The sequence below is a fragment of the Leptodactylus fuscus genome, chromosome 7 (assembly GCF_031893055.1).
Source record: "Leptodactylus fuscus isolate aLepFus1 chromosome 7, aLepFus1.hap2, whole genome shotgun sequence".
Lineage (NCBI taxonomy): Eukaryota > Metazoa > Chordata > Amphibia > Anura > Leptodactylidae > Leptodactylus > Leptodactylus fuscus.
In genome coordinates this window covers 139,083,289-139,155,377 of record NC_134271.1, presented here as the reverse complement: position 1 = coordinate 139,155,377, position 72,089 = coordinate 139,083,289, and the positions used below count along the sequence as shown (strand labels likewise).

Below are 72,089 nucleotides of genomic sequence, written 5' to 3'. Positions count from 1 at the left end.
TTACATCGCTGTCAACCCTCACGTCTTTTCATTAAACATAGTCGGCTGCTATCAGGTAAGGTCATGAGAATGAGGGGGATTCGGTGCTGGGGCCCCTGTATTGTATGTCCGTGCACAGGGCCAGATCGCTGCTGTTAACCCTTTAGATGCTGTGGTCAAACAGGACTGCAGCGTCTAAATTGTGTAGGCGGCACGGGGATATCAATAAAAACGTCATCTTGTCCCGCATAAAGACTCCGCACCCAGCTCCATACATGTAAATTTGAAAAAGTTACAGGTGTCACGACATGGCGACACAAAAATTTTTTTTTTTTTTTTTCTATTTTGCAAAGATTTTTCATTTTTAAAAGGTATCAAAACATTACCAATATTATATAAATTTGGTATCACCGTGTTCGTACTGACACACATAACACAGGTAACATGTCATTTGTACCAAACAGTGAACGCTGTAAAAAATCCAACCCATATGAAATTGTCGCAAATGCATTTTTTATATGAGTTTTTTTCCAGCCTCCCAGTACATTGAATGGCGCCATTACAAAATACAATTTGTCCCGCAAACAATAAGCCATCACGTGACTCTGTGAACCGAAAAGTGAAAAAGTTATGGCTCTTGAAATGCGAGGAGGGAAAAAACGAAAATGCGAAACCGAACAATGGCCCGGTCCTTAAGGGGTTAGATCCAAGGGGTTAAAGTTCTTGTCACGGCGCAGTTCACAATGTTGTCACCTGTGCCCATATTCATGTCTCCTGACTGTCACCAAGGCCTATGACTGTCTGAAGACATTTGCTGCACTTTTAGTCTAGTGACTCCATGTTGTCCCATTCCCGGAACGTACACAGATAGGATCCGGCGTCTGCTCCCTTTGTACAATTCACGGAGGTAAATCCGCTTGTCGATTGTAGGGAAGGAATTGGGATCCTGCCCATCTGTCCAGAGCCACACAAGGACTGACCGCTCTGCTCCTCTCCCTGAAGAAATGCCCCATGATCCGATACCAGTTGTCTTCAGAGATGGCCAAGAGGCTGGCAGAGGGCGTCAAGGTGGGTGCCAGGCTCTGCTGCCTGATCTTCTCAGCACTATCTATGTCGCCACTTCAGACTCACCTCTTTCCGTTTCTTTCTTGCTCTCTCTCCAGCAAGTTATTACTAAGGAGTATGAGTTGTTTGACTTCCGCCGCACAGAAGTGCCGCCTCTACTCCTCATCTTAGACCGTTCTGATGACGCCATCACACCTTTACTCAACCAGGTGGGCTTTGTTTGCCTTAAGAATCTCCAAGTGGTCCGTCATTAGACTGATCCATCTTAATGTTTAGTCCGTTCTTCTGTCCCTATGACATAGATGTGAGCCCAGCCTTAGACTGGTAGTCTGCTAATAATATTCATGGACCTGAAATATAAATATCATGCTCTGGCCACATCAGAGGCACACTCTGTCATGTATATGGGGTCTTAAAGGGGTCCTGTAGGTAGGCAGGAGGGAGATTGAATCCTTCTTCATCAGTGTATATGCTTGTTAATATCTGTAGGGGGCAGCAGTGCAACTCCCTGCTGTCTTTGGGTCATCTGACTGACATCAGAGAACACGAGGCGTAACATTGGGTCTCAGCGGGTCATGTGGCATTGCGACTCAGTGATGCAGGCGTCATGGCGGGCGCTCTGTGACCCATGTGGCCGCTGAGGTCCCTGGCGTCAGTCATAAGATTCGAAGAAGAGTCACTCCAGAATCTATGCGGATGTTGCCTTGATCAAACCTCAGCGCTGCTGACCATAGACCTCCCCTGAGCGGCCATAGAGGAGATGTATTTCCTCTTGGCCAGTCCGCTGAGAGTTGGTTTGTATTTCCATTCCCTGCAGCCAGGGGGCAGTAGTGACATTCCATCATGTAGTCATTCATTTCAGTCTGTGTCCCTCATTTTTTCGGTAATGTTTGCTTTGCTGCAGTGGACGTACCAGGCTATGGTCCATGAGTTACTAGGCATCAACAACAACCGTATAGACCTGTCCCGTGTGCCGGGAATCAGCAAGGACCTGAAGGAAGTCGTGCTGTCTGCGGAGAATGACGAGTTCTACGCTAATGTAAGTTGTGTGTGGGCGGAGGAATGAAGTTGTAAATGTATAGAAACCACAGGAAAGGAAACCGTCATAAGGTCGCTCTCTTTGCTTTTGCAGAACATGTACATGAATTTTGGAGAGATCGGGACAAACATTAAGAACCTGATGGAAGATTTCCAGAGGAAGAAGCCCAAGGAACAGCAGAAGCTAGAATCTATCTCAGACATGAAGGTAGGGGGCGGTATAACATTTAGGCGGATTTTTTTTTTTTTTTGTGCTTGACAAAAACACGCAGAATTTGGAGAAGAGCGCCAGTGTATTTTGCTTTTAGGACCAAATTGCAAATTCCGTGGGTGGATTACAACAAAGTCGGCGTCACATTTTGCATTCAATTCCATGTGATGATTTATTTTCCGCCTCCTATTCTGCCTCCTATGAGATGGTTATCTCAAATTTTGAGAACAGGCATTTCTAGTACTTGCATTCTAATGTTCTACCACTAGATGGCAGGCTGCTCCCTAATTCTGCCATCTCAAACATTTAGATGTGCCGTAAGTGTCTGTCAGACATGGAACCCACACCTATATGGAGAATGGGGGTCATTGGATCCCTATCCATAGCATTGACTGGGTGGGCCACTGCTATTTGGTTCCATTGGTAACCATAGTCCCGGACAGAATCCCGCTTGGCACTTTATAACCATGAAGTCTTCATAGGCCGGACGAGGAGGGCAGTAACTTAGTACCCGACATGATATGGCTGTCTACAGATACATTTTTGGTTCTTTTCCAGGCTTTTGTAGAAAACTACCCTCAGTTCAAGAAAATGTCCGGCACGGTGTCCAAACATGTGACTGTGGTAGGGGAGCTGTCACGGCTGGTGAGTGAGCGCCATCTCATGGAGGTTTCTGAAGTGGAACAGGAGTTGGCCTGTCAGAATGACCATTCCAATGCCCTGCAGGTGAGATCACACCCTCCGCACCTCTATCACTACTTCGGGGAAGGGGGGAGGTGACTTTGTGACTAAGTGATAGCGCCACCATGTAGGTATAAAAATAAAAAGGCTATAGCTACTACAGAGGCAAAAAAAAGAAAAAAAATTCCCCTTTCCACAGGTCAGTAGTACAAAGAAACTTAAAGAGGACCTTTCATCAGATCGGGCACATGCAGTGTTATATACTGCTGGAAAGCTGACAGTGCGCTGAATTCAGCTTCTGTTTCAGCCCAAGTGCTTTATTCACATCACTACAGGTCAGAATGTCTCTACGGTCTTCTGTATGATTGAATGGTTAGGTCAACTTTAAAGGTGTTATTTTTTTGTTTGTTTTTGTGTTATTTTTTTTCCAGCCATGCTACTGCACAGGGCTGAGCACGAAGTAACTGCGCTCGTATCCAAATAATAATGCACATTGGCGAGCTATAGTTTAGTCCTATTTTTTATTATTCCAAGAGCTAGGCTTGGTCACAGTCCCCTTGCACATTGCCGTACGCTGACAAGGCCGACTTCTAAGAGTTATTAATTATGGCCATTGTACAAGTCATTCAGTCGTCTCGCTCTCCACACAAAGCCACGATTAAGAGACGGCCGTGGTAAGGTCATGCCAAGACATCGCGCTCTCTCTGGGACCGATAACACAGACTTGTGTGTAGGTCTGGGGTGCTGAATGAGGCACGGTCTTTGTACCCAGGATCCCTTCATCATGTGAATAATGAGCCAGAGACTCCATGGCAGACAATGGCCAGGCTATGCAGCACACGCATAGACGTCACTGGCACACTGTGTCCTCTCCAGCCTGTGTGATGTCTGTCACATCGCCCTCTAAAGGTTACATACCAGCTGGGTGACCGGGATGTGAGGCCAGGCCTAGGGTATGAGCCCAATTCGAATGAAACGCAACCGATGACCTCCTACGTTACATTACATTGTCATTGAGCTTCTCCAGACTCCTGAACGGAAAGTCAATGTATTGATTGCTTTGTCATTAGGAATACTAGTGTCAGTGGAAATGTATTTATTTGGATTGATATTGATTGCACAGTGGCTCCCCCTTCTGGAATTGACAAAGCTTTCGATTCATAGGTAATAAAGAATGGAGGGGAGGCAACACAGACAAAAAGTCATGAGAAAGATGTGTTCTCCCCAAGCTTTAGTGTAAAGAGGCTTCCTAAATGCAATATTAAATAACTTTCTAAATACTTCCATGAAAGATTTCCTACCAGTATTCTACTGTATAACTGCTTCACATAGCTGACTGCCCTGCTGCGGCTGACGTAGAGACTGTTCCTGCTGTTAGTTATCTACTGTTCACCCATCTCTTCTGTTAGTGTTACAGCAGCAAGGAATAGAGGAGGTTATAAAGGGGAGATCAGAATATGGAAGGGGAGTAGCATCCAAGTCACCATGGTAGGCAGATCACAGTTTCATCTTGGACAAACAGACCTTACATACAGGATGTTCTACTGGAAGATGATAGATACAAGCGTCATGACACGTGATTGGTCCTCAGCGGTCCCTGACGTCAATCTGAAGACTCTAGGACAGCAGGGAGTCATGCAGGAGCACAGGAGAGGGGAGTAACACTGTTTATGTTTGATTGTCTCCCCTGGGCCTCCGCTTATTATATTCTATGGCCTGAAGAGACCCCAAAATATAATAATACCGTTTCTTTTCAGCTATGCAAATCTTGCAAGAGAAATCTCACGGACTTCGCTCGACACACACTCATACCGTGAAAGGGGCAGGACCTAATCAATTAATTAATTGTAATCTAGGTAAAATGCCCGAAATCAAAATCACATTTGATCGCCCAGCCCTGCTGTAAACTGTATGCCAAGGGTTCTGAAAGTGAATACAGACAAGAGTAAATGTTGAAGCCTGAAACTTATAACTCAAGATAACCTCCAACATATTCTTGTTAGTATTGTGAAAACTAAGCCTCATGTAGCCGTATACGTATACCTGTACTGTGACAAGGCCTGGAACGTTTGTTGCTGGGCAGGATACTGGGGGCGGAGCTGTGACAACTGTACATTCACATGATTGGCTCAAAAAAATGTGTATTATTTGTTAGAAAAAATAGATATATAATAATTTTTATTTATTTCTTTACATTTAGAACGTGAAGCGCCTTTTGCAGAACCAGCGCTTACCAGAATTGGACGCCACCCGTCTGGTCATGCTCTACGCTCTGCACTACGAGCGGCACAGCAACAACGCCCTGCAGAGTCTCCTCACCGACCTCCGGAATCGAGGAGTCTCTGAGAAGTATCGCAGGGTAAGTGCCTTCCATCGGTCCGCCGTAACTTTGTATAACCGGCGGCTGACAGCGATTCCTTTTGTTTGCCGGGCAGCTCGTGTCTTCTGTGGTTGAGTTTGGTGGCAAGAGAGTCCGAGGAAGCGATCTCTTCAGTCCAAAGGACGCCGTGGCCATCACCAAGCAGTTCTTTAAAGGACTTAAGGTCAGTCGTGGTAGAATTTTTGACAAGCTGTCCACATGATCTTCTTGTTTTCTTGTCTATGGTTGACTCCTTATTCGCTATGCTCGATTGGTTTAGGCGTCTTGGTCAGAGGCCTAAACCAATAGAAACTAATGTGTTGACCTTGTAGGGGGTGGAGAACGTGTACACCCAGCACCAGCCGTTCCTTCTGGATACCCTAGACCAGCTTATAAAGGGGAAACTGAAGGACAACCTGTACCCCTATGTGGGGCCCAGCACACTGCGAGACAGGTAACACCGCTCATCCGCTTACCATAGAAGTATTGTCATCTTCTGTCTGCCTGTAACATACATCTCTCGGTCTGCAGGCCTCAAGACATCATCGTCTTCATGGTTGGAGGAGCCACGTATGAAGAGGCCCTGACCGTGTATAACCTAAACCGGACGACACCAGGGGTCCGCATTGTCCTTGGTGGAACCACCATTCACAACACGAAGAGGTAAGGGGTCAGCAGCCTGCCATGTCCATTGCTCTCGTAGGTCTTGGTTTGTCATTTGGGATTGTCTCTCCATCATGGATATTTGTAGAGACGTAGCATTGGCGCGGTGTGATGTCACAGGTAAGTTGAGGGAACTTTATTGTGTCTTGTATGGTAGGTTTTTAATTTTTTTGATGTATGAGGAGATGTATGCCTACTCGTAAGTGAAGATCCTTAAGGCTGCCCCGCTGCTTTCTGGCACTAAGTTTTGTCTAGGATTTCTTCGATTCTGCTGTAACCTGCATCTGTAATACCAGTGTGCACATCGGTGGGCGCTGTTTCATCCCACTTAGTAATGTCTTTGCCCTCCTCTGTCATCACCGCCCTTACTACAAACCATCTCGGGCATCCCATTACTGATACGTCCCATCAGACACCCGAGCCAGGCTCTCTCCTCTGGTCTAACCGGAGAGCCCCACACATGTAATGAACGCCGCCGCTCCGCTGACACCCGAGACGCTCTTAACCGTGTATTTTCCAGTCCTGTCATCAGGTGCCGGCCGGAATTGGGTTACAAGGTCTGTGTAATGGGGTCAGCCAGCACTGAACGTTTTCTAGTGAATTGATAGAGAAGGTTAAGGCTGGTGGGGATACATGTGGCACGTGTTTCGTCTGTCAGGACGTCATCGTGGAAGAATCACTGCTATCCCTTAAAGGGGAAAGCTGAGTCCTGGCTATATAGTCTACATATAGAAGACTCCTAACATGTACAAAAGCTTCCAGTTGATTATGGGGGTCCCGGGTGTTGATCAATGGGGGTCAGTACGCTTGGCCGGCTGAGACCTACTGATTTCAGTGACTGCAGACCGTGCAGGTGCCACCAGTAAGCCCTTGCTGTTTGGCACCATGGGACTGTTACTGCACGAGACTAGTTGTTTTCTATCCTGCCCTGCCGTGTTCTCAGGAGACAGGATATAGATCTGTGCAGTAGTTTCCACATGGCGGTGTTTTTCAGTAAAGAGCTCAGGTGATGTGTCAGGGGGTCACTATCAGGAATGTCTGTGCTGCCCCTGCCTCCCCATGGCCGCTCCTCTCCCACAGCCTCTCAATTATTTACATGTACGGCCGGATCAGGTGACGGAATTTGCATGGAGAGTAGAAACGCACACCAAGACTCCATTAACCAGTGTGTGGCCCGGCTACCGGATCACACCTCCTCTTTGCCAGATCGCACAGTGGGTTTTGCAGAATATCTTAACCCCCTAAATTGATCGCTGCGTTTTGGACGGCCATCATGTGTTTGTTTTTTCCATCCCTGGAGCTTCCTGAGGACTTATTTTTTGCAGGATGTTTGTATTAGGCCTCTATAAAGCCATGCCCGTGGTGCCACCAATCGTGGGCTGTCTACATGACTATAGAGCAGGTCCTATTCTGTTCTGTGTTATTGGAATGGATCTAGAAGCCTCCATAGACGGGAAAGCACTTGGATGTCTGTGATATAGTCTGCGCCCCCAACCTGGCCATGTGCAATGGACCCTAACATTGCTAGAACTGAACATTGACGATTCATAGACTATTACTGAACCTTGAAACCAATAACCGTCTGTGGTCTCCTTTTTTTTTTTTTTTTTTTTTTTTAATCTCCGCTCATCGGTTTCTCTCTGGGGCTGAAATCTTGTTGTCCTAGCTCAGACTGGGTGGGGGGAGGCTCCTGCTGCAGCTAGTTATAGTCAGCACAGGACAGTGAGGAGGATGAGCATGGATGAGGCATGGATGATCTTCTGGGAGACACAGATAACATCTCTTACCCTCTTACCATATTTTTGGGTTTGAACTGGAATTGGACACAAATAGACGCTAGGAAAGGGAGACAATGCAGGAAAGCAGTGCGGGGGATGGGTTTTCCATTTTATTCCATTCCATATTATTTCCGTTTATTTCAACTCAGCCCCACAGATAGATAGGTTAGGGTCACCTGAATCAGACACTCCCCCAGAGATTGCTGTTTTTATCAATGTGCAATGAGGGTGAGGCCATTGCTCCAAAAATGTAAGCAGCCACTGCCTTCATTGCGCCAAGGTTCTTATTTGCATATTGACAGAATCGGCAGGAGACCAGATAGATTAGGATCCCTTGAATCTGTCCATCCTCGGTTTTGTGACCACTATTTGCAGTCTGTATTTAGAAATGGTGTCCATATATAGTTACTTGGCTAAGCCGCTACGCTGGGTTTCACAAGTTTGCTGACTGTTTCCTGTGGAAACCACCAGCATTGTAACTGCAGCACTGGAGTATAAGCTAAGGAGAGTTTGGTTGTGATATTCGTCGCTTGTCTGAAGATCACAGCTTTGCCCTGCAACATCACAACCTGTGACAACCCAACTTTAGTTGTGATATTGCCGGGGGTCGCAGTGTTCTTTGGAGAAATCGGAATCCGACTTTCATTGTTCTGATCTGTCAGAGGGCCAGAACAACGGAGAGGTGGACCACTGCTAAATTAACCCCTTATACCCAACCGAATCGTCAGCGCAGCGGGTCCCTCTCGCTTTGGGATTATTGACGGGATCCCATGAAAAACAAGGGGATTTCAGCTCTTAATCCCACAAGCCGCCCTCCTAAGAGTCCTCTAATCCGCTGGCCTAATTGTTATTTCCAGACCAGATTACAGCGTCCATCTCTGACGTAGGCCAGACTCCCTGTAACCTACCGGGGAAAGCGCCTGTATGGCATCAGCACACGTGGGATTCCCTGAAAGCCAAAGGATAAGTTCACGAATGTACTGAAATACTCTGTGCTGCTGCAGTGAATGTCCCTCCCAGCCATGGGATTTCATTACACCTTTGCACACAATTTTTTTTATTTTCCCTCCATGATGGTAATATTACCAAATGTCTATGGTGTAATAGTCTGCGGGCCGCTTGTATCACCTATGCCTGTCTTCCTATGTCTCTCATTTCAGTTTCCTGGATGAAGTCCAAGCCGCCGGTTTCCATGGCCGCCCGTCAGAAACATACCAGGGGGCAACACGGTCAGCGGTCAGGCGATGAAGACAAAAACATGGCATTCCTACCCATCCGGTCTGGTCCAGCCCGGTCCTTGCTGGAGGTCCAGTGTGTCACGATGTGTGCTACATTCTTCCTCCCCTCCATTGTACAATGTCTCATCTCCGCATGTTACGTCATGTGACGCTTCAGTTCTCCGCTCCTCATGGACAAACATCAGACTTCGGCCCTTTTTGAGAACCAGTGGACAACCAGATGCCCCTTATCTCATAGGTCTTGGCATATTATGGCCATACGTGGCTTCTGAAGAGTCCGTCCATGTAGACATCAGAGGGTTTCCCGGGAGTGTACGGTCTTATGTTTCCTCAGATGGGGGTAGGTGTTGTTTTTGAAAAAGAGGGTGACTCAATATGGGGATGAAGTGCTGCCCTCTGTGGCTCAAAAATGGCACTGCCCTCATCTGGCATAATTTAATGCAGTGTTTCTGGGGTGTGTGACACGTTTTAACCAAACTTATCCTTAAAGGGTATGTGAACCATTAAATAGGGTTCTTACATAGTCGGAGATATTTTTGAGATTTTTGGGTGGTCAACCAAAAAAGAGTACAGGGCAGCATCAGCCGCAGGAAAGGACTTGGGGAGGTTATTGTGGCTTGAAAACCCCTTTAATATATGTATCCTAAAATACATATAATAAAGTATTTGAGAGCCCAGGACCCTCGAGACCCTGAAAAATACCCTCCGTACATGTGAATATGTTGTTTCTGCTGCCGGTGCAGCCATTTCTGCAAACCTTCCTCTGAACAGTTGTAGAAATGTCTGTAACAAATCTTATGTGGACTGTCACACCTATGTACTATATGCCGTTATCCAGTGCAAATAATGACCTGACCCCTGCAACATATCACGTATCATTATTACTAAGCGCTAATATTGGGGCTCAAACTAAAACCGCTCAAGGGATGTTTAGGCTGCGTGAGAGTCGTAGAGATCAGCAGAGAAAAGTGCGCCCCTATTGCACTAGGGACACATGGATTTCAATGGATAATGGATAACTATTCTACCGGTTATTGGATTTCGGAAAGAGATACTTCAAGACAATAAATATTTCCTAAGATGTTCACCCTTCCACCTCAGTGTGAGTCTCCTGCAGTCACTGTATTGTGTGCCGCACTGTGAACATGCGCCTGAGACAACTTTGGCTGCAAATTCCATTGCGTGACCATTGATCTCCGATTCACTCTGAACTCCTTCACTAAAGTAAGTGAATGGAGTCAGATTGCAACCCTGAGGATTGTGATAGCTTGATTTTTTTGGGGAATAAAGATTACAGGTGCAGCATCCTCAATGTGACTACATACACTTACATTAGTAAAGGAGTCACAAGGCGACCCTGCAATTTTGGTTTGCGCAACGCAAATGGCAACCAAAGTCGCCGTGTAGCCCTAGCCTGCAAACAAACATGGCTTACCAAAATTGGCTGATTAAATTGGAATGTGTACGGTCAGTACCATAGACTTTGGGTCAAATACCCCTTTCCCTGCTACGCTAGGTTCACACCTACTTGTATCTTTCTGTTCTTCAGGTCTGCTGAATGACTAGAAGAATGGAAAGGCAAACCAAAGGATACAATCCTATCCTACTATTGGATGTTTGTTCCTCAATCGCGCAAAAACGTCTGTAAGGATTTGGATGAAATTTGGCACATAGATAGATTGTAACCAGGATTAACACATAGACTGCTTTGTATCCCGGTAAATGACATGGCTTCACGACTGTTATGAATTTATGTTCACATACTATATGACACTGTTCTTGGCAGCAGCTTATCTCAGCTTCTAATAAAGCCAGGTCTGTTATCTCTCTATGTAAATATTCAGCTAACCCTCAGTTCATTGTGTACATGCATTTGCATATTATCCGATCTGCTCCAGGCAGTGCAGACACACTGGATGGGAAAACACCTTTAATCCAAATTGGCAATTTGCCAATTTTAAACATGCCAGGAAAAAGAAAATCAATTTTGTGGCAAATTTCAAAAACAGCGAGAGCTATGAAGATAGCCAGAAGTCATGGAGTTCTCCTCAAGCGGAACTGAAGGGTATCATCGGCGCCAACAACACACTCATTATATGACGTCTCAGCGAGCTGCTGAGATGCCGGAACAATCACGAGCAGCTCGAGGCACAGTGCAAGGAATGAGTTAGCAGCAGGCCAGCTTAACGGCTGCCAAAATGCCAGAGCAGGCAGATTATCAATGCCAACAACACGCTCATTAGATGGCGTCCCAGCAAGCTGCTGAGATGCCGGAACAATCACAGGCACAGTGTTTGCAGTGAATTTTTATTAATATTCATCTTTCAATACAATAACTGGCAGAAAATGTTTTTGCGGAAATCGGTGGGTATATAGTAGATCAAATCTATTTTTGTACCTCTACATCTTACAAAAATTTCCTTGTGTTGGATCATATGATCCAGTTTAGGTCAGCAGATCACAAGAGACTCGGCAGACACTGTCAAGAGGATACGAGATGTTGTAATAAAGAACAGATGTTTGTCACCGTCGGAGGAACCGAGACGTCTTACACAATGACTGGGGCTATTTGTAGGTCCTGTGATGTCTTAGTCAAGTTTTTGTGACATCAGATCTTCTAAAATGAGGTGGAACTCTTCGACATACGAGACTACTCAATATACCTAATATAGTAAATGGATGTGTAAAAATCATGGTGGTTCTCCAACATGTGAACGAGTCGGGTCTAGTTGGCTTGGCTTTGCCATAGATACCTATATTTATGTATCCCCAGTTATAGGTTCACATGGATATGAGTTGGCCCTACTTACCTCACACCATGTGGTTGACTCTTCCATTACTGAGCCTCCATCGTTGTGTCATATGTCAGCATTTCTAAACTAAGATGTTGTTTTTTGGTGAACTTCCCCAATATCTCTACACTTCTCCATTCTTATGAATTGAACTCTTAAAGATCCCAACTTTTTGACAACCACCTGTATCATCGTTGTCGTCAACGTCGAGAGGTTAGAGACTGGGCAAAGCCATTAGATTAGGTGACACGTTTTGCTGCTTTCGGCAAAATCTGGCAAGAGACCGTCCATAGGGGCCACCAAGCATTTACCCAATGTCAGATGTTAAAGGGATCCTATCATTAAAACACAATTTTTTGTGACTACCACGTAGGAATAGCCTTAAGAAAGACTATTCTTCTCCTACCTTTAGATGTCTTCTCCGCGCTGCTGTTCGGTATAAATCCCGGTTTTCGTCAGTGTGCAAATGAGTTATCTTGCAGCACTGGGGGCGGTCCCAATGCTGTGAGAGAAATCTCCAGCGCCGCCTCCATCTTCTTCAGGAACGGCCTCTTCACGTGTCTTCTTCCAGCGCTGGGGTCAAACTTCTAGGTCTCGGGCCGAGCCGACTGCACATGCCCACAAGCCACGAGAAAATGGCCGCTTACACAGTACTCATTCCTTGCACATATTTGAACCCACTTTAACTCTGCTATATCTTACTCGTGGTGCTTAAAATTGTATAAGGACATGGACATCATGAAGAAGGTTCACCCACTTGGAAACCTCTTGAGTTCCCTATGTTGGAGAGCTATTGCAAAGAGTGACTCAAGTTCTGAAGGACCCTGTGCAAACATGAATTTCACTATTATTTACTCGTTACCATGTCATAGCTACACTTTGACACTGCAGAGGAATGTCTGACCCATGCATTTGGTGGACTATCTAACGTAGCCTACGTACAGTATGTAGAGGAGAATCTGCTCTATAACTTTCTCACTCAGAAACAACCCTAGGAACATGCTGGACATAGATAGAGAAGTATTGACCTCCAATGATGTGAATAGAGTACTTTGATTACGAATCAAAGTCTCTATTTAGCTCCAGCTCACTCTTGACTTTCCCTCACTCCATAGGCTTCTAGAGACAAGTGTAATCTGAGTTCTGTGGCCTGCTGCCTCAACATAGATATAGTACAGATTTTCAGAGTGAAAGTCAGTATAGCAAATGGATGGTGGTCAGGTCTAAAAAACTACCATGTTAGAGTGCCTGTACATGTAGCACTTTGTGCTGTGGTTTTGCAATGCAGCTTGTGCATGCATTTCATGCATCAGAAAACTGCAGACACTCACACGCAAACTGCTACATGTGTGGGCACCGTAATACTTGGGCGTTTTCTAGCAGATGCCAGTTTGTCATATCTATCTCTGTGCTGTATGGATCCATAATACAATGTCCATACCCTGTTGTTTATCAACCATATTATACACACAGAGGTTCCCAGGGGTTCATCTGCCTGTTCCTGTGCAGGTTCTTGGTGTCACGGCTGTGGCCACTTTCCAGTTTTCTTCGTGTGACTGAGCAGCTTCTGAAGGACGTGTCAACAGACAGCAAAACAACACAACCCGTTCTAGTCATTGTTCCCTAAGAAAACTTAGCAGTGCATTGACTCCAGATTCCCAGGGTCTATTATCTCGCAAAACAGCAGGGCAGCCATGGGGAGAGGTGAGGACAGGAGTTTCCCCTCCTATTCCCATAATGAGTTAAAGGGCCAGCACATTAATGACATGACTTATTGTTAGTTAGAGTATTCATCTCAGTGATGGCGAACCTTTTAGAGACCGAGTGCCCAAACTGCAACCCCAAACCCATTAATTTATCACAAAGCGCCAACACGGCAATGTAACCTTAATAATGTGCAGATCCACAATTACAGACCTGCAAAATATGGTCATACAATGGGGATTTATAGAGCTTTCTGCTCCACTGTGACCCCCACACAGTACAATCTGCTCCACAGTGGCCCCCACACAGTACAACTAGCTCCACAGTGGCCTCCACACAGTATAATCTGCTGCACAGTGGTCTCCACACAGTATAATCTGCTCCACAGTGGCCCCCACACAGTATAATCTGCTCTACAGTGGCCCCCACACAGTACAATCTGCTCCACAGTGGCCCCCACACAGTATAATCTGCTCCACAGTGGCCCCCACACAGTATAATCTGCTCCACAGTGGCCCCCACACAGTATAATCTGCTCCACAGTGGTCCACACACAGTTCAATCTTCTGCACAGTGGTCCCCGCACAGTACAATCTACTCCACAGTGGTCCCCACACAGTATAATCTGCTCTACAGTGGCCCCCACACAGTACAATCTGCTCCACAGTGGCCCCCACACAGTATAATCTGCTCTACAGTGGTCTCCACATAGTATAATCTGCTCCACAGTGGCCCCCACACAGTATAATCTGCTCTACAGTGGCCCCCACACAGTATAATCTGCTCCACAGTGGTCCCCACACATAATCTGCTCCACAGTGGTCCCACACAGTATAATCTGCTGCACAGTGGTCCCCACACAGTATAATCTGCTGCACAGTGGCCTCCACACAGTATAATCTGCTCCACAGTGGTCCCCACACAGTATAATCTGCTGCACAGTGGCCCCCACACAGTATAATCTGCTGCACAGATGGGTGACGAAGGAGGTGACTCTGAGTGCCACCTCTGGCACCTGTGCCATATGTTTGCCTGATCTGTTACATCTATGACTATAGGTGATATTATTGTTATGATCGTTATTTAATATTATGTGTTAACCCTTTAATGACCAGCCTGTTCGTGCAGTGACCAGCTACATTTTTTTTTCTTCGTTTTTGCCTCTGCATTTCAGCAGCCATAACCTTTTTTTATTTCTTTAATTGACGTGGTTGTAAGTATGTTTTATGTAAGTAAAATAAGATTTCTTCTTCGGTGGTTACATATCACACTACTTGGTAACTTTATTTATATCATTAAATTTATATAAATTTATTTTATTTTTATTTTATTTTTTTGCAGCGTTATTATTAAAGAAAATTTTTTTTAGCCTTTTTTATAATAAATTTTTTGTAATGTTTATACTTCACTGTCTGGATATCTATCGTGTAAGTTTAAAAAAAAAATAATACGGAAGTAAACTATTTAAATTTAAAAAAAATTAAATTAAACTTTAAATTTTATACGTAGTTAAACTTTTAAAGAACATATATTTTATATAAAATAGTTACGTTCACGGGATTAATGATTTAAAAATAAATTACATAACTTTTGGATTTTTAAAATTTTTTTTAGATTCCTATATTTTTTTTAAAATTTATATTCATTTACCGTATATACTCGAGTATAAGCCGACCCGAATATAAGCCGAGGCCCCTAATTTTACCACAAAAAACTGGGAAAACTTATTGACTCGAGTATAAGCCGGGGGGAACAGCAGCTACTGGAAAATTTCGAAAATTAAAATGGTCGGAGTCTTTGGGTGCAGTAGTTGCTGGGAAAGGGGAGGGGGTGTTTTGGTTGTCTGTCTGCCCCTTCCCTGAGCTTGAGGACTGGGTCCCCCCCCCCCCCACTTGGAATTCAGTCTGGCTATAGGGGATCTGCAGTGCTCCTATTAACCCCTTCCCGACGGAAGAGGAGCACTGCAGATCCCCTATATATAAACTTGTCGATCGGTGCTTGTTTGCATTGGCATATTACACTGCCTGATACAAGGTATATTGGGGAAGAATTGTCGCTGCTGCCGAAATCTGTGAAGCCATGATCCTTTAGGGATGTGTCAAACCCTTTTGTGTGTGACGCGGGCTTTCCATTGGGACTGATAGATTGGTCCACTCTTCTGGGATTTATGGAGGTCAGCCCTTTTTCAGGAGGTTGAGTTGGCAAGCATGGCTAAAAGGATAAACAACCAAGATAGAAGATTCCTCCATTTTCAGCTGTTCGATCAGAAGTTGGCTTTCATTAGATACACAACAACAGGCTCGTCCTGGCCTACAAGTGGGTTCCTGAACCAGGCGGGGCCCCAAATTCACCCGGGTATGGCACAGTATGCTCATTGTACACCATCTCAACCAGTATAATGGATATCCTTATATACTAGGACACACTAGGCGGTGGAGATGACCTCTAGATACAGAGTCAGGCTTTCTTTCCTCCTTAGAGCCATTTTATCAATCACATGGCAGGGGCCCCAGTCACCAATAAGAGGACCAAGATCAAGGCAAGAAATGGACAGCAGCTACTTACAGGACCCCAGGACAGAAACAATCCAAGATGTGTTGAAATCCATCATGTCATTTGACAGATATAAGGATACTACCTGCTTATTACCATACAATGAGATGTCTCATCCTGTCCAGGAATAATACGAGGAGAGGGAAATATTCAGCTGACGGTGCAGAATTTACTTGAGCATCCATATAGTGTCTGGTAATACCAGATATAATAATCCACATATCTATATAGTATCACGCCAAGGAAACCAGGAACAGAAGATATGGCAAATATTGGCCATTATGTATTATGGATCAAGATACAAAAGGACGGAAACATTAATATATAGGGAAGACGGCGATGTGTGCTGTCCATATAAACCACATACGTTGCTAGTAAAGACACATATAGTATGGGATCAGTGTGCGGCCTGCGCTCAGTGCAGATGTATAGGGTTTGTTGTGTCCCTACAGACGGCCGTGACGTACAGGGCTGATGCTGATCTCTCAGACAACCCCCCATTATTATTGGCCACACAGACAGGAATCTCTTGTGTTGACGTCTGTAGGACAGACCCTTCCTGTTCTAGCTTTCCCACGATTGTGACACCTATTTTATGGGAAGACCATCATATTCCTGTAAGATATGGGGGGGGGGTATTATTCTATGGGAAATGGAACTGATACAATAGAGATAAAATGGGAAATAGAGAGGTAGATAGAGTATATAGAAACATGTATGATAGATACTGTAGATAAGAGACAGACGAGTCTAAGATAGAAGACAGGGTGTGTATGTAGATAAAAAGATATGTAATGAATAAATAGAAAATATAAGTATATATTGGATGGATGGATGGATGGATATTAGAGATAGATAGATAGATAGATAGATAGATAGATAGATAGATAGATAGATAGGAGATAGATAGATAGATAGATAGGATATAGATAGATAGATAGATAGATAGATAGATAGATATGGGATAGATAGATAGATAGATAGATAGATAGGATATAGATAGATAGATAGATAGATAGATAGATAGATAGGAGATAGATAGATAGATAGATAGATAGATAGATAGATAGGAGATAGATAAGAGATAGATAGATAGATAGATAGATAGATAGATAGATAGATAGATAGATAGATAGGAGATAGATAAGAGATGGATGGATAGATAGATGGATAGGAGATGGATGGATGGATGAATAGATAGATAGATAGATAGATAGATAGATAGATAGATAGATAGGAGATAGATAGATAGATAGATAGATAGATAGGATATAGATAGATAGATAGATAGATAGATAGATAGATAGATAGATATGGGATAGATAGATAGATAGATAGGATATAGATAGATAGATAGATAGATAGATAGATAGATAGATAGGAGATAGATAGATAGATAGATAGATAGATAGATAGATAGTAGATAGATAGATAGATAGATAGGAGATAGATAGCTAGATAGATAGATATATAGATAGATAGGAGATAGATAGATAGATAGATAGATAGGAGATAGATAGATAGATAGATAGATAGATAGATAGATAGATAGTAGATAGATAGATAGATAGATAGATAGGAGATAGATAGATAGATAGATAGATAGATAGATAGATAGATAGGAGATAGATAGATAGATAGATAGATAGATAGGAGATAGATAGATAGATAGATAGATAGATAGATAGATAGATAGGAGATAGATAGATCGATAGATAGATAGATAGATAGGAGATAGATGGATAGATAGATAGATAGATAGATAGATAGGAGATAGATGGATGGATAGATAGATAGATGGATAGGAGATAGATGGATGGATAGATGGATAGGAGATGGATGGATGGATGAATAGATAGATAGATAGTAAAGAGAGAAAGATTTTATTTGGATAGTGTTCCTATAGATTGTTCACACTAGCGTCACCTCTCCATATTTCGAGTCTGTCAGAGGACCCAAACAACAAAGAGCCGGACCACTAATACAGTGGAAACACACAAATTCCAACGGACCTCATAGACTATAATGGAGTCCGTCAGGAGTTGCCGTTTTTAAACTGAAACCAGTGGAGGAAATATTTGGGCCAGAGATGAGGGTGCCGATGTTACCGCAGCCATAGAGAGACATATAGATAGATAAAGTAGATTCTGAGCTTTATTTCCTCTGTGACTCTTCATAGGGTGCCGCACATGAATATTTCCAGGCTTAGAATCTTGTATAACCCGGACTTCCCTAACATCTGCTATCCATTTCCTGCAGGTTATACGTATGTGTATATATATGTGTATTTATGTATATGGCGGGTGTATGTGCTGCAGAAACAGCTGCTCTGAGGCCCGAGGAGAGGTCCACATGATGACAAGGCTGGGGGATTGTGGAGAAGATGTGGGTCAAGCGACCCCCTTGTAGTCAATGGAATTTGATGGGTGTCCGCTGTTTTAGTGGTCTGGTTCTCTGTTGTTTGGGTCCTGATTGACGGAGAGCCTAGCACTAGTGTGAACCTAGCGTCAACCTTACGCCTAATGTCTATAGGTTCTCCAAAGATTAGGGTTGAGCCGATCTTGAGATTTCAGGATCGTTTTTAAAATCCGATTTTCGATCATTTTCCAGCCAATCCCGATCGTGAAATTTGCTCGATCACCGATCGGGATCCAATCTTCCCGATCCCAAGCGCTCAACCCTATTGTATATTATATATAGAGTAGAGTTGAGCCGATCTTGAGATTTCAGGATCGTTTTTAAAATCCGATTTTCGATTATTTTCCAGCCGATCCCGAAACTTGCTTGATTGCCGATCGGGATCTGGTCTTTCCCGATCCCTCAACCCTACTAAAGATATATGGCGGTCGTAACTTCAGACTCTGGTGTTATTTTCTGCAAACGGACAATAACAGAGAGAGAATCTGTGGACATTTTGATCTGCCATGATGAATTTTTCGGGTCACCATCTGAGATTTATTCCGCCCCAGTGGATATAATAACACGGGTCCCGGCCGCTCTTTGTCTGGGTACGGCTGTAAATCGGTCAAGGGTCGGTTTTCATTTGAAGTCAATGCTCAGTCCCCTGTCTGCAGGCTAGCGAGGAATTGTCCATCATTTGTTCTGTCGCCACCACTGTGCCCTGATGATCAATGGCATTTGTGGAGGCTGAAGGGTTACATGGAGCTGGATGGGGAGGAGGGGGCTTCTAGTGATGGGGATGACTGAGAGTCTGAAGGCATGAGGGGGCCTCAGGATTACACAATCCCCCCCCCCCTCCTCCAGTTTATAGGGGAGGAGGGGGGTGGTGGTAAAATGAGAAACAAAGGAGGAAGCCTCCTCACTCTCTCACGTGTTGTCATGTAATGTGATGTGACATCAGAGCTGCTCTCCATAGATGGAGCTACTGCACAGTGGAGCAGAGAGGGGGCTGTGTGCTGCTGGGCTGGGGACAGCTCTGGATGCTGGAGAGGCTTGGCTGCACTCACTGAAACCAGATCCTCTGTCTGATCTGCACAATACCAGGAGCCAGGCTGCATTACACCCACTCTCTGCAGGAGCTCCTCACACCCTGCCTGCAGCCTGGCACTGAGAGCAGCAGCAGCATGAAGAAGAACATCTCTGCAAAGAGGGTATGAGGGGCACAGGGAAGGGAGGTGCTGCTGCATATATATAGTATACAGATGTATTATACATAATGCCTGTATGTGGGGATATGTAGCAGCAGATGGATACTATGTATATGTGTCTGTGCTACACATCTCTGCACTGCAAACAGCTGCACTGGGGAACTCTGCAAAGCGCTGGGTGTAGTGAGGGAGCGGGCCCTGTATAATGGGGGGCCTGGGGCTGCCATCACCTACATGTCTGGGAATCATCTATGTATAGATTATATGTATAGATGACTAGATTATAGTGGATGTAGTCCATGTATTGGGGTATGGGGCTCTGTGTGTCCCTGGCCTTACAGCTTGTATTGTGTGAAAATGTGAGTGTAAGTGGGGGGGCCGTGTATTACTGGGGAACAATATCATGTATATAGGATGTACTGGGCCTAGCCTCATATAGCATTGTATATAGCTGTACTGGTAACTCTAGGACTGTGCCTATCTCTAAATGGAGCAGCAATGTCTATCTATCTATCTATCTATCTATCTATCTCCTATCTATCTATCTATCTATCTATCTATCTATCTATCTCCTATCCTATCTATCTCCTATCTATCTATCTATCTATCTATCTATCTCCTATCTATCTATCTATCTATCTATCTATCTATCTATCTATCTCCTATCTATCTATCTATCTATCTATCTATCTATCTATCTATCTGTCTGTCTGTCTGTCTGTCTGTCTGTCTGTCTATCTATCTCCTATCTATCTATCTATCTATCTATCTATCTATCTATCTCCTATCTATCTATCTATCTATCTATCTATCTATCTATCTCCTATCTATCTATCTATCTATCTATCTCCTATCTATCTATCTATCTATCTATCTATCTCCTATCTATCTATCTATCTATCTCCTATTTATCTATCTATCTATCTCCTATCTATCTATCTATCTATCTATCTATCTATCTATCTATCTATCCGTCCATCTATCTATCTATCTATCTATCTATCTATCTCCTATTTATCTATCTATCTCCTATCTATCTATCTATCTATCTATCTATCTATCTATCTATCTATCTATCCGTCCATCTATCTATCTATCTATCTATCTATCTATCTATCTATCTATCTCCTATCTATCTATCTATCTATCCATCCCATATCTATCTATCTTCTATCTATCTATCTATCTATCTATCTATCTTCTATCTATCTATCTATCCATCCAGGTTCTAGTAGTATTGTATTTTCTTCCTGCCATCTATAGACTCTGCTCCTATATACATATGGCATGGTGTGATGTCAACTGATATAAATAATCTGCTATTCCTTGTAGAGACCTGATGTATATAATGTTGTGTTATAAGTCATCTATTTTCTGTACTCCTTTCTGTATTAGGGCTGACCTATAGGATCCTACATATAGATAGATAGATAGATAGATAGATAGATAGATAGATAGATAGATATAGATATATATATATATATAGTCCTATAGTGTATATAAGTGTATACGGTGATGATGAATAGTACCGGACTAGCCGGGTCCTTCCTCACGGGCCCCCAGATTGTAGAAGCCCTCCTTGTCCTCTCCTGTGTATTCTCACGATGTTACTTATGTCTCCCATCTTTAGGGCCCTCTGGATGGGAATCAGGCCCCCAGCCAGCCGGAAAAAGTGGGCTGGATTCGGAAATACTGCGGGAAGGGCATCTTCAGGGAGATCTGGAAGAACAGATATGTGGTGATCCGGGGAGATCAGCTCTACATGTCGGAGAAGGAGGTACAGACTTTATGTGATGTGTAGCAATGGCTGTATGTCTGTGTGCCATTGTAATAGATGCCAGGGTGTGCCAGACTGTAAGCTCTTCTGGACGGTGCATTCCATACTTGTTATAGGTTGGGTGACAAGCCCTGAAATGGTAGCCATATTGGTAGTCACGTGCCTAGTTGATGGTTGACCTGCCCATGTCATGTTGGTTACGATACATTGCGATGATTTGTATATGGCGACGTGTGTACCGAGGCTGAATGCATTGTGATAAACTACTGGAAATGAAAATGGCGCCATGAGCTTGTCGTCTGTGGCCTGTGTAACATGGATTTGTATCTATGCTCGAAGGGGATCAATACTAATTGTTGTTATGTGGCTTTGTCCGGAAAGTAAAATGAGATTAGACTACCGGGTGTCTGCCTTGCTGACTGCCCAACGCTATAACTGTATTATATGGTGCCCACTTTGGCATGGCTATGTATAGATTGGCATTCGTTGCAATGTATGAACGGTACATTAAAGTGAAGCTCCAACTCTATAGATCATGGCCTTAGTAGCAGTCCCCAAGACATTGAAGTCAGCTAAGTGTCTCATAGGAGAACATGGCTGCATCCGTCCATCTTCAGAACAAATATGGTCACGTCGTCCCTCTAGGTTAGTCATCCAGGAGGGACCTTTTGGTCCCAATAATATATAGCATCTTTGTATACATTTGAAGAGGTCTATCACCATGCAGATTTTCTATAAAGGGTCTCTCTCCTAATTCCTACGCGTTAGAAGACATGACCAATGAGATGATTGGGACTGTAACCTATGGGAAAACCATGCAGTACATTTTCCGTTTCCCTGCAGCACCTCCACAGGGTAAATGAAGCATTACAATGTGTCCATTCCAGATCAATGGGTTGTCTGTGTAATACAGGACAGCACTGGTCCTCCAAAGTGAGAGACACTCTTTATAACGGTCCTTCACTGTCGCAAAGAAGTTCCTGAAGATCTCGATCAAAGAATTACCCACTTAGAAGGACTTAAAGAGGATTTCTGGGACTTATATATATCCTTAGGATAGGTGGGGGTCCGGAGATCAACTGATTGAAGAGGCCATTGTCTTCAGACCTCTTAAATGGTACTGGAATGCCACCATACCTTGTGACCAAGGAACGTGACATCATCGGCACAGGGAATCCAATGCTTGTGGTCTCTTGAAACATCTGATCGAAGGGGGTTCTTGGGTGTCCAACTCCCACATAAGGACAGGTCATCAATAAGCAAGTCCCAGTAACCCATTTAGTAGGTGGTGTGACAATGGAGATCCAGAGGCAACGAGTTGGAAGTTGGACCATGATACGAATCATGGTCCTCAACAATCTCTGTGGTTACTAGTGACAATTGTGTGTAGCGTTATATGTAGGAGACCGCTAGAGTTGCATGGCCTTGGTTGGTAGTTTCTGAGAAAGAATATTTGGGAAACGAATTGGAGAACGTTTTGATGAAGATGAAGGCCCCAAAGACCATGACGGAGAATCGCTGGTTAAGATGGATGCCTAAGAGTTGTGTCAAGGATATTCATTAGCATTGTGATTCCTCTATGAATAATAGTTGAGTAAATGTGGCCACTAGATGATTGTTGGCCGAAGCCACCAATTTCAGGAAAAGCGGCCAACCATGTAATATAAATGAGGTCCTCCTGACTCTCCCTCGATGGCACATTTTGGGGAAAATGAAGGATCGGGTGTGCTGGATTTTACTCCTTATTGAGAACACATGCATGCTTAGCCGAGCCAAGTGTGCGTGTGTGGATAAGTTGGAGGAATAGACATTGTCCGAACCTGGGCTCAGCTGACCGCCATCCGAAGTTTTCTTTTGTGACTCTTTTGTTAGAGATGCTATGAATGGTATTGTATAGACACTTCTATGACATCACTGTGGTTATATATGCAGTATGGAAGTCGACAGATGTTTAATCTTTGTGGAATTTTAGGGTCACGTGCTCGGTGTCCCATCAGCTGATTTGATTTTGCTCTTGCACTCCGATTTTAGCTGTATTTATTTGATTATACGGTATTACATCAATAACTTGATTTACAACTTATTGTAGATATGTTGGGCGACTTTACCTCGTTTTCAGTGGTTCAATTGGACATGTTGGACATGTTGACGTATTTTGGTGTAGCTGCAGTACCGTGTACTGCCACTAGTCAGTAGACAGACTGGTGTAAATAATGAAGACCTGTATCTTAAAGGGATTGTCCAGCTTCCAAAAATGTCTGCAAATACATCCACAGCAGTGCTAAATCCTCACTGTTCCCTTGTGCGACCTTTTCTTGGCTTTCTTTTACTTGTTGCTCCTTGTATCACTGTTATTTACGTCCAGTGAATCTGTGGAGAAGCTACATTTCCCATGATTCATCACTCTCTGTGTACCACTCCCTTCTCCACTTGTAATGAAATCATAGGTAATAAATCCCTCCCACGTCCATGGTCACATCCTGCTGTGATGTTTTGTTTGCTGGATGCACTGCACACAGGGAGGGGTAGTGAGCTTGTAAACAAAACCTCACAACTGAGGTCATTGACCTCAGATAAATGGTTAAGATTTTAAACAGGATATATATTAAAAAGTGTTTTGTATTGATGCATCCTGCACTTGGCCCATATTTTGTAGAAGCTGGATAGCCCCTTTAATGGTCGGCCCTAACAAAAGGCCATTATTTATTTATTTATTTATCATATTCTGCAGCGCTTCACAGACATTGACAGTCACTGTCCCATATAGGGCTCACAATCTACAGTCCCTATCAGAATGTCTTTGGTGTGTGGGAGGAAACCCACACAAACACGGGGACAACATACAAACTCCTTGCAGATGTTGTCCTTGGCAGGATTCGAACCCAGGACTCCAGCGCTGCCAGGCTGCAGTGCTAACCACTGAGCCTCGATATTGTCCCTTACAATTGGGCAACATGAGAACTTGCCCTCGGTACGCAGCCGTCTGTGTTATCATCCTGCCTAGATGTTTGCCCCCGGGGACTTTAGATACCCCTGCTTTACATTTGGACATGGTGGATTGCCCACTTGATGCATTCATATCCCGTATGAATTTCTGGTTTGAAAGGGACGCCCACATTGCTGGCTCCTAAAGTGCTGCCTTTCTCTTAGGCTGAATATGATATTCCCCTTTCTCTCGGTATTGTGCCTGTGAATGGATTAGACCTGGGCACGGTAAGCTGTCTATTATTGTAGGTACTTGGAAAGCATCCAGGGTATGTGCAGGTGTGCGTAGAAATCTGTGCAGAGTATCGGCCATGTACAATGCGGATGTTAGTGACAAACTCTGGACAGCAGGGTACGTTGGGCGGGCACGACCTGGCGGCTCCATCTCTCTTAGTCTTAGGTTTCGTCAAATAGCCGCGGTATTTTCATCCCTTTTCCGACGTATGAACGTGGCCCCTGAGTGCGTTCACACGGTGGAATTTTTCTAGCAGTGGTTCGGAAATTTGAAGCAGAATTTTTCCTCTTGACTAAATACTGCCGGGCGGAACTTTCCACCTCCTTTCATGCGGAGATGGGAACGGAATGGCCCAAATACGGATGGTAACCAGGCCTCAGCTTGATAAAAACAACATCCTAAGATTCCGCCTCCAAATCAGCTTCAAATTCTGACCTAAGTCTGAGTCCCATTGTATTCGATATGAAGCAGCGACTGAAGCAGTACACTGAAATAATAAGTGTTTCTACTCGATCTTGCCTTGGATTCTGAGACATTCTGGTGATTAGCTCCAATTCTAGACTAGCTTAGGCCCTGTTCTGACATCTGAAATGAAGAGGAATTTGAAGCGGCCATGCACCTCGGATTCCTCTTCATTTTCCAGCCGCCAACACTCTACAGTGGGATCCTGATGAAGAGCATTGGCCCAATCTCTGTGGAGCCTTAAGTTGCCGATTCTGCAGTTGGATCAGCTTTGGGATCCTTGGCAATGCTTATCTTTTTAGCAGAATCGAGGTGGAATACGCCATTGATTTTGGGGTGGCATTTGCTGCAAAATCAGTTGCACATTCATCATGTGAATGGGTCCTTTAGGCTTTCCACAGCAGGAAGGTAAGGGATAGAAAGTGGATAGATCACATTAATGTGAGCACCTCTCCAAATCCAGAATAACCCCCTTTGGCAGAGCGGACCGCTGCGAGACGTGCAGGAAGAGAGGGGATGTTGTGATGATGATCACTGGGATGTTGAGCCATGCCGACTCCAGTGCCGTGTTCAGCTGCGCTAGGTTATGTGGTTGAGCATCCATGGCGCGAACAACCCGATCGAGGTGGTCCCACAGATTCTCAATTGGGTTCAAGTCCGGGGAATTTGTTGGCCAAGGGAGTACGGTAAACTCATCCTGGTGCTCCTCGAACCACGCACGTACACTGCGAGCTTTATGACTTGTCACATTGTTCTGCTGGTAGATGCCAACATTTCGCATGTAGGGGTGAACATGGTCTGCAAGGATAGATACAAACATGTGTTGCTCCATCGTGCCTCCCACAATGATGAGTGCACCCAGATGGCTGATGACACGCGCCTTCTGCGATTGGTTATTGAACGTTGATGTCAAAAGTAGGTGGTGCTCACATTAATATGACTGGACTGTGTATTTGAGGAGCAATTCCACCATGTGAATGGGTCCTAAAGATCAGCGTCCTTTCCTCATGTACAAGCTGTGAACCATAACTGATGACATCAGTCAATATAATTTTTTTTAATCCGTAAAAGCTCTTAAGAGACCTAGACCAGGGGACTGATCCGAGTTTTGTAGGCCTCTTTACTATCCTATAATGTCATTTATGTCTTTGATTTCGACGTTCAAAGGCCGTGCTGTTCGGCTCCAGTGTTTCTCGAAATTCCCAAAACACTCTAGGATGCAAATCGGGGGAATATGTGGGTGGGGAATTACTCAAAGTGTAATTCAAAGAGGATTATGGGAAATCTGAAACCTCACTCAAAGCAAGGAGAGTCCCAAGTGTACATGTGCGTTTCCTTTTAATCTTGGGATTTGTGCAAATCAGTTGCTTACAGGATTTCTATTTTCACTCTTTAGGAAATCATAGCGATTGCATGAGTATTGGGACGTCGGTCTGTTATTTGGATATAGCGTACGGCTGTGGTTACCGTATATACTCGAGTATAAGCCGACCCGAATATAAGCCGAGGCCCCTAATTTTACCACAAAAAAATGGGAAAACTTATTGACTCGAGTATAAGCCGAGGGGGGCTTTTTCAGCACAAAAACTGGGCTTATACTCGAGTATATACGGTATTGAAGATGTTAACCAATGTACGTTTCTGTCTTTGAGTCATCGTCGCCTGTCTAGTTTTTTAAAGAGAGTCTGTCATCACATGCATTTCTGTGGTCTGGCACTTGTCCCCAGCCGTGATGTCTTTACTATGGACAGGTAGGGACACTACATGTATGAAAAAATAACCCGGTCACATTAAGGAAATCATGGCGATGCCCCCCAACTTTCAAAGGACTGAAAGAGGGGAAGAATGTGCGGTAGGCTATGTGAACCCTGGCAAATTTTCATTTTGACTCATCCATTTGTTTTTGTGCTCCCACATAATATAACCGCTCTCACCTTGACGTGATATACCCCCACATTATAATGTCCCCTGCAGTTGCCAATGTTCCCTTTCCAGCTGCCCCAACACTATAAAGTCTTCTTCCAGTTGCCCCCACAGTATAAATTCCACCTGCAGTTGCCACCACGGTATTATGTGGCTCTCCTGGTACACCCACAGTTTAATATCCCCCTCCAGTTGCTCCCACAGTATAATGTCCCCTTTCAGTTTCTGTCATGGCTGACGCTAAGTTCACACTAGTGTATGGGTTTCCATCCTTGGGTGCCCAAAATACAGAAACCCCGTCTACTTAAAAAGCAGTTACATGCGGAAACCCATGGAACACATAGATCCATAATGGTGAACCTATTGCATGGGTGCCAGAGGTGGCACTCAGAGCCCTCTCTGTGGGTACCCATCTGTAGAACAGATTATACTGTGTGGGGGGGCCACTGTGGAGAATATTGTACAGTGTAGGGGCCACTGTGGAGCATATTGTACAGTGTGGGGGCCACTGTGGAGCAGATTGCACTGTGTGGGGGCCACTGTGGAGCAGATTGTACTGTATGGCGGCCACTGTGGAGCAGATTGTACTGTGTGTGGGCCACTGTGGAGCATATTATACTGTGTGGGGGCCACTGTGGAGCAGATTGTACTGTGTGGGGGCCACTGTAGAGCAGATTGTACTGTGTGGGGGCCACTGTAGAGCAGATTTTACTGTGTGGGGACCACTGTGGAGCATATTGTACTGTGTGGGGGCCACTGTGGAGAAAAATCTACTGGTAGGGTTAAATCGTCATGTTGGCATGTTCTGATAAATTAGTGGGTTTTGGGTTGTAGTTTGGGCACTCAGTCTCTAAAAATTTCACCATCACTGCCATAGAATATAATAGGGTCTGCTGGTTTTCCACCGATTTTCTATTGAAATCGGCAGAGAGAAAAGTCTTTTCTCTCCACCGATGTTAGGCAGATTCAGCGGTGGAGACTCCAACACTAGTATGAATCCGGAATGAATGTCCCCCTCCAGCTGCCCCTCTGTATAAATTCCCCTTCCAGCTGCCCCCACAGTATAAAGTTCCCTTCCAGCTGCCCCCACAGTATAAATTCTCTCCGCAGTTGCCCGCACAGTATTATGTCCCTTTCCTGGTGACCTCACAGTATCAAACAAGATAAAACCACTTATACTCACCTTTCCCCGTTTTTCTGCTGTTCTTCTTTTCCGTCTCTGGTCCGGGAGCCTTCAGAGAGTTGCAGGCCTTATGTAAGTGACATTGCCATATCACATCTACTGCCCCCGGAGCAAAGACAGGGACTGAATGGTGAAGCAGGGAGAGGACGTCTCCTATATCTCCATTGTGTTTAACTCATCTGCATCATCTGGACACAGATGAGTTGAACCTGGAACATACCGCCCGCTGATCGGGACAGCATCTGGAATTCAGGGCTGAATCTGCAACGGTTATGCATGGTGGGTGCCAGACCATAGAAAGTTCCTGAATTCATGGTGGTATCCATTGTCAACCTATCAAGAAAATAGACTGTCAATGCTAAGATGGTTGGAGACCTTCTTTAAGACGCTGCAAAATTTTTAATGATTTATATTTGCGAAAATATTTCACTTTTAATTGAATACAGAACAGACACCGAACTCTCAAAGCTGTATCCATATAATCCTTTACATTTTGGATACGCCCCTTATTTCCGGCCATGTCAGGGCCAGGCCGGTGATAGCCTGCTTTGTGGAGGAGACTTCCTGCACGTTTACAAATCCAGCGGCCGCCGCTGATCTCTGAGTACAAGGCTTCAGGCTTGGATGTTCCCACGTGTAGCTCAGTTAATCCATATGTGAAAGCTTCTTTGCACCGCGATGACATCACCTGTCACTCAGCTATATATAGTCCCCACACGCCGTGACTTTTTCATTTGACCTAGTTACTATTGGATGTCTGGCGTTTGTCTTCATGCCACAGCAATAGCAAACAGTAGGTGCAAGGGTTGTGGCTAGGTAGGTACCATATAGAAGATAAGAGAAGCAAAAATAAAAATAAAAAAAAAATAGCTGCTTGCCGAAAATGAAATCTTTCATTCTATTTGATGATCTAGTCATTTTTTTGTAATATATTAATATTTTAGTAATTATTAAATAGGAATAGATTATGTGATATTTTTGTTGCATATTGTTTGTTTTACTGGATTCTCATAAAAAATTTTTATAAAAATAAATTAGTAAAAACTGAAATGTATATATATATATAATATAATTTATTTTTTTTCTGTCGCCCCCATAATGATGCTTTCTGGGTGTTGTGGGTCTCTACTTTCAATACAGACGAAATGTCCCTTCCGCCAATCACAGGCCGCAGAAGTTACAAGTTCACACTAGCGTTGGGGTTTCCATCCTTAGGGATCCGAAAAACAGAATTTCTTTCCGCTTAAAAGGAAACCCATGGACCCGATAAACTATAATGGGGTCTGCTGGATTTCCACCCGGTTTCCCTCGAAAACGGCGGAGAGAAAAGACCTCCTTGCAGGACTTCTCTTGCCACCTATTTTAATCTGAATGGGGGACGTAGTCTCATACTGGTGGGGTTTCCAGGGCATCTCTATTGAGGACATATCCTTAAAATAGGGTTCTCACATCCAGGACCCCCACAGATCATCTGGTTGAAGGGGTTGCAGCACTGGCATACCAAACACAGGACTGTACTTAATTATCTTAGGGCCGTGATGGTGAACCAATGACACTCAGAGCCCTCTCTTCGGGCACTCATCTGTGGAGCAGATTATACTGTGTGGGGTCCACTGTGGAGCTGATTGTACTGTGTGGGGGCCACTGGGACTGTGGAGCTGATTGTACTGTGTGGGGGTCACTGTGGAGCTGATTGTACTGTGTGGGGGTCACTGTGGAGCTGATTGTACTGTGTGGGGGCCACTGTGGAACTGATTGTACTGTGTGGGGGCCACTGTGGAACTGATTGTACTGTGTGGAGGCCACTGTGGAGCTGATTGTACTGTGTGGGGGTCCACTGTGGAGCTGATTGTACTGTGTGGAGGCCACCGTGGAGTAGATTGTACTGTGTGGGGGTCACTGTGGAGCTGATTGTACTGTGTGGGGGTCACTGTGGAGCTGATTGTACTGTGTGGGGGTCACTGTGGAGCTGATTGTACTGTGTAGGGGTCACTGTGGAGCTGATTGTACTGTGTGGGGGCCACTGTGGAGCTGATTGTACTGTGTGGGGGTCACTGTGGAGCTGATTGTACTGTGTGGGGGCAATTGTGGAGCTGATTGTACTGTGTGGGGGCCACTGTGGAGCTGATTGTACTGTGTGTAGGCCACTGTGGAGCTGATTGTACTGTGTGGGAGCCACTGTGAAACAGTTTTGACTGTGTGGGGGTCACTGTGGAGCAGAAAGCTCTATAAACCCCCATTCACATGACCATATTTTGCAGGTCCGTAAATGTCTCCAATTGTGGATCCGCACATTATTAAGGTTAAATTCCCGTGTTGGCACTTGGTCTCTAAAAGGTTCACCATCACTGTCATAGGGGATATGCTTGGTATTACAGCTCAGCCCCGTTCACTTGAATCAGACTGAGCTGTTGCTGTACCATGTGGCCAATGAATGCGATGCTATAATGGCCGGGGCTAGCTGATCAGCCGGGGTCGGACCTCAATGATGACATATTAATGACCTATTCTAACTATAAGTCCTGGAACACCCCTTTAACCTATCCTGAACCATTTGGCAAAATTGTTTCCTCGACAGATCATCCCTTTGATAAGATTGTGTGCTTGAGGACTAATCTGGGGTGTAGGCGCTATAGGTGGTGCAGAGATACCATTCGCACAGCATAGATCCCCTTTTTCCATATATGAGGTCACCCGGGATTATATAACCCAGATCCTGCAGTGAATCGGGGTAGTTGGTGGCCATAGGGAGTGGCAAGCGTTCTGTCTAGAGAAGGCCTAGTTTCTGAGGTCTCCTTGTCTGGTATAGGTTCCTGCCTAATCCCTTCTATGTAAGTATCACCGTACCCACCATTCTCATTGATAGGTAATCTTATAATCTCACTGTACAATACCCGACAAGGTTTACTCTTTGTAAAGAAGTAATGTAAAATAAAACCTTGCGTTTCCGTCTCTTTCCTTCCCGATCTGCAGCTTTGCTCCCTGTTGTGCTGGAGGACGAGATCAGATGAGTGGGTTCTGTAATGAAAATACACGCTCCCTTCACACTGACTGTTGTGTAAACTTCCCAGCCCCCTGATGGTGACTAATACGAGGGATTCTGTGCTCTTAACTGGGCACACGTAACATTCATTCTTCATCGGAAAATAAAGGAATTAAGAGACTGTGTTACATTAGAGTCATCAGCCATGTATAGCACAAGGGGGGTGCAAACGCGCCACTGCCCACCCCCATCATGTCTCACCACTATGAGTAACGTGCCATGTGACGCATCTCCAAAGACATGATCATACCTATCCATCGCCATATGTTTTCTTGGCATGACTAAGACTGGTCCATACACATTATATTATTCGTAGCCCAACCTGTTGACCATGTAATGTGTCTATGGCTCCAGTTTTCCTGCAGTGGCAGATATAGGGAGGAAAATGGACCAGGCTGTTGGACTTAATGGGGTCCTCTAGATCCGAAGTTGACCATCAGTATACAGATCCGTGTTATTGCTTAATACGTCCGATGGACCAAAACAGATTAAGACAGTGGAGCTGTGAACTCCCCTTAAAAGGGTTTTCCAAGTTTATCAGTGGATGACCTATTATTCATAAGATGGGTCATCAATCCATAGGGTAGGTCATCAATTGAAGATTGGTTGGTGTCCAACACACAGAATCCCCAGCCATCAGCTGTTTGAAGAGACTGTGTTTGGGTGAGCGCTGTAGCCATTGCACACAAAACCAAGCCCGGCGTGGTACATCCTATACCTTGGTATCACATCCAAGCCCCATTCACTTGTGGGATGTAGCTCCAAACATGCCATGTGACAGATGAGAGTTGCACCACATGGCCCATGGTCCACAGAGTGTATAGGATAGACTTTCAGTTTCATGTGTGATTGTACCCTTACAAGTCTTCCGTCCAAGTTTCATCCAAGTTCAAGGACCCTATTGATTCGGCCTTATGATATTTTGCTATGGCAGAAGTCCATTATGGTTTGGATCGTCCATTTACACGTGTTAGTTTTTGGTATGTTCGTAAATCAAGACTGGACATGTCCAAGGAAACATGGAATTGAATAATTCTTTGGTTGGGTTGGTGGGTGTCTATAACGTTTCCTACTGGTGGACTGGGCTCCTTAAGTGTTCTACGGGATTTTGTCCATCCTTGTATAATATCTGCACCATTTTCTACGCGATGAAGGAATACGTTTTGACATTCTCCAATTCCCAAGTATACACAAGACACATGGGAAGTCGTCTCTTCCGTTCTCACCGGCAGACATGGATTCCACTAGAATATGCATTCATTACGGGATATTTTCGGATACTTTCTAAAGAGCTAAGACGAGCGGATGGAAGTGTCTCGGGGCTGGCCCATCTCCAGCGCTGATACTGTTTGATGTTTTTTTTTTCCCAAAAACTTCTCACTACCCCCTGAGGCGAAAGAAGCCGCTCTGTGTCCTATCAGATGGAGGCAGTCATTTTTTCAGACACTACAACACTTTAGCGGTATTCTGTCTGATTTCCTTTGGAGATTTGACATATTCCTTTTTAAAACGTGATGGTTATCTTAAGAAAAGAATTGACTGGTAATGGGCGACGTGTCGGAGAACCTTCAGACATCTCATTTCCATATATCCAATGCCCAGAGACAAGCCGATCTTTGAGTGTAGTACCAATGATTTTTTTGGGTGGTCCCCATAGCATTTCAGGGTCCACACTGGGGATCCCCATGCCAGCTTATAAACCGTTCTTAAAGGGGATGAATCCAGATGACAAGTTGTCACCAATCCACTTGCCAATTGGTTGGGACCCTCCACTGAACAAGGTCTTGTGTCAATCTAGTTTTGAGCACTGTAATGGGGTGCAGATGGCGCACCAACAGGTCATGGGCAGTGTCAACGGTGTAGCTTGATGTTTCTGGGTCCCAATGCAAAATCTGTCCCGGACCCCTAACTACTTTGTACTATTTAGAATAATGGTATATTTTATGTGGCAGAGGGACCCTTGGGGACCCCTCAAGTTCCAGGGATCGGTTGCAACTTCTACTTCTGCACTTCTTTAGCTTCACCCTGGGCAGGTTCAATACTATGTGAATAGCACTAGGTTTTGCTACCCCTCTATAACTTCATATATTACCCATCTGCAGTTGGTTACACATCCCCTATATTAGGCTGCCTATGGAGTTTATATTACCACTGAACAAGTAGGGATTTTCAGCTATATTGTCTCCCTCTTCCCGCACAAGACCAGCAGTTCCTGTTTTCCTTATTGCAACATCTAAGAAGGTTCTGTGCTTTGCAAAAATTGAGAAGTGACTACTGTTGGAAGCAGGATGTTACCAGCTCCAGGGTTTGTAGGGTTAAAGGCTGTGCAGCTTGGATTGGCCCCCCAGGACTGTCTGTAGTCTGGCTCTTGCAGACACTTTGAAAAGTCTGAACTCCCAGAGGCCAACTCAAGGGTTCCTATTGCCTTCCCCAGGGTCGAGAGGCTTGTCAAGTCTAAAAGCATTTTCTACAACAGCTGCGGTCACAATGGCTGCATTGTATGGGAATAAAGACCCCGTAATACTATCTTGCCGTACATCTTCATGATGTCAGTGTCCTTCTGATGATGTCATGTATATAAACTCCCCCCAAAAATAGCCGAGGCATAACTCCAGAGCCCCAGTGCAAAATCTGTATCAAGATCTACTAGCCATTTCCTGATACTGATGCCTTCTTATGTGATCGATTGTCGCTTGGCCCCCGATCCTCAGTAAATATCAAGCTCTTCTTGCTATTTAGTCACTCCTTAGTTGGGTGATCCTATAGGCCTGCCATTACAGTTCCTAAGATGCATGCTCACGTAGCCACGTGCAGCCCCGTCCACCATTGAATGCATGGTTATGCTGTATGATTGTGGATTCATTGGTGGCCACATGCAAGTGGAGTTTTGGCTGTGGCTCCATAAGTTTGCAGCCTTATAGGAGTAATTTGCTTCTGTATAGAGTCAAATATTACCCAATATGTTCTCCGATTACCCCACTGTATTGTGTGACTTAGACCCCAGATATACGACCAAGTGTGGTCGATTTTGCTGCAGCACTCCAATTGGATTGACATCTAAGTGCATTCTGTGTTGTACTTTCCTCTATGGGGGCTTCCAATCTCTTCTGTTCCGGGATATGACCTGCTCTACTTTCATCAGGACCCCCTCACGTGGCACATTTGTCCATGTGCATGGAGCCTAAGGCCTCATTCAGACGTTTTGGGGCTCGTTCGCATGGGGCAAGAGAGGGTGGATTCAGAATCCGCCTCCTCACAATAGAAGTCTATGGAGACCGCCAGCTTCCTTTTTTCCATGAGTGGTACGTTAGGCTCACGGAAAAAATAAATGAGCTGCCCTTTCTTCAGATGGATTCCGCGGCCGATTCAGCCCCGGCGTCCGCCTCCCTCTGGACTAGGCCCGTTCATTTGGCCCTACTCTGGAGCGGGAAGTCGCGGCAAGCACATTTTGGTCCTAATCCGCATCAAAATCAGGACCAAAATACGCGGTCCCGTGCCCCGAACCCTAAGGCCTGTACGGGTCTGGATGTAAACAAGAATGATCACATTCATTGACAGAAAGTAGAGATCTTGACAAGGGCAAGAAACCGAAACACAAAGTTTATTACACAGTGGAAGAACTTTTCCTTAAATGAGGATGAAAGGGAGTCAAAATTTTGTACAACGGTTCGGGAATGGGTTAATAAAATTAACCAGGCGATATTCACAGATTCTCTGTGTTTCAGCACCACCTGGGCCCCTGCTGGTCTCCATTTCCCGATCCCTTCTGACAAACAGGAAATGACCCCTCCACCAATCACTGGCACAGAAGTGGCCCCACCTCAACCTGTGATTGGCTGAGTGGCATTTCCTGTGTGTCAGAAAGGATCAGGAAGTGGAGACCAGCAGGGACCTGGGCAGCATCATAACAGGAGCAGCGGATGATCTGTGAGCATTGTTTCTTTTATTATATTAACCCATTCTGAGCTATCTGCAAAAACCGTTTACCCGAAAGAAACTGCTAGAATCGTAGCCATAGACATCATGCCAGGATCCCGCAGACGAGAGAGCTGGAGGATGCAGTGTAGGAGCTGGAACGGGATCATGTTTTTCAGCCGTTTACTGCAGATTTCTGAGGTGCTTTGCGGATTTGTCGAATCCTGAAATGACTCTGAGCTTTTTGCATCGTCCTTGCCTGTAATGCAGTACTTTTAAGTAATAATACGCCGCGTCCTTGGTTCTCCATGTAAGGCATCCAGTTTCTATCTTCTATTTGTCAGCCGGTGGCTCGTTAGGTCAGGGTAACTTGCTTTATTCTTCTACTAGTTGATGATGCGGCACATGACAAATTACGGGGGAGGAGGCATCTAAATCTGCATCACCGTGCTGTGCAGATACCAGTGAATAGACCTCACTTGGTGGGGGTCTAAGCATATTAGTATATGGCTGACAATGGTTCCTGGCGGCTATAGGCAATACGGTTTTTCTTCTGGGTTATATTTCTTTATATATACTTATACACTGTGTATACATAGCGGTAACATTAAAGGTGACCGGACTTATTAGATGTATATCGGCCATACAAAATGATGTCACCGGGACCGGTAAACGGTCTAATGTGGATGTGTAGGGGGTGTCCCAACCTTCCCGTGACCGAAGATGTCAGGGATTGAAGAATCAGACAGTTGGATTTCGACATACTCAATCCTTGTGTTCTCACGGGAGATAAGTCGCCGTCTGAGCTGTCTGCGAGCGAGTTACTCCACATATAGAGGGTCAGGAGGAATAGTGGTCAGCAAGATGCTAGTGTATGTATATTGTATTGATTGGCAACTGGTCAGAATAGCCTTAAGAAAAATAGACAACACTTAAGCTCCACCCTCATATACTGACCGCAACCCATATGGATAGCTATAGCATAGCCAATAACAATGTCTCAGAGTGTCATCCCATAATAAGCGCCAGCCAGAAAGCAGTCAAGGAGGGTCCCTTAGAGTAGGGGTCTCAAACTCGGACAGACAAATGGGGCAATAATACAACTTTATTGTTAAATAACCCCAGCAGTGGCCCCGTAGAGTGTAATGTCCCCAGCAGTGGCCACTCACAGTTTAATGTGCTCCAGCAATAACCCCTCATAGTCCTCCATTAGTAGCCCTTCACCATTTTATGTCCGCCATTAGTAGCCCCTCATCATTTTATGTCCGCCATTAGTAGCCCCTCATCATTTTATGTCCGCCATTAGTAGCCCCTCATCATTTTATGTCCGCCATTAGTACCCCCTCACCATTTTATGTCCCCCATTAGTAGCCCCTCATCATTTTATGTCCGCCATTAGTAGCCCCTCATCATTTTATGTCCGCCATTAGTAGCCCCTCATCATTTAATGTCCCCCATTAGTAGCCCCTCATCATTTAATGTTCCCCATTAGTAGCCCCCTCATCATTTAATGTCCGCCATTAGTAGCCCCTCATCATTTAATGTTCCCTATTAGTAGCCCCTCATCATTTAATGTTCCCCATTAGTAGCCCCTCATCATTTTATGTCCCCCATTAGTAGCCCCTCATCATTTAATGTTCCCCATTAGTAGCCCCTCATCATTTTATGTCCCCCATTAGTAGCCCCTCATCATTTAATGTTCCCCATTAGTAGCCCCTCACCATTTTATGTCCGCTATTAGTAGCCCCTCATCATTTTATGTCCCCCATTAGTAGCCCCTCACCATTTTATGTCCCCCATTAGTAGCCCCTCACCATTTTATGTCCCCCATTAGTGGCCCCTCATCATTTAATGTCCCCCCCAGCAGTGGCCCCAAACATTTTAATGTCACCCCAGCAGTGGCAGAAATAACAGACAACCATCCGCCATACGTCCTTTAGCCATAGATTGTCCATTGTTTACATTCCATGACGGATGTTAACAAAACACCGCCAAACCAGTCTTCCTCCAAACCCCCTCTCAATCCAAAATCTGTAATGGGTCCCCGCTTACTATGTGCTATATATAATACTGTTGTCTTCTTCTGAGGTTTCAGGGCCTGGTAGTGATTACTACCTCTGCAACTACTATAGTTACTTCCCCGTTGAGAATAGAAGGTCTATATATCATGGTCATCTGGATACACCGAAATCTATGGGTTTGGCTTCCAGTTATAGCCACCTTGCCTGTGTCAAATCCAAGATGTGTTTTAAGGGCTTCGAGGGCTTTGTGCCTTAGGCTTCTGGGCCCTTTAGCTATTGTTACCGAGGTACCCCCTAGTAGGACTGGGTGACTAACTGAAAAAACCCCGAAACCTAGGTCTTCTGAATAATGTCAAGGACCGGGGTCATGTGACTTCATGATGGATAGGCGCAAGTGTTTGGACACTGTGTGACCAATGTAACTGGGCCTCAGTGGTTTGTTACCTCCCCTGGGCCTCAACACATTATACTCGTATAATAGCAGTTTCTATCTGTCCAGATTTGGTCCGAATGAAAACTCCAGGCATGAGAAGAATCTCGTGAGGTTCACCGAAATCATACTCATACCTAAATAATCGAGGTAAAATGCCCCATTAATTGCGATTTTGATCATAATCGCCAAGCCCTTCCCCCTATAGTTACACCCCCGGCCCCAGTGTCATTCAGCAGCCTGTATGTGAATGCCATATTCTTGCCTAAAGGTTCCTGAGAGTCTGAACATGGCCAAAGAGATCACACGTTCCACTATGCCGCTGGTCACACTTCTTCCACTACATAACTTCTTTGTTCTGTAGTTTAGCATTTTCTTTTTAGAAAATATTAAAGGGTTTCTACCATTATAATCCAATTTTTTGTCAATCACACGTAGGAATAGCCTTAAGAAAGACTATTCATCTCCTACCTTTAGATGTCTTCTCCGCGCCGCCGTTCGGCAGAAATCCCGTTTTTTGTCGGTATGTAAATGAGTTCTTTCTCAGCACTGGGGGCGGAGCTCAGCTCTCAAACAGCACTGGGGGCGTCCCCAATGCTGCAAGAGAACTCTCCAGTGCCGCCTCCATCTTCTTCAGGAACGGCCTCTTCACGCGTCTTCTTCCGGTGCTGGTGGTCAAACTTCTAGGCCTCGGGTGCATGCGCACAGACCACAAGAAAATGGCCGCTTACTTACTGTGTACGTTACTGTGTACATTACAATTTTTTTTTTTTTGGCTTTGGCCACCATTTTGTTTGACAACCAATACTTCCAGGGTCATGTTTGGAGTACCCAGTATATGCTTTCCGAGCTTGATCTAAATTCTAGCTGGAGCGCACGTCTCGTGAGATGTGCGGCTACGAGCGTCTCCCCCCATGACGAGGGGCTTCACAGGCCGCTTTGATTATGTCTGGCGGGAGAGCTTTGTTCTGAGGTTCGCACCATGGAGAGAGATCACAATGTTCTGCATTTTAATCAGACGGATCCTTAGTAAGTTGTGTTTCGGGATGATTATAGTTTCGCTGCCCTACTTTACTGGAGAACACTTCACTTCATTTGCTATAAGCAAACCACATTAAACGAGGGAAAAAGAGAGTGCGGATAATGCAGCTTCTATAGGTCCCCTGTGTGAGTAAATCCTACTGGTCCTGTTCTACTAAGCAGTGCGAAGGTTTCATCTACTCCTTTTGGTATGGAAATTGTGATGTGTGCCGTGCTGTGGCAGCGCCAAGGCCGACCATTTCCTGGACAGGGCCCGGTCCAGACCAGCCTGATGGAGAATATACTACAGTTCTATATGGAGGGGATACAGTATCTTACATTATAGGCTTAGGTACGCCAGACATAAAAGGTTTTTATACACCATCTTAGCAGAACAGTGGCCTTGGAAATGATTTTTCGGATTACCACTTTCGCTGTGTTCACATCTGTGGGAGGACCAGAACAACGGACAAACAAACCACTAAGGCCTAGTTCATATCTGTATTCAGGTAGTCCACTTGGGGACCCTCCAAATGGAAACCTATAGTGGTTACCTAAGGATGTATTTTGGCTCGTAATGTGGCACGTAGACGGCGTGGGAGCTTTTACGGGCCGTATACGCTCCCATTGATTTCAATGGGAGCCGGGACCGTATACGCGGCGCTATTTTGCGGCCGTGATTTTGCGGCAGCCGCAAAATAACACCGCGTATATGGTCCCGGCTACCATTGAAATCAATACACGGCCCGCAAAAGCTCCCGTGCCATCTACGTGCCAAATTATGAGCCAAAATACATCGTGTGAACCCAGCCTAAGGAAACCCGTATAGACTATAATGGGGTCCGTGAGGTTTCTGGTCAGTTTCCGCACGAAATATGCAGAGAAAAAAGTCATGCAACTTGCAGAACTTTTCTCTCCGCATGTTTCGAGCGGAAACCGACCGGAAACCACACAGACTCCATTCTAGTCTATGGGGTCTGTGGGTTTCCCAGATAAGCGCTTTTTAATGCGTATAGGTTTCCATTCGGAGAGTCCCCAAGTGGACTACCTGAATGGGAACCCGAATTCAGATGTGAACCAGGCTTTAGCGGTTTGTTTGTCCGTTGTTCTGGTCCTCCCACAGACGCAGATGTGAAGAGTCCCCAAACGGAAACCTGAACACAGATGTGAACCGGCCTAATGTTGCACATACATACAGAGCCGACAGACCCCATTAATGGGGTCCGTTGGATGTCGATTGTTTTTAGACTTTTTCATCTATCGATTTTTGGTGGACACTCCGAACAGAAACGGACGCAGACATGAGGGTAGCTTTTTCCAGTTATAGCCCCCTATTTACACTGATCATGGAGCCTAAGTGGATTCAGGGGCTTGCCTATAGTTTTCTGAATCAGCACAAGTCCTTCATTGTCTATAGGGGGAAGGAGGGGAATGTTATCTTTAAAATCCTCTTATCCCTATGAGGTATCAGCAGGTATATCTTGTGCCACTTAATGAATTAAAGGGGTTTTCTACTTAAGTATATTTTTAGAAATCTCTTAGGCCCCATGTACACTGCTGCAGAATACATTACATGACTGTAGATGTGCACAGGTCCATGAAAAACAGAAGAGACGGGACACGGATGGAATAGGACCTGCTCCATATTCTATGGCTCAATCCTCCATGTGGATCCTTAAAAATTACGGCTGTGTGCATGGATATTATATGGACCCATTAATGTATATTACCCCATGCACACCACTGTGTTTAGTATCCCGACCATAGAAATGAGATGCAACATATGGAGCAGATCCTGCGCCTTACCATTTTTTGCAACTTGTTGTGTGTCGTCCATGTTCGGGCACTTGTACAATTTTTATAGACTCTATAGTTGCCTAAAAAGTTATTAATATTTATTTTTTCACGCCTTGGTGTGATGTGTGTCTTCCTGAGACATTTCCTCAATTCTAATTTTACATGCCATATGGAGAAGGAAGTGAACTCTTGCACAAAATCGCCCACGAGTCACGCTGTCGTCCACAAATAAACCGTTGGCCTGTCGCCTTTTAGGAATTGGACTTCCTGTTTCTAGTCGTGTGTCGGTCTGTGAGATAAGATGTCGCTGCTGGCACCTTTTTACCATGGGGGTTTTAATGTGCAGGAATAGTGTGGCCCTCTATTATATTAAGAAATTGTAAATGTAAGCCCACAAATCGTCCTCAAGATGTGAGTCTCTGTTTATATGTCTCTATGTATGTATGTGTATAGTACAAATACATGCATACTGGTATATAAAAAGTACCTTTGTATATGGCATCAGGACATAACAATATAGTGATGCTAGGTTCACATCTGTGGCGGAGACTCAAAAAGGGCCCCCCATACACAACACAATCTGCTCCACAGTGGCCGATACACAGTACAATTTGCTCCACAGTGGGCCCCACACAGTGTAATCTCCTGCAAACTGGCCCCATATAGTATAATCTGTTCCACAGATGGGTGCCTACAGAAAGGGCTCTGAGTGCCACCTCCGGCACGCGTGCCATAGGTTCGCCATCACAGGTCTATGGGGTCTGCGGGTGTTTGTAAGAGACCCCAGCACAGGTGTGAACCCAGCCTCAGAAATGCATCACCATTATTATTTATTACTAAATGGACTGCTATTGTCTGTATCTATATGAATTAGAGGTTCTTAGTTATATTTTTTGATCAAACAGTAATAAGCCCCCCATCTGCCCCAACAAGGTGACCACATTAAGATGGGACCCTGTTCTAAACATCTGCCTAAGGCCATTGTTATTGGAATAAAGCATTGCTCTGGATCCGGATGGCCCTGTATTCACACGGTAGGCCTAATCTGGGGCCATGAGAGGCATGTCTGCTTAGTGTAGGGCAGGGGTGCTCACACTTTTTAAGCGTATGAGCTACTTTATTAGCTGCCCAAGGCAAAAGATCTACTAGGGCGGGGCCGGGATGGGCATGTGGGCGGGGCCGGGTGTGTCTGTGAGTGGGGTCGGGCATGTGGGCGGGGCCAGGTGGATCATGACAGCAGGAGACAGCGTCGGCTGTCAGTGTCCAGAGATGACTCTCAGCCTGCACTGTGAAGAAGCAGACAGTGGGGATCCCTGCATCCCACAATCAACCCATACGTCCTTTGCGATCTACCAGTAGATCGCGATCGACGTATTGGGCACCCCTGTTGTAGGGTCACCTTGTCATGGCAGATGGGCTTTTTACTGTTTGATCAAATTTCTATAACCAAGAACCTCTACTTTACTGTATATGTATAGATAATAATAGCTCATTTAATAAGGGCTTGTCCAGGGTATACGGTTTTCTGTAAAGAAGTTGGACCCTCCCCCACACACACACTCCATTTCCCAGTTGTCCCTCACCACGGTCCGATCCATTGGTGCCCCGGTACTTCTTCCGGCAGAAGTCCTCGTGACCGATGAGGCCAATGAGCGGCCTAAGGAAAGGAATCGGGACATCGCTCACATATGTCACCTGTGACGTCCCGTGTCCTTTCTGCTGGAGCGGACAGTGGCGGGGGACAATGGAAAACTGTATGAATTGCAGAAATCTGTATATGCTGGACAGCCACTTTAAATAATAGTAGTAATGGATTTCTAACTCTATTGTTGTATGTCCTGGTGCTGTATATTATACAGAGTGCTGTTGCACTTTTCGCGTTTGCAACTCTTTCCTGCTCGCACTAAGATGTGCTGTGTGAATTTTTTGTGTGAATATATGTATATTGATGATTTTTGTATTTTATTTTTTATTACATTTATCGCCTCTGTAGGTATGTCTGTGGTTCGTATATATATATATATATATATATATATATATATATATATATATATCACCCATCACTCTTTGTCTCAAGTGCAGGCTTCTTTCTCGCACATCTTAATCTACTTCCTCTCCTTGTAGTGTACATAAATAGCATGTGATAATCTTGCAGTCTTTAGACAGGTCTGTAACGCTCCATATAGCAGCTGACATGGGCTTATCGCCACATTTGCTGTTTCGGAGTGTAGCAGGACCTTCCCGCAGTTTTATAATCAGAAAGGTCAAGTCATCTATCACTTCACGACAAGAGCATAGAGTGGTCAACACAACCAGAGCCTTCCCAGTTGGTGTTGATGGAAGTCCATCTCCCAGCATGCATTGTGGGCTGCTAAATGTCCGATAAGAAGTGGCGTGTGACTATATATAATCTAACATGGTCATTGGCACCAATGTAGAAAGTGCTGAAATGATCTTGAATTGCTGCCATTGAGTGGAGAGTCTCACGTATCCCCAGAGACTTGTCAATGGTTTCCATCAGTGCGGGTCAATGTGCTGTGTCCCATGTAGACAACTTTGGCTCCTCTCATCGTTGTTCGGTGAAGATGTGCCAAAGACGGTATTTCTGGTCTACGACCTATCTTCACCTCTCTGGTATGGAGCCATGGAAGCCCTTTTTTTTGTCTAGTTGTTGTTGGGCACAAATTCTGGCGCACCCTCGCCACCACAGACATGGAGTCTGGGATTTGCCAACAGCCTCATGTCTATGGCTGTCGTATAACTAAATCTTTTTTATGGTGGTGTTAAATTGGTACAAAAACACCCAATTGCTTAGCAAATAAACATTTTATGAAATATGCCATTCAATAGAGTACATCTAAGACAAAGCCACCAATTATAGTGATAGTGGCCAGCCATCCCATGGCTATTAGAGTGTATTGACTTGCCCTTGATGGTGGATATTGGGGGAAAGAAGGATCAGGCTGTTGGATCTGTTTTCTAAGGCTGAGTTCAGGCCGTATCAGCCTCAAAATCCTGACCGAAAGGACGGCTCCCATTGATTCCAATGGAAGCCGGTCAGTTCTTTTTTTCCAGGAGTGGTTTGTTCCGGGCCCCGGAAAAAAAGAACGGACATGCTCGTTCTTCAGGCGGAGTCACCTTGCGAGTTCGCCTGAATACACTTCCTCCTCTGGACTAGGACCATTCATTTGGGCCTAATCTGGAGCGGAGTGCGCGACCGGATGCCGGTGCATTGCATGCCGTTGATCTGACCATGCATGTATATGGTGAGGTCAGGAGTAATGGTATTTCGATAAGGGATAGATCTCCTTGTTGTACGGCATATTCTATAGTGACCGGAAGCATTGAAAAGATAAATCCACCTTTGGACTGAACTGGCATGGTGAACCCCTAGGCCTCAGGTCTGGATTATCCCAGGAACCGGGTAGTCAATCCACCTACAAACCTTTCCTATTGTTTTCTGTTGTGGGTGCTAATCTTAAAGGGATTGTCCAGGACCCGAAGGTGACCTATCCGCAGGATCAGTCAGGATCTGACACCGAGACACCATCCTGATCAAGTGTTTTGGTTGCCGAAGGCCATATACCAAGTATACAGTTGGAAACAGCCCCCCTTCTATTCAAGTAAACGGGAGTGGGCTACACTTCTAGGCGCCCTGGAGCTCTGTACACTGTATACAGCTTCCAATCTGTTCAGTGTAGTGTTGGCGCTTGGAACAACAGCCCGGTTCCCATTCACTTGAATAGAAGCAGCTGTATACTTAGTATATGGCTATAGGCGTGTGCTACGGTTTCATCTCTCCCTTATAGTTATGCGAGTTTTGCACAATTTGCTGTAGTGTATTGCATGTAGGTGTTTGAGCTAGAGAAATTCGATTATGAGCCACGCTGTGGGGAACGAGGACGGTGTCTGTATAGCGTTGTGAGATATATTGGCGCTATACAAGCAAGTGGAAAAACGCACTTGGTGGTCATAAGGTTCTCCTAATGGTTATCCTGTGGTTTCTATAAAGGTTTTAGCCTTCCTCCGACTCTATAATAGCTTAGCCAGAGCACTTTGATCCGTTTAAAGGCCTAGCATCTCCAAGCAGGACTGTCCTCGGCCAGTATATATTGCCGGGAAAGAAGAGGTTAACACAACTTGTGCTTTCTCGGAAGCTCCATTTTGAAACAAATGCTTTATTGATGGACTATTGACCGGTCCCCCAGACATCCCGCTGTGCTATCTATCATGGGATCAACAAGGGGAGGGAGATTTCCCAGGATGCTCTGCTTATCCGTATCCCAGAACGCTAATTATCCGGCGAGCCTTGTTGTTTGTAGAGAAGATGGGGTCTCACAATGAAGAACAGAAACAGACCATTAACTTGTCACATCTTGTCACTTGGAGTTTATAATATGAATTATCCATAAGGAGATTCATGGTGCCCATTGTTGTGTGGGATGGCGACACCCTAGATAGCTGTCAGAAGATCCAGCCAATGACTACTCCTTCTTAACGTGTTATATACATGCACACTCCAACTAAGCATCCATGTGTTCTTAGATTGGCGAGGGGAATAAGTTGCCTTTCCTATGAAAACTAAAAAGGGATCGGGCATGTTGGATGTGGAAATATTCTATTTGGAAGAGTTGGGTCCTGGTGAAATCAAAGGATTCAATATATCTATATATTCGATAGATATTCATTTCATGGGGGGATATAATTAGAGATGAGCGAACACTAAAATGTTCGAGGTTCGAAATTCGATTCGAACAGCCGCTCACTGTTCGAGTGTTCGAATGGGTTTCGAACCCCATTATAGTCTATGGGGAACATAAACTCGTTAAGGGGGAAACCCAAATTCGTGTCTGGAGGGTCACCAAGTCCACTATGACACCCCAGGAAATGATACCAACACCCTGGAATGACACTGGGACAGCAGGGGAAGCATGTCTGGGGGCATAAAAGTCACTTTATTTCATGGAAATCCCTGTCAGTTTGCGATTTTCGCAAGCTAACTTTTCCCCATAGAAATGCATTGGCCAGTGCTGATTGGCCAGAGTACGGAACTCGACCAATCAGCGCTGGCTCTGCTGGAGGAGGCGGAGTCTAAGATCGCTCCACACCAGTCTCCATTCAGGTCCGACCTTAGACTCCGCCTCCTCCGGCAGAGCCAGCGCTGATTGGCCGAAGGCTGGCCAATGCATTCCTATGCGAATGCAGACTTAGCAGTGCTGAGTCAGTTTTGCTCAACTACACATCTGATGCACACTCGGCACTGCTACATCAGATGTAGCAATCTGATGTAGCAGAGCCGAGGGTGCACTAGAACCCCTGTGCAAACTCAGTTCACGCTAATAGAATGCATTGGCCAGCGCTGATTGGCCAATGCATTCTATTAGCCCGATGAAGTAGAGCTGAATGTGTGTGCTAAGCACACACATTCAGCACTGCTTCATCACGCCAATACAATGCATTAGCCAGTGCTGATTGGCCAGAGTACGGAATTCGGCCAATCAGCGCTGGCTCTGCTGGAGGAGGCGGAGTCTAAGGTCGGACCTGAATGGAGACTGGTGTGGAGCGATCTTAGACTCCGCCTCCTCCAGCAGAGCCAGCGCTGATTGGCCGAATTCCGTACTCTGGCCGATCAGCACTGGCTAATGCATTGTATTGGCGTGATGAAGCAGTGCTGAATGTGTGTGCTTAGCACACACATTCAGCTCTACTTCATCGGGCTAATAGAATGCATTGGCCAATCAGCGCTGGCCAATGCATTCTATTAGCGTGAACTGAGTTTGCACAGGGGTTCTAGTGCACCCTCGGCTCTGCTACATCAGATTGCTACATCTGATGTAGCAGTGCCGAGTGTGCATCAGATGTGTAGTTGAGCAAAACTGACTCAGCACTGCTAAGTCTCTGCATTCGCATAGGAATGCATTGGCCAGCCTTCGGCCAATCAGCGCTGGCTCTGCCGGAGGAGGCGGAGTCTAAGGTCGGACCTGAATGGAGACTGGTGTGGAGCGATCTTAGACTCCGCCTCCTCCAGCAGAGCCAGCGCTGATTGGTCGAGTTCCGTACTCTGGCCAATCAGCGCTGGCCAATGCATTCTATTAGCCCGATGAAGTAGAGCTGAATGTGTGTGCTTAGCACACACATTCAGCTCTACTTCATCAGGCTAATAGAATACATTGGCCAATCAGCGCTGGCCAATGCATTCTATTAGCTTGATTAAGCAGAGTGTGCACAAGGGTTCAAGCGCACCCTCGGCTCTGATGTAGCAGAGCTGAGGGTGCACAAGGGTTCAAGTGCACCCTCGGCTCTCCTACATCAGAGCCGAGGGTGCGCTTGAACCCTTGTGCACACTCTGCTTCATCAAGCTAATAGAATGCATTGGCCAGCACTGATTGGCCAGAGTACGGAATTCGGCCAATCAGCGCTGGCCAATGCATCCCTATGGGAAAAAGTTTATCTCACAAAAATCACAATTACACACCCGATAGAGCCCCAAAAAGTTATTTTTAATAACATTCCCCCCTAAATAAAGGTTATCCCTAGCTATCCCTGCCTGTACAGCTATCCCTGTCTCATAGTCACAAAGTTCACATTCTCATATGACCCGGATTTGAAATCCACTATCCGTCTAAAATGGAGGTCACCTGTTTTCGGCAGCCAATGACTTTTTCCAATTTTTTTCAATGCCCCCGGTGTCGTAGTTCCTGTCCCACCTCCCCTGCGCTGTTATTGGTGCAAAAAAGGCGCCAGGGAAGGTGGGAGGGGAATCGAATTTTGGCGCACTTTACCACTTGGTGTTCGATTCGATTCGAACATGGCGAACACCCTGATATCCGATCGAACATGTGTTCGATAGAACACTGTTCGCTCATCTCTAGATATAATATTAGGCCATATGGACAACAGTGAAACTGGAATATTGACTATAGTGAAGGCCCTTCAAGTTGCCCATACACACTATGTGAGAGGTCTTCCGAAACTTATGTATATGATAAGTTGAATGGTGCCAGCAGAACCAGCTCAGGATTAATGCTGGGAAGACCAAGGAGATGGTGGTGGACTTTAGTAAACGGAGAAGTGGAGATCCAAGGGACATGCATTGAGGTAGTCAGGACCTATAAGTACCTGGCTGTGCTCCTCAATAATAAACTAGACTGGGCTGATCACCTGGAGGCGCTGCACAGAAAGGGCCACAGCAGACTCTACCTGCTCAGGAGGCTGAGGGTCTTCGGAGTCCGGGGGACACTTCTTAGGGCCTTCTTCAACTCTGTGGTTCCTTCAGCCATCTTTTTCGGTGTAGCCTGCTGGGGGAGCAGTATATCAACCAGGGACAGAAATAGACTTGACAGGCTGATCAGGGGGACCAGCTCTGTCCTGGGGAGCCCCCTGGACCCAGGGTGACAGAAGGACACTGCCCGTGGTGACCTCCATGCGGGAGAACAAATCCCACCCCATGTATGGGACCTTGATGGCACTTGGCAGCACTGTAAGTGACCGTCTGCTCCACCCCAAGTGTGAGAAGGAGCTATCGCAGGTTCCTCCTTCCAACCGCGACCAGGCTGTATAATCTACATCAGACCAAGCGAAGATCACTCCGCACAGAGAACTAATGATTATGACTATGAAGTCTTCCTTCTTTCTTCTTCCGTTCCTTAGCTGCTATGGACTCCTAGTATATCTTCTCTTCTCAGCTTATGAGTGTCCTGTAATATATTACTGTGTATTATCATGTATCTGTATTACTAGGCTGCTGTAACATGCTGAAATTTCCCCACTGTGGGACTATTAAAGGATTATCTTATCTTATCTTATATGTATTCAGAGATTTGATCCCTGGAATCCCCCAATAAGGGTATTAAAGGGGTTTTCCTGGACACAGACATTGCTGAACTATCCAACAGGTCAACAATATGTGACTGGCGGAGGTCTCACAACCAGGACCCTCAATGATCACTTGGCTGCAGAGGCCGCAGCACTCAGGTTTTCTGATCAGTGCTGAGCCTTAAAGGGGTTGTCCGTGCTTTTTTTTTCTTTAATGGCCTATCCACATGTTGACATTTTCCTTGTGGTGCTGGATTCGGAACACATTTATCATGGCCTAGAATTTGGTCCAGAACGGAAAGATATAGAGGTGTTTAACCCCATCTATTGTTTAGTCGATCCTTGCCAGGCCACACAAGGGATGGAAGCATGGGCGTTGCATAAGTGGGCCACACGCAGCCCTGTAATGAGGATTCCTGTGGCTTACTACCAAGATCTTCAGGGAGATAGAACCGGAATACAAGCACGGATTTAGTAACAAATTACAGGGAAATCTTCATTGTGGGCAGCTGAATCCAAGTACACGATGGGAACCCTGTATGAAAATAGGACAAAGAAAACTTTGTAGCGACTTTAACTAGGGCGTCATGGTCAAAGGGGTAACAACCTCTGGACCCCAATGTAAAATGTGTACACGTAATGCACAGTAATGGGGTAGAAGGAGATTTTGGTCCAGGGTCCGGGAGACATTACTACGTCTCCACACATGGTCCAGCTTAACCTGTTCTCCATGTTTTTGATCCTGCATGTTCTCTTAGAAATCTTCCAGTAATAAGAAGTCTTCTTCCTCAGTAACGTCTTCATGATGTCTTCTAGGTGAAGGATGAAAAGAACGGACAAGAAATTTTTGACCTGAGCGACTACGAGAAGTGCGAGGAGCTGCGGAAATCAAGAAGCAGATCCAAGAAGAACCATAGCCGGTTTTCACTCGTGCGATCAAAACAACCGGGAAACACGGTACGTTCCTGTCTCATATGTTCCGATTGTTTTCACGAAAGACCGTTGCACCTCAGTTGTGTGAATGTAACCGTAGCTCACAATATTAAGTTGGGTTCACAGTAGCATTGCGTCTTTGTTGTCCTGGTTCATTGGGGACCCGAAAACAGTTATACCCCATAGACTATAATGTTTCCGTCGTTTTTGGAACTGAAATTGACGGAGGTAAATGTCCTTCTTGCGGGACTTTTTTCTCTGCAACAAAGAATCCAGCGCTGATGAGAACGTAGCCTTAAAAAGTGGTTACCTGGGAAATCCGCGGGCCTCATAGACTATAATGGGGTCCGTGTGGTTTCCGCCTGAAACGTGTGGAGAGAAAAGTCCTGCCATCAGCACTTTTCTCTCTATATGTTTTGTGCAGAGACCGAGCGGAAACCACATGGACCCCGTTATAGTCTATGAGTTGCGTGGATTTCCTTAGATAACCACTTTTTAATGTGTATTGGTCCCCAGGCAGACTCCCCGAACGTAGATGTGAACTGGGCTTCACTTGTTATAAAGGAAAGTTCTGATATATTGTAGCAAGTCCTACACAACAGGAGGTTGTCAGATAATTAGACCGGGTTCACATGGGGTACTTTGGACCGCAACCTGAGGCGGAGGCCGCCTCAGGTTCCGGTCCAAAATACAGTTTGCCGCGACTGGATGCCGGTGCAGTGCATCGGCATCCAGTCACGCATTCTGCTATGGATTAGGCCCAAATGAATGGTCCTAGTCAGGAGGAGGGAGTGTCTTCAGGTGGATGTCGCGAGGTGACTCCGCCTGAAGAATGAGCACACCTGTTCTCATTAACCGTCTCCCATTGATTTCAATGGGCGCTGTCTTTTTGGTCAGGATTTTGAGGCGGATACGGCCTGACCAAAATACCCCGTGTGAACTCATCCTCAGTGACTGCAGACACCCATGAGCTTTGTCTGTTTTGCTGGTGTATGTGTTTTGCTGGTGTATATTCTGTTACGTGGGAGTTACATTCTCGTCTCTATATTGTTCTTTTTCTAATTAATCTGCTGGATAATATCTGCCGCCGTCAGCACATGAGACAGAACGGGCAGCTATTATTATTGCTGGATCATTTCTTCACTTGGGCACACTTATCCCTTTTGGCTGTCATCTGTTGAGATAAATTAACCCCTGTAATGCCCGGTTCACACTAGCTTATGTGTTGCGTCCGCATGAGGACCCTTCCAAACGGAATACAAGCGCAATTGCAAGAGCACAGACCCCATAGACTATAATGGGGTCGGTGTGCTTGCAGCGCACTGCCCGCATGAATGATTCGCGTGGGCAGTGCTCGGCAAGCACACGTACCCCATTATAGTCTATGGAATTTGTGCGCTTTAACTGCACTTGTATTCCGTACGGAGCGGTCAACACATAAACTAGTGTGAACCGACCCTAACTCTGGCCAAATCCAACCATGTCCATTTACCTCGTGTTTTTTTACAGACTGATATGGACACTACACTTATGGCTATGTTCACATCTGCGTTGCAAGAAGTACTGGACGAAAAAGTCCTGCATGGACGACTTTTTCAGCCAGCGATGTTTGTTAAAAATTTATGGACACCCGACAGACCCCATTATAGTCAATGGGGTTCCTCAGGATTTTTCTGTTCATCTGTAACCTCTAACAGACCAGAAGAACGGAAATACTGATGTAGGTGTGAACCTAGCTTAACGGGTTTGTCCAGTTTCAGACTAATATTGGGAGACTAATGTTATTGTTTGTATAATGAGAAATTGTACAATTTTCCAATACACTTTCTATATCAATTCCTCAGAGTTTTTGAGATCTCTGCTTGCTTTCATTGATTCTGATTACTTCCAGTGGATAAAAATCAGTCCATGGTCATGTGATATACAGTCCATGGTCATGTGATATACAGTCCATGGTCATGTGATGTACAGTCCATGGTCATGTGATATACAGTCCATGGTCATGTGATGTACAGTCTATGGTCGTGTGATATACAGTCCATGGTCATGTGATGTACAGTCCATGCTCATGTGATATACAGTCCATGGTCGTGTGATATACAGTCTATGGTCGTGTGATATACAGTCCATGGTCATGTCATATACAGTCCATGGTCATGTGATATACAGTCCATGGTCATGTCATATACAGTCCATGGTCATTTGAGGTCAACATTTACCCTCACTGGAGGGAGGATTGGAAGGCCTCTCTACACATTACACATTACACATTACAGGGTCTGTTATCCATTTTGCCAATTTGTCTGAGCATATGTTTGGCTTAAAGGAGTGTTCTGCCACTTTTAATTTCATCTTCAACCCCTTTAAAGTGGTCACAAACCAAGACAACTGTTGTTCATCCCAATTCCCCCCCCATACCCATGTGTGCTTTGCTGGTGTGTGTCAGTAGCTTACCTCCTGTTAGAAGGATTGGTTATGTTGGATTCCGGAAATCTGCTATTGAGGGAGATCTGAGACGCCCCAACACCCATTGGTAGACCAGCCAGGAGTTCGGATGAGATTGCTCTCATATATAAGGACACCTATTAAGAAGTGGTTGCCATTGAGACTCTCCATGTATCTCTATTAGTCTATGACTTGACCATTCCCTCGGAGAGGTGGCCGAACCTTCCATAGTAAATGAGTACACTCGGCTGTTTCTGCATGTCCAAGCCTTTGGATTATGGACTTTAAGAACTTTATTGTCCATTGGTACTGGGCATCCATTTTTTGGACAAATAGTTGTCTCGAGGGTCAAAATCTCACCAGCCACAGATACCAAAAAAATGATACAAACCTTGTCCAACCTCGTCCTACAGTACATATTCCCTACATGAAATAACAGAATCCCTTATTTCCGTCAGGCACCAAACCTGATCTTCCTTGCTGTCAGCCCGGAGGAAAAAGAATCTTGGATCAACGCCTTGAACTCTGCGATTACTCGAGCCAAGAACCGCATCTTAGATGAGGTAAGCAGTATCCACCTGGGCTGCGTCCAGGCAGCTGGCCTTTCTGTGTGCTCACTAGTAACAATTGCTGCATCTGTTCTGGACCTCACACATGGAAAAGAAGAAGAAAAAAGGCAGGAATTTTCTTATATTCCATTGTCATTTCTTCCGTTAATCCCTCTCCAATAGTCTAGCATTATGTTTCCTTACTTGGAGGACGTAACCTTTTGTGATGCTTGATTATGAGGAAGTGTGAATATTATTGGATCCTGTAGGTAATTGTATTATAAAGGAATGTCCACCTTTTTACCATAGGTCACAGTAGAAGAAGATAGCTATTTGGCCCATCCAACCAGAGACAGAGCGAAGATACAACACTCCAGGCGTCCGCCGACAAGAGGTCACCTCATGGCTGTGGTATGTACTCAAGTTCAATCAATCGCTGCTTTACAGAACAGGAACTTCCTATCATGCGCTTACGGTTTCCAGACCATGACACACACAAGAAACTCTGGCAGCTTTATAACGCTAAGTCTATTAGGGGGTGTTCACTAGGGTTGAGCGATCGGAAAAGATCGGATTCCGATCGGCAATCGAGAAAATTTCAGAATTCCAAACACGATCTTTTTAGGTGGGATCGAGATCGGTGATTATTTCCCACAATGCTTTGCTACTGGCCAAGCATTGTGGGGAAAGCTAACAATATTAGCCTTCACACTGAGTATACGCTCAGCTCATTCTGAGCGGAGTGTATACTCAGTGTGAAGGCTCCGCTGTGGTTCCATAGGAATGAATGGAAGCAGCCGGCACACAGCCTTAACCCCTTGCGCGCCGGCTGCATCCATTCATTCTAATGGGAGACTAGCTAACATCTCTAGTAGCTACTTACCTGCAGAGATGGCTGGTCCGGTGTTCTCGTTCTTCTTCACCTCGCTGCCCCCGCCTCCCAGGTTAGTGTTAAAGAGCTAGGAAGAAGGCGGGGCTTGTGGCTTAGGAAAGTGTGGGCGGATACAGGGTGGGAAGACGTGACGTCTCCCCTCCAAGTACCCACCCACACTCTCCTAACCTGGGAGGCGGGGGCAGCAAGGCGAAGAACGAGAACACCGGGCACCAGACCAGCCATCTCTGCAGGTAAGTGGCCACCAGGGGGGACTAAGTAGCCAGAGGATTAAAAAAAAAAATCCTCTGGCTACTTAGTGATTAAAAAAAATCACTACACAGCGTGGATTCTAACAATTAAAGCGTTCAATTGTTAGACTCCATGCTGTATAGTGAAAAGGATTGTTTTTAAAATCCGATCTCCAATTAGTAGAAAAATCCCATTGACTTGCATTGGGATCGAGATCGGGTTCGAATGAAAAATGATCGGAAATCGGATTTCAAAATCGATCCTGAAAAGTCAAGATCGGCTCAACCCTAGTGTTCACACGTAGGAATTTGATGCTGAATTTTAGGCGGAATCTGCATCGAATTCCATTCCATTCAATGTTGATTTTTTTCCAGCTAGCGGGAAAAATAAGCGTCCTGCTCGTTCTTCAGATGGATTCTGCCTGAGAACGGCCATTGAAATGAACGATAGGTGGAAAATGAACTTGACGTGGAATTTGGCCCTGCCCAATAAAGGCGAAATGCAGGTGTACTCCTCTCAAAATTTGCTTAAAATTCAGCATCTAAAGAGGAGTCAGATTCTGCGGCAGAAAACTCGAGAAGACGCAGTTGAAATTGCAATACACTCTACAGCTTCTTAGTATCGGCGTATACTAGGATACACATTCATACTTGCTTGGGCTGTTGATTAGAAACAGGACAGATATGTGTTGGGTTAACAATTGTCAAACTCCGTCATCTTGTTTAACCTGATGCTGCTGCTGAGAGTCATTTTCGGCTGCTTACTGTCTCTTGTAGATGATATCGGACTACTGCCATATAATCATCCATTTTCGTTGCTGTAGAGGAACACTCTCCCCTCTGCCATGATGGATAAGAAGTGTATTGTAGTAGGACGCACCTGTCCACACGTACCGAAACACAACGTAGATCACGCCGGCATCTGCGACCATATGACGTTACAAAGGACTGAGTGTCTTCTGTGTGTACAGCTGAGGGTGTATCTGCATCAAAGGCCAATTGGCAGGTCAAGGGTCACTCACCCCGACTGACCCCAATTTTGACACCTGTTAAGCAAGCAAATTGTTTTGCATAGAACATAAATACCACTTGACCCTTCAGACTTGGGATGTATTATTACACCATGTGCAGCTCAGGTAGAAAAGCAAAAGGGACTGTTCTAACCCCGTCTCTGTCCACCATATTGCCCCCCCCCAAAAAAAAATAAAAAAAAAATTCTGTCTAGTAAACTAGGTGACGGCAAACAGGGCTGTCTCTGGAGTAGCCACATGATTTTCTCATTGTAAAGCTTGAGCCATATGTAGCAAAATGTAACTAAAATGGGAAAAAACGCAGAGGTAAAGGCAATCCCAAAAAATAGTTTGCATTGCTTTTCCACTGTGTTTTGCATTTTTTTTCCACAGTTTGGGGATTTTTTTTCCCACAGTTTGCCGGGACTGTAAAATTTAGCACTTTACTTCTACTGTGTTTCTGTAACGTGTAGCCTCAGCCTAAGGTTGATTAAGACAACTGTGCTGCAATCGCCCTGCCATGAATTACATGCATGGGGTGCACACGGGGGACACGGGGATGTCCCCATGTGCCGTCCTTTTGCGGCTTCTTTCATTAAAGGGATCCTATCATTGGATACACTTTTTGTCTGACTAACATGTAGGAATAGCCTTAAGAAAGGCTATTCTTCTCCTACCTTTAGATGTCTTCTCCGCGCCGCCGTTCGGTAGAAATACGGGTATTCTTTGGTATGCAAATGAGTTCTCTTGCAGCACTGGAGGCGGGCCCCAGCACTCAAACAGCAATGAGGGTGTCCCCAGTGCTGTGAGAGAACTCTCCAGCAACGCCTCTATCTTCTTCTGGAACGCCCTCTTCCCACGTCTGCTTCCATCTTGGATTTCAATTTTCTAGGCCTCAGGCAGAGTAGACTGCGCATGCCCAGGCCACAAGAAAATGGCCGCTTACACCAGCTTACTGTGTAAGCGGCCACAAGAAAATGGCCACTTACACCATCTTACTGTGTAAGGGCAGGGGTGAATCTACCTTTTTCGCCGCCCGACGCGGACGACAGAAAGCCGCCCCCCCCCCCCCCCCGGGAGGAGGGGCGCGGCGGAGAAAAGGGGGGCGCGGCGGAGCGAAGGGGGTGTGGCGAAGGGGGCCTGGCGGAGCGGCGTTAGCAGGCAGGGAGAGGATCTGCTCTCTTCCTGAGCGTGAGGGGCGGCTGCTGGAGCAGCGCTGCGTCCACAGGGCCTCCCCAATCCACCGCTCGGTGACGGTGACGCTAAGCCAGTCCAGGACAGCTTGTCCTGGACTGGCTTAGGTAAGCAAAAATGCCGCCCTCCCCAGGGCCCTGGCATAGCGCCGCTTGAAGCAGTCGCTTCAGCTCGCCTCATGGGAGGTGCGTGTAAGGGGCCACAAGAAAATGGCTGCTTACACCAGCTTACTGTGTACACAACCATTTTCTTGTGGCCCAGGCATAGACATGGTCGTGTGTATGAGGCCAAAGAAATTAATGGGTCAGTAAAAAACAAGACATGAGGCCTAGGGTATCACGAAAACAACTGTGTGTAATTTGCCGTCCGCAAAATCCGACTGAGCGTTCAGTTTTTGCAATCCGTGTGTCATTGGCGTGTCTTCAGCATCAGTGCTGTATGTTCACAAAAATGGTCAGTATTGCATCGGTTTCTCATCCGTATTTGCAAAGAAGCTAAACCCCCCTGTGAGTAGATAGGTAACTGATCCGCAAATATAAATGTAATCCGCGTGACATCCGTAGTTTTCGGGCTAGTCCGTGCTGCAGACACTGAGCAGAATAGGACATAATTTGTTTGGTTTTTTTGGCAATCTGCACATGGACCCGTGGAAACCACAGCAGTGTACATGAGCTCAGTGTGCTATCCTAGAAAAACCAGGGCACACTAAAATAGCATGCAGTTGTGTGCGTGAGGAGTTTTCCGGGGAGAAATTATAGTCACGGCCTGAAGTCTGATATATTCTATGCAGGCTTTCTCTTCTCGCCGCAAGCTATGATCAGCAGTTTCTTCACGGTCGTCAGTAGCTGGGTGGTAAGATGACGAAGCCTCCATCAAATAGATCCGAATCCCTGTGCCAGCTCACCCAACTCCGAATGAGAATAGATTCTCAGCATGGTACAGGAAAATAAGAGACACTGCTTGGAAGCCCATAGCCCTAAACCAGTCCGAGGTGACCTGCTGTGGCCAATTTTCCCCCTTTGAAAACACCTAGGTAATAGGTTCCCAGACTATGCTGATTGTAGGGTCTGACCAGCCAAGCCACCCTCTTATAAACCTATATGGTCAATAGATATGACAGTACATAATAATAAAAATCCATGTTCTGCACCGAGTCATGTTCAGTAAAGGCTATAGGCCAGCAAGATGTGAGGAGATGCATCCTGAGCGTTAGCTGCAAATCAGCAAAGTGTAAGGGAATAGCGCATAAGACAAGTAAGAGATTGTACTTGCAAAGTTACTTTATATGTTACTAGCCTCTGCCCGCGACTTTGTCTGCGGGTTGTTGGCGTCGACGATCCGCCTATATTCAGCAAATTGCTGCCGTCGATGGTTTGCCTGCTCCGGCATTTCGGCAGCTCTCAAGCTGTCCTGCTGCTGAACTTGTTCCTCACATTGTGCCTGTGATTGTTCCGGCATCTCAGCACCTTGCTGGGACACCATATGATGAGCGTGTTGTTGGCATTGATGATCTGCCTGCTCCTGCGTTTCAGCAGCTGTCAAGCTGGCTTGCTGCTGAACTTGTTCCTCACGCCGTGCCCATGATTGTTCCGGCATCAGCAACTCACTGGGGTGCCATATAATGAGCGTGCTGTTGGCGTTGATGATGCGCCTGCTCCTGCGTTTCAGCAGCTGTCAAGCTGGCCTGCTGCTGAACTTGTTCCTCACGCTGTGCCCGTGATTGTTCCGGCATCAGCAACTCACTGGGGTGCCATATAATGAGCGTGCTGTTGGCGTTGATGATGCGCCTGCTCCTGCGTTTCAGCAGCTGTCAAGCTGGCCTGCTGCTGAACTTGTTCCTCACGCTGTGCCCGTGATTGTTCCGGCATCAGCAACTCACTGGGGCGCCATATAATGAGCGTGTTGTCGGCGCCGATGATCCCCCTCCGCTCTGCTTGAGGAGAGCTCTGTGACTTCAGGCTACATTCATTGCTCTCGTTGTTTTAGAATTTTGCAACAAATTAGATTTTCTTTTTTCCAGCATGTTTAAAAGTAACAAACTGCCAATTTGGATTACAGGCGTTTTTCTATCCAGTGTGTCAGCATGTTGCCTGGAGCAGATCAGATAATATGCAAATGCATGTACACAATCCACTGAGGGCTAGCTGAGTGTTTACACAGAGAGATAACAGACCTGGCGTTATCAGAAGCTGAGATAAGCTGCTGCAGGAGCAGTGTAATATAGTATGTGAACATAAATTCATAATAGTCATGAAGCCATGTCATTTACCATAGCCTATGTGTTAATCGAGGTTACAAACTATCTATGTGCCGAATTTCATTCAAATCCATTCAGCCGCTTTTGCGTGATTGAGGAACAAACATCCAAACACACAAACTTTCACATTTATAATAGTAGGATGGGATATGTAGGATTCTGATGATGACGTGAGCTGTAAATGTGTAATAATCCATTTTTACTATATTTTCATAATGTGGGTGAAAAATTATGTATCTAGTCATAATGATGTGCAAACATTTTTTTTTTTTTTGCAGGCATCTACCTCAACGTCCGATGGAATGCTGACTTTAGACCTCATCCAGGAAGAAGATGCCTCTCCAGAAGAACAAAGCTGTGAGCAGAGCTTCAGAGTAGACCTGGATAAGTCTGTGGCGCAGCTGGCTTCAGTTCGCCGCAGATCAGACTCTGAAAACCTCAAGTGCCCAGAAAAGGGAAGGTTGGAAAACCTTGATCAAGGGAAAGACCAAATACCCTGGGAAAAATGGGCTTCACACCGCGATTCATTTGGAAAGGGCACAACCTACACACCTCAGGTTCCTAAAAAATTGTCCTATTCCGAGAAGAACAAATGTGCCTCCATGGAGGAGATCTTGTCCCGTTCGGACTCTTCTGGACAGCGACCGATACCCAAAAAGGTACCGGAGACCGATAAGTTGACGCGAATACAAGAACTGATTGCTCAGAAGATTGATAAAACTCAGGAACTTCTCACCGAGGTGAAAGAATGTGGGAATGGGAAAAAAAAGGGAAAGGAATCTTCTGGGAAGGTGGACTCTTCTGAAAATGTCCTACAAGAAGCTGAGAGGCTACTAGAAGAAGCCTCTTCCAACTGGAAGCAGGCCAGGAAGGTTCTGCAGGAAATTAAGGAGCTGAGGGACCTATATAAACAAGCAGACATGCAGTCCTCAGACCCGAAACAGAAACTGAGCAGTCATTACAGAAAAAGCCTCATGTGAGGGGTGCGAGCATTTATAACATCCTCATTTCCCAAAAAAAAAAAGGAATATTTCCTGCTTTCTGGCTTCAAGATGCAAAGCCAAGGACCACAGCGAGCCGAGGCGCCCAAGCAAAGGGGAGAAGTCGGGCTTGTCTCCGGGAGGGTCTCTTGGCTTTGCAATTTTCTTTACCAACCCGCTCGAATTGGGGTGGCTGTACAATGCTGTAGAATGCAGCAGGCTGTTGATATATATGCAGGGAACCCCCATGGAGGCGCTTGGGATCCAATAACATTTGCTTGCAACCTGCACATCCGGAATCCTTAGCTCTACAGTGTTAACAGTGAGCGCTGTCTAGGAGGTTGCAACGAGTGGTGGGGCAGCTGGACGGGGCATGTGACAAACTGTATAGTCTTGTAGAATGTGCTATCCAATACAAGTTAACCCATTTCCATTGTTACACGTGTTTACATCGGCTTAGTTACAGTGCATTTTTACCTTGTTTTCTTCTTCTTTAGGCGGCACCATAACAGTCAAGGGAATTCAATCTCTGGCCACTCCAGACCATCTGCATTCAGCTGTAGCATCGATTGTTACCGAGTACGACTATGCACTTTTGTATCTGGGTGTATCTCCCTTCTGGCGATAATTTCATACGTACTTTTGGCTGATTGGAACGTGACGCATCTGTAGACGTAACACCGCTGACATCACGTAGGCAGGAGGCACCTTGGTGATGTCACTGGTTGTTCAGTTGACCATATAGGATGACTTGTTAGACCCCATCAACTCCCTTCTAAATGGTCAATCTGTGGACAATCATACCCCCTACCCCAAAGATTGGATGGCCAGGGATACTTAGTAGCCCCCAAGTATATTGACATTGTGCACGGCATCAGAGTTGTCGTCCACTTTCCACTTTCTTATTGCTATGAGGCGTCTTCTTCTCAGGCGTAAAAATTAAAACAATGAATTAGTCCTATACTTTAAAGTTGGCTCGGTGAGGCATGTGGCCGTCATTCTCTGCCCCCTCCCCCCTTTTTGCTAGGGAAGAACACCATTCATCCATTTGGCATGTTAAACAGTAGCTGGCTCCCGTTACACGGAAATGATAACATCGCGGCTCAAAAATGTCTGCTGAAAAATTCATGGTGCTTTCAAATGGCTTGAGATGACGGGCGATTCGGGATTAGGCGCTGCTGTGTAAAGATGGACGTGATGTATTGTAGCGTAATGTCTCACTCAAGGACGTTTACCCACCGCGCCATGAGCAAACCTTTTAAGAATAATATTAATAGACATCTGCATTGCAGGAATCGGGCTGCAAAGACTAAAACTACAACCCCCGCCAATGTAAGGCAGCCGGTAGGTTGGGAAAAAAATCTCAGATCTATGGTTTGAGGTTTCTACCTGAATGCTATGATCCCCCCCCCCCCCCAATACCATCTGGATCAATATCAGCCATGTATAAAATCTGCTGCATACTGGTCATATAGCGACAGGGAGCCCTAAGGAGCTCATAGGTATCACACATTCACTTTTCAAGTGTTCTGCTGGGTGGTGGGTCACCTACTTTGCGGATCCCTTTATTACGATTCGGCTTTATAGTCCATGTGGATATGAAGTTTGTGAGCTGTCGTGACATATTTATTACATTTTTCAACACATTCAGAACCAGAACATCAGGTCATAGGAGGTCAATGAAACTTTTATGATTTGTCCGGTTTTCCAATAGAATTTACAGGATTGTTTTGAACACGTCATAAACCAAAAAAAGGAAGCTCTGATATATCCATTCAAACTGTAATGTATTTTATAGTTGGTATATACAAGTAATCTATATGAAAAGTTAAGTCACTGTGTACTGTGCATTACATTACTTATCCTGTACTGATCCTTAGTTACATCCTGTATTATACTCCAGAGCTGCACTCACTATTCTGCTGGTGCAGTCACTGTGTACATACATTACATTACTTATCCTGTACTGATCCTTAGTTACATCCTGTATTATACTCCAGAGCTGCACTCACTATTCTGCTGGTACAGTCACTGTGTACATACATTACATTACTTATCCTGTACTGATCCTGAGTTCCATCCTGTATTATACTCCAGAGCTGCGCTCACTATTCTGCTGGTACAGTCACTGTGTACATACATTACATTACTTATCCTGTACTGATCCTGAGTTACATCCTGTATTATACTCCAGAGCTGCACTCACTATTCTGCTGGTGCAGTCACTGTGTACATACATTACATTACTTATCCTGTATTATACTCCAGAGCTGCACTCACTATTCTGCCGGTACAGTCACTGTGTACATACATTACATTACTTATCCTGTATTATACTCCAGAGCTGCACTCACTATTCTGCTGGTACAGTCACTGTGTACATACATTACATTACTTATCCTGTACTGATCCTGAGTTACATCCTGTATTATACTCCAGAGCTGCACTCACTATTCTGCTGGTACAGTCACTGTGTACATACATTACATTACTGATTCTGTATTATACTCCAGAGCTGCACTCATTATTCTGCTGGTACAGTCACTGTGTACATACATTACATTACTGATTCTGTATTCTACTCCAGAGCTGCACTCACTATTCTGCTGGTGCAGTCACTGTGTACATACATTACATTACTTATCCTGTATTATACTCCAGAGCTGCGCTCACTATTCTGCTGGTACAGTCACTGTGTACATACATTACATTACTTATTCTGTACTGATCCTGAGTTACATCCTGTATTATACTCCAGAGCTGCACTCACTATTCTGCTGATAGAGTACACTGTGTACGTACATTACACATTACTTAACTTTTCCTATAGATTATTCTATTTATAAACTGTAAAATGGTTTGAAAATTGAGCTCCCCTTATAGCGCCCCTTGCAGGCTCCTCTTATAAGGCTCATTCCTCTAATAATGACCTCCTTTCACTAGCAGTTTAGTGAACTATCATTTACAATCACTCTGCTGTTATATATACCCCAGAAACGCCACTGATCGGTGCTTAAGCTAGCACTATGACATTTTCACTCCTTACCAAGCACAGCGCCACACGTGGTTTAGTGGCTGTGCTTGGTATTGCAGCTAAGTCCCTTTCTGTCTGTCCACCAAGCAGCTGATGACCAGAACTACTGGGTGTCACACCGCCACTTGTTTAATATTGTTTACTTACCCGAAGGATAAATTATTAAGAAAACCCCTTTAATAGGGACACTAAAACCCTCCTACAAATTCTGGGGAAAAATCTAAGTGATATAGTCAGGCTAGTGGCGAACTTTTTGAAGGAGGGTCACATTAAATTTAGTTTTTTGTGTATGTTCCCGGTGAACAATTACTGTGTCTGTGGGGTTCATATTGGCTGCAACTGGACATGTTTAGTCATTGGCCTGCACCATAGAAGTAATATTGTTCCGGCCACCTAGCCATGACCTGGTAGAGGGTAATGGGTCGTGGTTAGGCCTCAGCCCTTCCCTCGCACGTTCTCACTACACTCGGCACATTGTCTTACATTTCCGAAAAACCCTGTATTTGCAGGAAAGGGAAAGACCGCTCAGGATTTGCCCTGAAGAAACCAGCTGCATTGAGCGTATGGTGGAGAGTTTTCCTCATTTTGGCTTTGTGTGTCCGACAGCTGCACAATCCATATGTGATTCGGGGAGAGAGAAAGGTGTTATTGGCTTCCTGTGCCCGAGACTATTTCTGAATGGGGATTTTATTTTTATCCTATTTAATTGTCCGCCATTATTTCTCAGTGGTCACCTATTATTTAGGTCATGGTTTGTATTAAATTGTATCCCAGGGTGTATTTTAAGGAGGGGCACTTTGGTGGGAGCTCCAGGAACGGCAGAGTTGGGGAGCCTTCACACCGAGTACACGCGCGTGGATTTTTGCAAAATACACCTGTAAAATGTCATTGAAGTCAATGGGAGTCTTATTTTTACACGTGCATTTTGCAAAAATACACGCACGTTTACTCCCTGTGAAGGCTCCCTTAAACATCATGCACGACTAGAGGGCAGCAAGAAGAGGCAGTTTTCCTATTCACATCTTGGAAAACAGATTTGCATATTTTTCCCATAATCCCCCCCAGTGGAGCAAAAAAAAAAAAAGGCTTTGTAAGTCTCCATACACCTGTGAAGGTGCTCACTCCTTAAGGAATGATATTATCCCCAGATTCATGACTGAGTGTCAAACTGCAGTGCCCCCAAGTGATCTCAAGAACAGAGGTCCCAATGTGAATGGCGTGTGGCCACCGCTACCTTCACATTTATTGGACTGACCCAGGCAAAGCCTGTCCTAAAACTGAATAGAGTAGAAGCGACATGCGCGTTACAATTCCATTCAGATGTGGACTTGGTGCAATGGTTGGGGTCCTAGTCCATTGATCAGGCACTTATTAGGTAAGGGGTGAGTGTTATTACTTGGATAGCTTCTTGGTCTTACCCTATGCACTACCTATAAGGGGATTTATGTTGCGTTTGACCTTTTTTGGTGTCTTAGGGTAAGTTCACACTGAGTTTTGTGGTCAGGGTTTTGAGGCCGTATCCGATTAATTTTAATGGGAGCCGCTCAGGTCTTTTTTACCGGGAGGGGAGCCATTTCTTCCAGAAGCGAGATGCTCATTCTTCAGGCCAAGTTGCCTCGCAATTCGGCCTGAAGAAACTCCCTCCTCCGGACTAGGCCCGTTCATTGGGTCTAATCCGGAGCGGAGTGCGCGGCTGGATGTCGGTGCAGTGCACCGGCTTTCAGTCGCGGCTACCCGGTTTTTAGATCGTAACGCCTCAGGTTCCGATCCAAAAAACTCCATGTGAACTTACCCTTCTTCTCCGCTCTAGATATACGTTGCGTCTTTCTGGCGATTTTCTCATAGGCTTCTCTATATCTGACCTTTTTTTCCCACCTGACACAACCCCCTTCCCACCACGTGTACTATGCTCCGTCTTCCATGAATCACTCGGCGTGTACTACATTGGCCACATCTGCCAGCTGGCCCAGCCTGATCGGCATTGAGTACTATTGAGTAGTACGAGCGGCAGACGCTTCCCCTCTGATACCTTTGTGTGTGTGGAGCGGCCGCCTTACTATGGCTGTTGACTCATAGTTGATGAAGAGCATAGATTTCCCAATCTGGCGTCTTGTTTGTCACGTAACTATTTTTAAGCCGCTCGGCGTCATCGCTCTATTGCTGTGGAAACAACTCTGCACCGATCATTATACGGTAGTTGGGTCTCATTATAGGGCTTTAACACCTTTGTCTCACTTCGACATTATGGGGCACGCCTTCCTGCCACTTGGTAACCGCTGTGGGTTTGTGTCGCCAGACGTTACGGCCTTTTTGCCTTAGGTGGCTTGCAACGACATGGGAATTTTTGTTATATCCCAAGGGGGATTCCCAGCTCCATGATCCATCAGTCACATGACTATGAACGGGTCTAAGTTGCAATACCAAGCATAGCCACTATTCAACGTGTGGCACTGTGTTTGATACGTAGTGAAGAGATTGCAGAAATTGATATCCTATAATAATAATTAGAAGCCCCTCGCCAAACTCAAGTGAAGGGTAAAGCACAACTTTCACTAGACTTAAATCTATACGCTTCTAAATGCTATTTTCTTCAATTTTGTACTGATTTTGAATGATGTTTCATCTTTTATGCTCCATTCCCAGCCGGAGCTGCACTCAAAACTTGGTACACATATGACTAAAGCTGGCCATACGCCTAAGGGTGCATTCGCACGGAGTAAAGTGCCGTGTGATGTGGCACGTATACGCCGCGTGAGATTTTGCGGGCCGTATACGCTCTCAATGGGAGCGTATACGGCCTGCAAAATCTCATGCGGCGTATACGTGCCACATCATGCGGCACTTTTCTCCATGTGAATGCACCCTTAGATTGACCAATTTCACTCAGACTCGACCTTTCCGAGTGACACTGCAGAAGAGAAGGATCGGACTGCTGAATATCAATAGGCCCGATCCTTTTTAGCAGCCACCGTCGGCTTCCCGATCTTCATTCCAAGGAAGCATATGGTCAGCTTTAGCTTATCTATATACCGTGATACGATGGATAACATGGAAACCTGCTGGATTTCTATATTTAGCTTTGGCTGTGACTGGAGAAGAAACCTTGAACATGGGGCAACATGGTGGCTCGGTGGTTAACACTGCAGCCTTGCAGCGCTGGAGTCCTGGGTTCCAATCAACACCTGCAAGGAGTTTGTATGTTCTCCCCGTGTTTGCATGGATTTCCTCCCATTCTACAAAGACATACTGATAGGAAAAAAGAAACCTTGGACATAAGTTTTGCAAAGCACTGCACATTTTCCTTCTCCCAGTGGGTGCCGGCCTCACAACCACAACACCTTGTAATTTATTGCTCTTGTTTTCGCTGAATTTGTTAGGCAAAACCGGTGACCTGCGCTAAGCCCTGCACTTCTTTTAGCTCTCATTTGCTTGATCTTACCACTTGCAGCACCAGATTGCTCAGCTGTGTACATAGATATATATATATATATATATATCCGTATCTTTTCTATTGATTTTTTTTTACGTTCCCACACCCCCTATGCAAAACCCTACTGTAGATCCTATTATGGGATAGGATCAATGAGCATAGTGAGAAATGGAAACAATGTATTTCACCGATAATCAATGATTTGCCCACCTCTCATGATACCTAAGGCCCCGCGTGTAGCTGCACAGGTATACAGGTGTAGGTTACACGGTGCCTTGTTTTCTATAAGATCTGATCTGTGTTTATACGAAGTCGCAACTCCCATCGCTGTAGGTAAGGAGAAGACGATGTGACTTTGAGCTGATATGTGCTTTGCTGTATCTTAAGCCGCCTCTGACCTTCTGACGCTCTGAGACTTGATCCTTGTGACTGTTTTATGGTGCTTATGGTGGAGCTCTCACCTTTATCCAGTGGAACCCAAATCAGTGAGGTACACAGTGCCTCGCGCCTCCCTGATGTCAGCACGTCGACCGGCTGCGCGCCTTCCGCTGGGTTTCGGCGATGGCTCCATTTTTATGGTCTTTCTAATGCAACTGGACAGAATATAAGTTTTTAGTTTCCTTCTGTTTAAAAGTTTGTACGATGTGTCAAACTTTCTCTTCTTCCGCTGGGGAAGATATCTGCACTGATATTTTGGGCTCTTGGTCTTTCCCTGGCCAGCCGCCGATAGCAGAAATGTTACAGATTAAAAGCTGTGATTCTAAATAAACAAGATGAAGATTTTACACAAAAAAAACAAACAAAAAAACTTTGTCCTTTTTGGTTATTTGTCGTCTTTTATGGCCGTCGGTAATGGCGGCAATCACGATCCTTATGGAGGTTTCTATGGTTTAAGGGGTATTCCTGTAATTTCAAGTGACCCCCTTAAGTTGCTGATCGGTGGCGGTCCTCTTCATCACAAGAAGTCAGATCTGGTCCCCCAAGTATGGGACTGCCGTAGATGATAGTGCTGCTTCATTCAGACGAGGGAATGAGGCCCCTGTGGTCGTGGCCATGGCGGGACCCCCATCATCAATAAGTTAACCCCTTATAACAGGAATACCCTTTTAAGATTTATCTCTATTTATAGCCTTAAAGGGAACCTATCACGTACATTTGGCACACCACCAGTAGGTCCTTGGGGATCAGTGATTTAGTGTTCCAAATATCCCAACTTCTGACACATGCACAGGGATACAGAAGTTACCGGAAGTAAAAAGGATTATGTCTGCAGTATCCGTCTACAGAAGGTTTGTTTGTAGTCTGTTACCATGGAAATGCATATGTCTGTATAGGAGCTGTACAAATAAAATTCATTATATTTGGGGACGTATCTGTTAAATTAGCATTAGAGTTGAGGTTTCAGGATCGTTTTTCAAATCCGATTTTCCAATCATTTTCCATTCGATCCCGATCCAATGGGATTTTTTTAATAATCAAAAGTCGGATTTTAAAAACGATCCTATTCACTACACAGCATGGAGTCTAAAAATTGAACACTTTAATTGTTAGACTCCACACTGTGTAATGATTTTTAAAAAATCTGGTGTCCACTTACCTGCACAGAAGCGCTGCCACTGGTCCGGTTCCCGCTGTTCTCGCTCCTCTTCTCGCCTCGCTGCCCTCGCCTCCCAGGTTAGTGTTACAGTCCTAGGAAGAAGGTGGCTTAGGAGAGTGTGGGCGGGGAGATGTGAGTACTCCCCTCCCAGTATCCGCCCACACTCTCCTAAGCCACAAGCCCCGCCTTCTTCCTAGGTCTGTAACACTAACCTGGAAGGCGGGGGCAGCGAGGCGAGAAGAGGAGCGGGGATCGGACGAGTGATCTGTGCAGGTAAGTGTTAGCTACTTGAAATGTTAGCTAATCTCCCGTTAGAATGAATGGACGCAGCCGGCGCGCAGGGGGTTAAGCAGCCAGACACCGGCACAGGCTATGTGCCGGCTGCATCCATTCATTCCTATGGGACCTAGCTAACATTGTTAGCTTTTCCCACAATGCTTGGCCAGTAGCAAAGCATTGTGGGAAATAACCTCCGACCTCGATCGCGCCTAAAAAAGATCGGGATCGGAATCCGATCTTTTCCGATCCTGATTGCTCAACCCTAATTAGCATATAACGTGAAGGACGTCTCTACAATACTGCTGTGTCAGTTTTCACTGTGGTTCTAGGATTAATTTCACAAACTATAAATATTTGAATACACAAAGCTCTATTCCACCTATGCACATTTGTCATATACAACTTCTGGCGAGAATGGCGCCTATTTATAAAAGGGGTTGTCTGGTAAATAGGAGTACTGTCCTTTGGTAGATGAAGTATAGTCCTTCATATATTACTCAGAATGAAGAGCAGCTACAAAGAGTGTCTCTTTCTCTGGAGGACCCGACATGCCATACTGAATTCCGCCTGCGGTGGTGCTGCAGGGAAGCTGCACACTTGCTTGGAGGTTACCTTGGGACACCCTATAAGTTTATCATCGGCAAGGGCGAGTTTTGATCAAATAGGATAACCAAAATGGCCTTTCTTCGGGTAGGTCACTGTATACAACCATTAGGCAGTATAAAAGTCAGCGGCGGTAGTTTGTTAATCTGCGGATTTATTGAGTGGGGCTATTTTCGAGGGTTTGTCTCGTATAAATCGACCCTGGTATCAGGCAGGCCAGCCGGTGAAATCAATGTGATTTAGCAAATAAAGACAAGTGAGTATCTATTAATAGAGCCGGTAATAAGGAGGGAGCGCGCAGGTTCTCGGTCCACTGATGGAGCACGCTCAAGGTTATCTGGCCTATTAAATCACGGTTATGGCTCTACGGATAGAGCGGGAATAGAAACATTGTCCATTCAGCCTTATATAAGGATGAAGATAAACTGCAGCAAGAATTAGTGGTGAAGGTAGGAAAGTGGAATCCCTTCCTACAAAGTGATGTCAGGGCGCAGGCACAATGCCTTTGCAGAGTATGTTGGATGCAGACACTGTGAAGATTTCTGGCATCTGTATGTCAAATGCATCCACAGGCCCACACATACACATATGATACAAGCATTTGGTTCACAAATGGATTCCCAATCCCCCCATACACATATGATTTGGGTCGCAAATTTACTATTGATCCCCCCAAACACATCTGATACAAGCATTAGGTTTGTAACTTTTTCCCCTGATTTCCCCCCCCCCCATAAATGTGCGCTCTGGCCAGGCATGCATGTACTCTGAAAGTCACAGCCAGACACCTGTCAGGGTATGTTAACGTGACAAAATTTGGAGAGGAGTTTGAGTTGGTATTGAATTCAATCGTGGCAGCGTCTCTCCTGTAGCGCCAAAGCACCAAATTCAAATGGCCATGGCGTCTATTTTCGTTGTTTTTTTTTTAACCAGTCGCCCATGTTGTTGTTATCTCTGTACTGTGACACACCAGGATAGGTCTTAGCGGGGCTGCAGTGACTAGTAGCAGCGGTGGCTGGTAGCAGCGGTGACTAGTAGCAGCGGTGGCTGGTAGCAGCGGTGACTAGTAGCAGCGGTGACTAGTAGCAGCGGTGGCTGGTAGCAGCGGTGACTAGTAGCAGCGGTGACTAGTGGCAGCGGTGGCTAGTGGCAGTGGTGACTAGTAGCAGCGGTGGCTAGTAGCAGCGGTGACTAGTAGCAGTGGTGACTAGTAGCAGCGGTGAGTAGTAACAGTGGTGACTAGTAGCTGCGGTGGCTAGTAGCAGCGGTGGCTAGTGGCAGTGGTGACTAGTAGCAGCGGTGGCTAGTAGCAGCGGTGGCTAGTGGCAGTGGTGACTAGTAGCAGCGGTGACTAGTAGCAGCGGTGGATAGTAGCAACGTGACTAGTAGCAGCAGTGGCTAGTGGCAGCGGTGGCTAGTGGCAGTGGTGACTAGTAGCAGCGGTGGCTAGTAGCAGCGGTGGATAGTAGCAGCGGTGACTAGTAGCAGCAGTGGCTAGTGGCAGCGGTGGCTAGTGGCAGTGGTGACTAGTAGCAGCGGTGGCTAGTAGCAGCGGTGACTAGTAGCAGCGGTGAGTAGTAGTAGTGGTGGCTAGTAGCAGTGGTAAATAGTAGCAGCGGTGGCTAGTGGCAGTGGCGACTAGTAGCAGTGGCTGGTAGCAGCGGCGGCTAGTAGCAGCGGTGGCTAGTGGCAGTGGAGACTAGTAGCAGCGGTGACTAGTAACAGCGGTGACTGGTAACAGTGGTGACTAGTAGCAGCGGTGGCTGGTAGCAGCGGTGACTAGTAGCTGCGGTGGCTAGTAGCAGCGGTGACTAGTGGCAGTGGTGACTAGTAGCAGCGGTGAGTAGTAGTAGTGGTGGCTAGTAGCAGCAGTGGCTAGTAACAGTGGTAAATAGTAGCAGCGGTGGCTAGTGGCAGCGGTGACTAGTAGCAGTGGCTGGTAGCAGCGGTGGCTAGTGGCAGTGGAGACTAGTAGCAGCGGTGACTAGTAGCAGCGGTGGCTAGTAGCAGTGGTGGCTGGTAGCAGTGGTGACTAGTGGCAGCGGTGGCTGGTAGCAGCGGTGGCTCTGCTATGACTTTTTGCAGCCAATGATTTATTGGACGGAGAAGGTGCCGTGTTTAAAGCGATGTTAACAAATGCTACATCTATAACAGGCCCTATAAGACAGGGAAACAAACACTCTTACATACGCCCTGTCTGATAGTGCCACCATTGAGGCGAGCAGAACAAAAAAATAATTGTCTAATATTAGACATAAAAAGTGCGGCGCCGCCAATGGACAATGTAGGTACATGACGGGGTAATCAGGCCGTGCAAGAATTTGGCACTTTTTGTAACTTTTCGTCTAATACCATCCTAATAGATGTATGATGTTTACCTATCTGGCAGAGACCTATAGCGCTATATATGCGGCTCGTATAGCGCCATGTATGCGGCTCGTCCTGCTTCATGGCGCAGCAACAGATCTACAATGACACCGGTAACGCAATAGGAGAGACTCTGCACAGGAAAGGTAAATCCACCTGGGATGGAAATGCTGCATGTGCAGGTAAAATCCACAGCAGATTACAATACTAGACAAGTGAAAGGGATTATCCAAATTCTCTGCTTGTACAGGAGCCTACAGAGAAGGGTAATGAATCCCCTCCGGCTGCCAGGGGCTATTTTGGGATAAGCGGAGCTAACAGGAGTAATTCTATTGTCCTTTCTTGTAGATTGTGTATTGTACTAGGTCTGATATAGGCCAGAGACGGCTCCTGCTATAAGCAGAGCATTAATATCTCTAGACACATTTCCCAGGCTGTTCTCATTCATCCCGCCACCCTGCTCTGCCTCCCCATGTAGACTTCTATTTTCTCCGGCTCAGCCAATCGGAGGCCGCCGTTAGCTTCTCTCCATATAAGGCCAAGAAGCAGTGAGGGAGTCCTGGCCTCCAGATTGTGAGCTGATGTCAGGGATTGCGTTACCCTGTACACATGCCTCATTAGCAGGCTGCACAGGCGCCAAGGCTTCCCTGTGTGCCACTGCTGGAAGTGCCACCTACTGCCTGCAGGACCACAGGGGACGCTTAACCCCCTCACTGCCAGGCCACACAACCGCCACACTCACAATAATGACTCCACTGTGCCCCCCACATATCATAAAATGGTTATCATGCTCAGTGATGTTTAAGGAGTGAGTGGTGAACTGTGTTCATTACTTGCCACCAGGTCAGATTAAGGGTACAATAGGCCTCAAGCTCAGTGGGGTAACTACCGCCATAGCAGCGGAGGCAGCTGTCACAGGGCCTGGGACATTAGGGGCCCGGTGACAGCCGCTACCGCTGCTATCATTATACTCGGGGGTCTTTTCGGACCGAGTATAATGATCGGCGGCCCGGGAGAGGTAAGAAACATAAAAAACACTGTTACTTAACTCTCCACGATCCGGGCAGGCTTCGGCCTAGTCGTCTGATGTCTCATGACCCCGGCCTGCGTCCCGGGTCATGTGACGTCTGACGTCATTGAAGATGGACTACAGCGGAGGCCGACAGCGTAGGAGACGGGAGATAGGTGAGTAACAGAGGTTTTTTTATGGTTTTCTCCCCCTGGGTCTCCGATTATTATACTCTGGGGTCTGAAAAGATTATTATGGGGCATAATACTGTGTGCAGGGGCCACTATGGGGGATAATACTGTGTGTAGGGGCCACTATGGGACATAATACTGTGTACCTCCCAACCGTCCCGATTTCCGCGGGACATTCACGATTTGGGTGACATGTCCCGCGGTCCCGGTTGGAGGGAGGTATGTCCCGATTTCAACTCAGATCTGCGTCCAGAGTTGAACACATATGCGGCTGAAGCAAGGAGCTGACACAAGTTCGCGTCTACAAGCCAGTAACCGGCAGCGGAGAAGCTTCAACCGCATATGTGTCAGCAAGAGAGGTGCACAGAGAGCGGCGAGGGAGCGGAGGAGAAGGTAAGTGTAATGTTGAGGTGGAACGTGAAACTGGGGGCAGATGAAGGAGAGGACGGCATGACACTGGGGGCAGAGATGGAGAGGACGGCATGACACTGGGGGCAGAGATGGAGAGGACGGCATGACACTGGGGGCAGAGATGGAGAGGACGGCATGACACTGGGGGCAGAGATGGAGAGGACGGCATGACACTGGGGGCAGAGATGGAGAGGACGGCATGACATTGGGGGCAGAGATGGAGAGGACGGCATGACACTGGGGGCAGAGATGTGGAGACATGAATCTGGGGGCAGAGATGTGGAGACATGAATCTGGGGGCAGAGATGGGGGACATGAATCTGGGGGCAGAGATGGAGGGGACATGAATTTGGGGGCAGAGATGGGGGGACATGAATCTGGGGGCAGAGATGGGGGGACATGAA

At 45.7% G+C, this 72,089-nt stretch overlaps 2 protein-coding genes across 3 annotated transcripts in view; both read left to right on the top strand.

Annotated features, from left to right (window-relative positions):
* The window catches only part of VPS45 (vacuolar protein sorting 45 homolog), a 14,369-nt gene extending 3,580 nt beyond the window's left edge, over positions 1 to 10,789 (top strand). The window contains exons 5-16 of one of the 2 annotated variants that reach the window (XR_012717265.1): positions 1 to 55; positions 910 to 1,047; positions 1,143 to 1,253; positions 1,949 to 2,083; positions 2,177 to 2,290; positions 2,852 to 3,019; positions 5,175 to 5,333; positions 5,410 to 5,517; positions 5,666 to 5,787; positions 5,865 to 5,996; positions 8,935 to 9,352; positions 10,562 to 10,789. The exon at positions 1 to 55 is cut by the window's left edge and continues 14 nt beyond it. Coding sequence is in view for 1 of the 2 variants with exons in the window: in XM_075283167.1 (XP_075139268.1) it covers positions 1 to 55; positions 910 to 1,047; positions 1,143 to 1,253; positions 1,949 to 2,083; positions 2,177 to 2,290; positions 2,852 to 3,019; positions 5,175 to 5,333; positions 5,410 to 5,517; positions 5,666 to 5,787; positions 5,865 to 5,996; positions 8,935 to 9,022 (1,330 nt within the window). In the remaining variant the exon portion in view is untranslated. Of the gene's footprint in view, positions 56 to 909; positions 1,048 to 1,142; positions 1,254 to 1,948; positions 2,084 to 2,176; positions 2,291 to 2,851; positions 3,020 to 5,174; positions 5,334 to 5,409; positions 5,518 to 5,665; positions 5,788 to 5,864; positions 5,997 to 8,934; positions 10,106 to 10,561 lie in introns of those variants that run through there. The other variant, XM_075283167.1, reaches the window with a different exon arrangement.
* An 8,608-nt stretch (positions 10,790 to 19,397) lies between these two features.
* Positions 19,398 to 59,625, top strand: PLEKHO1 (pleckstrin homology domain containing O1). Its single transcript, XM_075283168.1, has 6 exons — positions 19,398 to 19,672; positions 21,300 to 21,446; positions 49,092 to 49,232; positions 52,112 to 52,216; positions 52,511 to 52,612; positions 58,063 to 59,625. The coding sequence occupies exons 1-6, from the start codon at positions 19,646 to 19,648 to the stop codon at positions 58,762 to 58,764; spliced, it is 1,224 nt and encodes a 407-aa protein (XP_075139269.1). The 5' UTR covers positions 19,398 to 19,645; the 3' UTR covers positions 58,765 to 59,625.
* Positions 59,626 to 72,089: the final 12,464 nt, after the last annotated feature.

Excerpts from the sequence above, each read along its gene's own strand:
- PLEKHO1 (XM_075283168.1), top strand. The coding sequence starts at position 19,646 with ATGAAGAAGAACATCTCTGCAAAGAGG. Across the intron at positions 19,673-21,299 it reads AGAACATCTCTGCAAAGAGG|GGCCCTCTGGATGGGAATCA; the intron begins GTATGAGGGGCA and ends TCCCATCTTTAG. Across the intron at positions 21,447-49,091 it reads TCTACATGTCGGAGAAGGAG|GTGAAGGATGAAAAGAACGG; the intron begins GTACAGACTTTA and ends GATGTCTTCTAG.